Raw genomic sequence first — 72,089 nt, 5'->3', positions numbered from 1 at the left:
TGAGTCGAAGTCGGACGCTTAACCGACTGAGCCACCCAGGCGCCCCAGAACTTTTTTAATAAACTTCAAATTATTGCAGTCTAGTCCATCCATTTACAGTAATTTCCCCCTGTATTTTTGTAATATCATTCTAACTAGTCGATCCAAATATACATTTTTCTCTCATCTATTATCCAAAAGGCAAAATGACCATGGCATCTGTCTCCTCACAAATATCCAATGGCTGGGATGCCTGGTTGGCTCAGTAGGTGGGACAAGGCAGCTGTTGTTCTCAGGGTTGTGGGTTCAAGCCCCACACTGGGTATAGAGATTACTTAAAAGTAAATAAAATCTTTAAACCAAACCAACCAAACAAAAAAATATCTAATGGCTTTCCATGAATTGTGTGACAAAGTTAAAGTTCTTTGCCTTTTTCTACAGGATCCACGCGGTTTGGACCTTCCAACCTTCCCGTCTCATTTTGCATTGCGCTCCCCTTTCCTGCCTGGCCTGCTTTGCACACATTACTCTTTCTGCCCTATTCCTCCATTTTCATATTTTCTCTAGTTAATGTCTTTTTACTCTTTAAATCACAGATCTTTCTTCTCTTCACTATCAGTCAGGTTCCCTCCTGCAAACATATTCATAGCACAGTTTACCTCCTTTATCATAGCACTGACTAAAAATAATTATACATGTATTCATTTTGTGGTTGGAGTAAGCATTTACCCTAGTAAAATTAAATTACGTGAGGGCAGAAATCCTTGTCTGAGTGTCTCCACCTTGCATCTGTAATACCTAGTGCAGTGGTGGGTATCAGTTACGCAGTATTTGCTGATGAAAAAAACAGATACTAAATTTCAGTTTTACAAATTTATACCCCAAATAATCAAAGCAACCTGATGTTTCTTAAAGTGCTGAAAATAATCAAAACACATCATTCCTAGAACTTTCTCAGGGAAACCTAACTTTAAATGTGTTTGAAATCATCTAAATATACAAATTACACGTTATTTCAGATGAGTAAAACTAACTGAAGCCAGAGGTAGTAGGTGACATGAATGTTTTTTACAAGGACTTAAAAGGAGGAAAAGAAAACTCAGGGGTTATGTCAAGTGCTATGGCTAGTTGAAACTCTGATTTATTCTTCAAGAAAAAAAAATTATGTCAAACAATTCACTTAATACTGGAGTATCTCATTATATATTGTATATTCTGCAATGAAAAGGGAATTTTAAGCACTCCAAGTGCTCTTTCCCAAATTCCCTTGGACGTGTTGTTTTGATAGGTCTTTAAGCTAGAAGAGGATGTCAGAGATTCCCAGGATGTAATGACACATTGAAATGAGAAACCAGAATTTCTAGCATAAAGAATTGGCGGTAACAGTTAAGGAAGGAGGGAAATACAACATCCAGGCATGAACTTTAAAGATGGCCTCTGGCAATGAGTGTGTGGTAGTATGGGGGAAGCCACCAAGGTGCCTCTACAGCTACTACCTGCAGCACACTCTTACTTACCTTGATGGAGGGTGTGGCAACATTGTGGTAAACAAAATCCTGAAAAACTGTACCAGTATCTCATAAATTGGAAATAAGTGGATATTCTGAACATCTCAGGGGAAAGACAGAAATAAACCTTCAAAGTAAATGCCATTCCATGCCACCCCTGTATCTCAGGAGTAGTTGTTTTAGAAACAAATAACTACATAAAGACAAAAACGATGAGGACTCACCATTTTGGAATTTTCTCCGCTTGAAGGAACCTGAAAGAAAGAATTATGATAATTACTTAAGCTTAATTTTCTTCAGGAATAAATGGAATTTTATACAGTAGAATTTAAAAAAAATCCTCACAGAAATATACTAAAAGAAGGGGAGAAAAAGAAATGAGACAACTCAAGTTGCAGGTGGGAGCAGGGAATGGGTGGGGTGCAGGTAAGGTGACTTCTTTTGCTTTATTCTGATAGATGTTCTTACGTAGGAGAGAAAGAAATTTAATCTCAGCAGTGACCTTCCAATAAATGTAGGTTTTCTCTGCCAGGGGTCAGGGCTGAATAAAGAGCATATGTACAATTCAGAAGGGCCTGGAGTCTGGACAAACTAGATGTCAATCTCTGCATGTTATGTACCAGCAGTACACTCCTAGGCAAAGTATTTTACTTCTCTGACTCACAGTTTTGCTTTTCATCTGACTCCTAGCACAACATTACACAAACATGTTCTGAATATGTGACTGCAGATTTAGAAATAAATCAGATTTGAAATTATGGGAACAAACTGCCTTTCATTCTTGTGTTAACTTGCCCTGGCATTGAGGATAAAATTTGTTTCAGATGATAGTTTATGTGGAACCTATTAGAGATAAGTTAAAAAGAGAATTTTATCCTTCCTCAAGTATGTTATGAGCATTAGTTCCATAGTTAACAAAACTATGTTCTTTGACCTAGAACTATAGATTCTTTAAATGTATGTTTTCCTTCTTAAACATTCTATGTCTTAGCATTTTCAAGGAAATTTAATAAATCAAGAGAGTCAAAGGTAAAGTGTCCAATTACATAAAGATTAAATATCAATTACTATAATGTATGGATTAATTATGAATTATTAAAATGATGAGTCTGCTATTAACTTGATCCATAATGATATAAAAAAATCATGGGTTTGAAATTTTATGGTTCTAAATTTCCCACGAATATTTTAGAAATGTAAAGTTCAACCCTAAGGCAATCAGCCTAGAGATACCATAAAGAAATGCTTCTCTAGCCATTCCTCATTTATCTGCTGATTCCATTTTGAGTTGTGTTACTTGCCGAGGTATGGGAAAGATGGTGTTTTCAGTGGGTTGGCATTCACAGAACCTTCTGGTAACTTAATGTTAAGTGCAAAGTGTTATTTTGAAGGACGAACAAAAAAGAATTGATTGGGAGAATTTAGGGGCAAAAGGAAAGGGCTATTACTATTAGCATGGAGTGTGGTCAGAGGCTTGTACTTTGATGGATAGAAAGTACTTTAAAGAAGGATAACTCTGTCTTTCTGTTCTTCCAAGATTTGCAGACTTTCTTGTCGACAGCTACAGAACAAGACACGATCTCACTAATGATTCTTGATCACACACTACTATCCACTCACATAAGACTGAAAATTAATATTAAATCTTATTCCAGGGTCCCATTTTTAGCTATTCTCAATAAAGCGATCGTAAATATTAACCTATTTTAAAAATAAAATAGGTAGACAAAGAAATGACCACTTAAACGCATGTCTAAAAAATGGCATATGATTCTAGATTAAAATGCACAATTTGCCTGTGTAGATAAAAATATTTATTCATCTTTCTACAAATATAATTACACATTAATTTTTAATAAATTGGGATTCACACTGTTATAAATACTTTTTACGGGAGACACAAATAGGATAGAAAAGCAGATTCCTATAAAACACAATTTCATGCCTAGTTTCTTTTCATCATGCTAAGAATTTTATGACTTTATGAACCCCTCATAAGAGAACTTTTACAAACATGGGGCTGGCTTGTGTGATAATGGCCTAGCCTACTAACATTGATAATTTGATTTGAATGACTTAAAAAAATAAAATGTTTTTATTGTTATAGTAGTTCTATCAATAAATATCAATTTCTGCTAAACAATAGTATTAAATTTCCCTTATGTTTCTATGACTAGGATATTGAGTACTTCTAGTAGATTGGTCATATGATATTTTTAAAACCATTTGTGTGATTCAGAAGAGATGTGGGATTAACTATTTTTTAAGAGAGAAATGTTTAATGTATTTTCATTAAAAATTATTGCATTTCCAAGTGGATGCTTATGAGGGAATCGCTTCTTGCTCTCTAGGATCAGAGGGCTAAAATGCAGAGAATATCTTGAGTTTTTGCCCTAAGTTTGTGAAATCATTATGTTTCATAAAGAGGGGATCCAGAGGCATTCAACAACAGAAATGCCACACCTGAGGTGTTTGTTAGGAGCACTTCATAGTGAATGTTCTTCAAATTTTAATGTCACCCCAATCTGATCCTGGAAGAGGACAGTTTTTATGATGATCAACTGAGGTATGTGGAGAAAGTAGTGATATCTCCTGAGATTATTTCTATAAAATACAGTGATTTTTAATTTTACTAACATTTGATATAACGTATAAACATTTTTAAGCTTATTTATTTTGAGAGTGAGAGAGAGTGAGCAGAAGAGGGACAGAGAGAATCCCAAGTATGCTCCACACTGTCAGCACAGAGCCCAACTTGGGGCTCGAACTCATGAACCATGAGATCATGACCTCAGCCGAAACCAAGAGATGCCCAACCGACAGAGCCACCCAGCCACCTGTAACATTTGATACAACATTTGATGTAAGTACTCTCAATCAGTATATTTGACAGACTGCCATGGGTCATGTGCCTTACTAGAGGTGGCCTGAGTTTAAGGAGAAAGTGTAGTATTTAGTGATGTTAATAGTTACTCTTAGTCAATTTCTACATATCAGGAAGGATGTTAGTGGATTCTACTATTTTGAACAAATTAAACTCATCTTTCACAGATAAACAAGGATTTTTTTGTTTTAAAGATTTCTAAAAAGGGGGCACCTGGGTGGCTCCGTCGGTTGAGCGTCTGACTTCAGCTCAGGTCATGATCTCACTCTCTGTGAGTTCGAGCCCCGCATCAGGCTCTGTGCTGACAGATCAGAGCCTGGAGCCCGCTTCAGATTCTGTGTCTCCCCCTCTCTCTGCCTCTCCCCTGCTCATGCCCTCTCTATGTCTCAAAAATAAATGAAAACATTAAAAAAATTTCTAAAAAAGAAAACACCATTTCAGAATATTAATAAAAATACAACAAAAGTGATCAAGAAGATGGCAGAACTAAGATTTTTCCAAGCAGAAATTTTATACTCGGTAACAGAAAAGATAGTGATAATTCATCTGAAAAGAAATGAAAAAAATAATAAGCCAAAAATGTCCATGAAATTATGTAAAATATATGTAACAGGTTTAAACTTAGCATGTCTCACTCCTTATTGCTTCTACTTCCCTTGCTGCTGTGACTTCTGCTTACCTTGCATGTAGGCATGTTATAGCTTAGATGTACAAAGACTGCTATAGCTTAGATGTACAAAGACTGCTTTTTATCCAAAACCTACCTCACCTGAGGAGATAAGGAAGTACATACAGAAATGATTATGCTATGTCTAAGATTTTCAGGAATGACATGACCAGATTCCTGTATGAAAAGATCAACTGACAAAGGACAAAGAAGTTACACAACCTTCTTTGGATGTCTACAGATGTCAGCCATCTTTTGACTCCAATCTCCTTTTTTCTCCTTTGCTAACATAAAAGAAGCTCAAATTTCATGCCCAGGGAGATGGTTTTTTAGGAAAGTAGTCCGCCATCTCCTTGGTTTGCTAGTTTTCTGAATAAAGTTGCCTTCCTTACCCCAGGATCTTTTCTCTTGACTTATTGGCCTGTTGTGTGGGGCACAGAATGAGCTTAGACTCATAACACATAGAGTTGGATCAATTGTCATCAGTGATGGGCCTTATCTATACTCTATTGTGCCTTGAGATAATGGATAATGATACTATAGGAATTGCTTGATAAATAGCAATTTTTAAAACATTCAAAATATGAAGGCCATTTAAACATTTTTTTTCTGCAATGATTAAAGTCATGTAAAAAAACTTAAAAACATTTCAATAAATATTATGGTAATGTTTAGAATGCTCTTAATAAGATTCATATTTAATAGCTACAGGAAGTAAATGCCACATTACACTAACTACACTTTTTTTGGGAAGCTACTTTTGAGAATATTTACCTGAAAGTAAGAATATTCTCATTCTTCTTTGCTTGTTAAAAAACAAAAAGCTTCAGGGGTGCCTCGGTGGCTCAGTTGGTTGAGCATCCGACTTGATTTCAGCTCTCAGGTTATGATCCCAGGGGCATGAGATCAAGCCCTGCATCAGTCTCTGCACTGAGCATAGAGCCTGCTTAAGATATTCTCTCTGTTTCTCTCTCTCTTCCCTGCTCATGCTTTCTCTCTCTCTCTCTCTCTCTCTCTCTCTCTCTCTCTCCCTGCCTCCCTCCATCCCTCTAAAACACAGAAAAATGTCAATTAATACATGGAATATAACATGGCAGGGAAAATAATGTTTATTTTTAAGTAAATACATTTTGGGGGAGGATAAATAGAAAATACCTTGAGTGATTAGAATAGTCAAGTGTTAAAAAAAATTACATAGCATGGTAGATGTTTCATAGTGTTGGGTATAAGTACAGACATTTCCAATTAGCCAGACCACGGTATTTAAAAATTTCCATGTCAGGGGCGCCCTGGGTGGCTCAGTCGGTTAAGTGTCAGACTTCTGTTCAGGTCATGATCTCAGGGATCGTGAGTTCATGGGTTCAAGCCCCACATCAGGCTCTGTGGTGACAGCTCAGAGCCTAAAGCTTGCTTCAGATTCCATGTCTCCCTCTATCTCTGCCCTTACCCTGCTCATGCTCTGTCTCTCTCTCTCAAAAAATGAATAAAACATTATTTTTTTAAATTTCCATGTGAATAAAAAAGTACATTAAAAAGTTGGGTGGATGAGTCATTCAATGAAAGATACATTAAGAAAGATATATTTCTAACAGTAAATCATTTCAAAAAGTCAATGTCTTGTGGCAAAGCCAAGTGTGTAAAGAGTGTGGGGGAAAAATTTTTCGGTTATAATGTTTAAAAAACACAGTGATGTTGTATAGCCAACATCCTAGATAAAATTTAGCTACTGTTCACTAACAAACAAACAATTCATAAAGAACCTGTATCTGTAAGTACATTAGTGTCTATAGGGCATCTTTTTGTAGTTGATATTATTTTAGGGAAGGAGAGAGGGGAGGCAGGAGGGAAATATCTTAGAATAAAGCATGTAAAGCATATAGACTATCTGACTGGGTAAGGGTTTAAATTTCTCCCATCTCTCTGTTCTTTTTCCATTTTTGATTATTAAAATTATTGGCAGTGTTAACACATCTCAACCGTTTATGTAGATTTAATTCTTGTAATACTTTCAAATTTTTATTACTGTCATTAATTTCATTCAGAGTGCCAGTAAATCTGTACTTAGCAAAAAAAAAAGAAAAAAAAGGAAAAAATTAAGATTTTGCCTTCCTTGCTCTGTTTCAGCTGTAGTTATTATGTAAATAGAAAGTGAAATGAGAAGTGAATTAGCCAAGTTGTTAGCAATAGCAAAGTAGACAAGGAAACAAAAGCTGCTGTGATCATTCGTAATTTGACATTTCAAAGGGACAACATAGTAAGACCGAACTTTTTATCTCTTCTAATTTTTTCTTGATACCATAGTAAACATGTTTTTGTGATGACTAGTTTTTTCCCATCCCCACAATTTGCAAAGTATCTTCATTTATCTTTCATGTAATTGTCCACAAGCTGACTGCTTCCTTATATTATACTTGCCTATTAGATTATAAAGGATTTTTAATACTGACATAAATTCCTGTATCTACAATTTATTTCTTTTGTGGAGTAAAGTAAGTCTTCCAGTATTTCAAAGTGTTTATTTCCTCACTTGTTAAATTAGGATAAAGCTGCTTTATGGCTTTAATGAGTGTGACAAAGGAATTAAATGAAGCATGTAGGTGATAAAGCTTCATTAAAAAAGTAAAGCAATCCACAAATATGGCTGGCTGCCTACCTTGACAGATAAATAAATAAATAAATAAATAAATAAATAAATAAAATGATGCGAAATGACTAACTTGTGTCTGATGAAATGGGCATCTGGAGTAGCCATTACTCAAAATCCTCTGAAACATCTGTCATCTTGGGACACCTAAGCCTAAATGGTTGACCTCACAGACTGATTCTGTCTGATGTCAAAATGGAGGCATGGAATTTTCATCTTTTCTAGTTTTTCATCTTTTTCTTTGATCTGTAGTTCCCATATATGTAATTGAAACTCATCTGTGGTTCATCTAGCCTCTGTCATTTCAATTTCATGAAAAGCCAGGCAGACCTCAACATCCCTTTCTTTCATTATAATTAACCCATATGAGTTAGGTGGGTTTAGCATTTCTCTCTATTTTTAAAAAGGGATAAGATTTATGCGATTTTAGTTTGCAAGTCTAGGATTTCATTTATCCACTTAATTTCCATTGATATCAATTCTTCTTTTCTGCACATATTGTACCCATACTATCTCTGCTTACTAATCAAGGTGCATTAAAATACAATCTTCTAATCCCTTGTTCCCTCGAGGCTTCTCTTCTGATAAGTCTGGCAATATAGGCATTCCCCCTTTTCGGAAAATATAGATTAATGTTTATGTCTATCCCTGGTTTATTAATGTGTGTGTGTGTGTGTGTGTGTGTGTGTGTGTGTGTGTTTTAATTACCAAAATTTCAACTGAAACCAGGTAGGACTTGGTGTTCATCAGAAAACAAAGAGTCCAGTGATACTGCCCTTGAGAATCTAGGATTTGTCATAACTTTGTCTGTGGCTGTTATATTCCTTTCTCATGAAAATATATACTTATTTTCAGGTGCAATCACACAGATACATAGCCAAGTTGTTACATACTTCTTCAATTCCATTAAAATGAATTTGGCGTTTTTATAAATACACTTTCTCCATTTGATAAGACAATGAGTAACTAGAAAATATTTTCTGTCTTTCAAATTGTTTCATTTACTTCTGAAAAATAATTTACTACTTGGCAGTATCTAACATATTCAACATCTGGCACAGTATCATAGATGTTACAGTTTTCTCTGCACTAAGAAAGTGATTAGTTGCATCATTTTGAAAGCAGCTTCACTTAGAATGGCTGGTATACTTTAGAGACAATCTTTCTAAGTAAGTATAATGGATCCAAGTATCCTCTCTTTATATTTGTATATTTCTCTGCTTGGTTTGTATGGGTAGCAAATATATAATGTGGTCAAAATCAGAATGGAAGTTGGTATATTTTATTATTCTTGTGTCATGAATTACTTTTTACATTGCATGTTATTTTTTCTTGTTAAATTCATGAACAGAATTAATTGGTTCACTTGGAAATACCACTTGCAGTGTTATAAAATTTACTCTTACTTAATCAAACATTTTAAATTCCATAAAACAAGTAAACATATTTTCCCGGTTAATCTCTCTTTTCTTTGTCTTTGTCTCTCCCTGTGTCTCTGTCCCTCTATGTCTGTCTCTGTCTCTCTCTCTACCAAACTTGTTAATAATGGCTTTGGGGAAAACATAAGGTTTATAATTTGATTTCTAGTGAGAATAGTATTTAGCTTTTGTGCAAGCTTTGTTACAATTTAGGTACTGAATTCTCATTTTATTGGATATCCCACAAAATAATTTACCAATGCAGCTGCTATCACAGATACTTTTGTAGTAGTTTTAGTTTTGAGCATTTCTTCAAACATTTTGGAATAATTAGTCTGCATGACCATATCTCTTTTCTTCAGGGTTCTTGGACCAGGTTTTATTTTATTATAAACCAAATCTCTTCTGGGTAGCTTGGTGGTACTGTACAGGTGTTACAACCACGACTGGATGGGATAATGCTTGCCTTCTTAAACAAACACTGTATGTTGAATTTATAGAGAAAAAATGCTGTTTTAATTAAGAAAAAGACAAAGGACTTCTTTGAGCAGGACTATAGAGTGAGTAGTAGGCATATACATTGTTGTTATATGTTTTATCTTTTTCACTCAGCTCCCTAGCTTTTATAAGATCACATTAACAGAAAAAAAGACTCAGTAACTGAAAATATACTCTGAGCTTTATCCCTTTGTACGCAGTAGGAGCTACTCTTATTTATAAAAAAAAATGCATTGTTCCAGTTCATGAATGCAAGAAAGCCTTGATTTACAAAAAAATGAATTACCAACAATTGTAATCCTCTCCTCTTCCCATGCCACCCACAATACTCTGGCCAAGCAGTCTCTCTCCCTACTAAAACTCTGAAAGTTGCCTCTATGGGAGCAATTAAGATACCAAAAATATAACAAAACAAAACAAAAACTTAAAGTTTTAGAACTCTGTGAATTTAGTTGGAGGAAGTTAAGAATTTTGAAATCAGGTAAAACTTAGGTATTGAATCCTGACTAAGGGCTCACTCAGCTGGTTGGTCAAAATCAGCCCTACCTCATATTTCACAAATGTCTTTACACACAGACATACACATGCACATGTGTACGCACACACACACACACATACACACACACACATTTTGGAATGCTGGGAGACCGTCCTCTCTGGGCCTTTTGTGTTCCTACATGTTTGTCTTGTGACAAACAGCAGCCTTGCTTTTTGCTTCCTATAAAAGTGTTGGTTCCTTAAGCTCTAATTTCCTCAGCCGTGGCACAAAACTTACTATGTGTTTGGGATCTATTAGTGACTATGAAACTGGAGACCTGGGGACAGGCAGAGCAATGGAATTCTTCTAATGCTCATGACTGGTATGCTCTAAGCAATAAACCATCTTCTTTGATCCATTAAGTCTCATTGCCTATTTTTTTTACATTGCCTATGTATTTCATACATATCAAAATTGCCCATTTTGACATGTATGGGGTAGTAAGTGGTTATATCCTGCCATCCTCTGTAAGCTTGGGACACATTTCTAGCAATGAATAAAATAAGAACATTCTAGGTAGGAATACTGATCTATCAAATCTTCAGAAATTACATAAAATTATTTCCATCCTATTTATTTACTTCTTTATTTACATAATCATTTATATCTCCTCCACCTCCCACACTAGAGGTAATGGATGTTTTGAGAAATTATATACAGAAGGCAAACTTGGACCCTGAAGATTTTTATTTCTTTCTTTTGAAGTCACAAAGAAGAAATCAGAATAGCATGAGGACACAGTAGGCCTGGAACTCTGGGGAACAGGTCATGTGAAAAGATAATATATAAGGATGTGACAAGGGAAAGTATATGCTTTGCATATTTTAATTTTGGCCCAAGTCTAGACCTATCCTTAGGAAAATGTGAAAGTAGTTGATTTTTCCTTCTCTTTCTTCTCTGTTCTTTTGTCAACCACTACTCCTAGGACAAAAATGATCATGTGGTTATTACAATTACATGTCAAATATAAGTAAAATATACGCAAATGTAAGTAACTTGTGCCATCTCCGGTTCAACAAATCACAGCAAAATCACCATTTTCTCTCACCTGGATAAGTAAAACAACTTCTTAACCATTTTTTCTGTGTCCAATCTTACTCCCTACCATGCATTCATTACATTTTAGGCAGATTGATCTTTAGAAACAAAAATGTAAATCTAATAGTATTACACTCCTGCTGTAAACTTTCCAGTAGTCTTCCACTATGTTCAAGATCATATCCCAACTCCTTACCATAATCTTTGCCCACCATAGTCTGGCCTTAGCACCATTTCAGACTTCACCTTCCACTACCCAGCCCTTACTATGACCATTGGCCTTCATTATGTCCTTGGTACATGCAAGCGCACTTCTGTTTCAGTCTCCCTTTGGTTTTGTATTGTTATCTGCAACTCCTAAAAGAGAAGTAAGGCAGCAACTCATCTTCTTTAATTATTAATGTACCAAGGGAGAGGAGGAAAACACAAAAAGACTGTCCAGAGATAAAACAAACCAAAAAACAAAAAACAGTGCATAAACACTGACTCTGTGTGTGTGTGTGTGTGTGTGTGTGTGTGTGTGTGAGTTCTAGTTGTTCTTTTTGTTTTCCCTCTTTCCATTGAAAATTTTCTCATATGTCATAGTTGTAGAGTCTGCTTTTAGGCAATCAACTTGAACAATGGAAATCTGAGTAAGGTAGAGGGCCCATTTTGACCCCCTACCCCCTCGCTAAATATGAACAGACCTATCAGAAGACCCACCTCAAAGTGTCCAACAGCCCTAGCTGACCAATGGGTTACTCATACTAGGACACAGGTACTGAAAAAGGAAAAGTCATATATTCCCAAACTTCATCACCTTCCCTCTTAGCTACAGTTCCCCACAACTGCCTCATGGCAGTCTCTGCTTTGCTGTCCTGCCTGTCAATCCCTTGTGGTGTTATTCAATAAACTTCTATCTCCTTTTTTCAGCCTTGGGTGAATTCTTTCAATGCCTATGCCACTGGCTTCCACCTGATCAGGTCATTCCACATTTGGTGTACCCCGCCTCAATCTGATCTGAGGACTCCCTAATAGTGTCACTTATTTTTATGTTTAATGTATATCAAATATTCTACATCAAATACTATGATACAGGAGCTTCAAACTATATTGTCTGATCAAAAACTAATAATTAAAAATGGTTGATGGAAACGTAGGTTGTTTTCATGTCTTGGCCTTTGTGAACAATGATGCAATAAACATAGGATCATGGGACTTCAGATATCTCTTTGATATTCTGCTTTCTTTCCCTTTGAATATATACTTGTAAGTGAGATTGCTGGATCTTATGGTAGCAGACATTGGGTCAAAGAGTTTAGACTTCCAGTTTTGTTGTAGACTCGAAGTCTGAAGTTGTCTTTTGGCCAGCAAACGAGCAGGACATAGGATGAAGAAATGAGAAGTGGCTAATGTCCCGGAAAAGACAAGAGCCTCTCATAAGGGTCCTTGCCCCATTTTTATTAGGATTAGAAGGCTTACAAAGGTGATGGAAGTGCACAAAGAGACAGTGAATCTGTGAACATTAACTTGTGGATGTGAGGGAAAGGGTGTAGTGAAGATATTCAGGGTTAGAAGTTTGGGTTAATACAAAACAAAATCTGGGCGCTGGGAAGTCAGGAAGAAGGTTGTTTACAACGGACATAAGGCATCACCTCTGTTTATCTTAGCTAGTCTAGGGGATGAGACAGGTACGGGAAATAACGTCAGAGTTAACAAGGTACCTTTCCTTTTGTAAATCATCTCCACTCCGGGCTGCTCTGCCTTCAGCACAGCAGGTCTATAGCCCAATTTACCTGTTTACCCAACTTGGTCCTTCCTGTGAAAGCAGCTTTCTGCTATAGTACTAAATTGGGGGATGCTTCCACCCTGAATATCTAATCTTGTTTATTTCATATAGCTATGTATTAGGCACCTTTGCACTCTTATTTTTGGGCCTTTGTCCCTCCCTCTCTATTCTGGGGCTCTACACCTTCCTATTTTTTATTCCTTTGCACTTCCCTATTCTTGGGGTGCCAATCTTGTTTACCCAAACTTGGGTGTGAGCATCCTATGGCTTTGTATTTCTTTATACCTTGTTAACCCATTAGGGTAAGCCCAAGGGATTCCTAAGTTTATCCCCCACACAGTTTGAAGATGAGTAAATTCTGTGTATCTAAAATACAACATTGTGATCATAGTTAACAATACTGGATTATATTCCTGAAATTCCTAGGAAAGTTAATCTTAAATGTTCTCATCACAAAAAATAGCTAGTAATTATGTGACATGATGTGACATAATGCTGTGGTAGTAATCATATGGCAATATACAATTGTATGAAATCAGTATGTTGTACACTTTAAACTTACCCAATGTGTCAATATATATCTCAATGAAACTGGGAAAATTATATCTAAAGTGTATCTCAATAAAGCTGGAAAAGAAACGGTGGATGAAATGAGGTGTAAAATTGTATGTTTTTAGCAGAGTCTGTTTAGGTCCTCAAAAGGAACATAACAAGGGTGTGCCAGCAATTTGAGTGATCTAATCTTGAAATAAAGTGGAAAATAGAAGGAAACATACAGAAATTCTTCAGTGCTTTATGCTAGTCTGTTGCTTGTATTATCTAAAATGAAAAGAAAATTATGCATTATTTTTTTAAATGTCTGTCAGTTAAGATGGTGGAGTAGTTAGAAGACCCTATGTCTTCTTCATCCCTCAAATACAGCTAGATAAATATCAAATCATTCTGAACACCCAAGAAATTGATCTGAGGACTGACAGAACAAACTAACAACTAGAGGGAGAGAAGAGGCCACATCAAAGTAGGAGGTATGGAGATGTGATTTGGGGGAGAAAAGGATTGTGGGTTCTGTGGAGGGCATCGAGCCTTGATCATAGAAAGAGGTGGGAGAGAGAGACAGAGAGAGAAAGAGAGAGAGAGATCATCATACAGGAAATCACACAGGAAATAAGGAATCATACAGGAAATAAGGAGAGAAAGAAAGAAAGAAAGAAAGAAAGGAAAGAGAGGGAGTAAGGGAGTGAGTGAGGGAGGGAGGAAGGAAGGAAGAAGGAGAGAGAAAGAAGAAAGAAAGAAAGAAAGAAAGAAAGAAAGAAAGAGCGAGCCAGCCCAGAAATGGACCCGCAACTATATGGTCAACTAATCTTCAACAGAGCAGGAAAGAATATCCACCAAAAAAAAAAAAAAAAAAAAAAAAAAAGTCTCTTCGATAAATGATGCTGAGAAAACTGGACAGCAACATGTGGAAGAATGAAACTGGACCACTTTCTTACACCATATACAGAAATAAATTCAAAATGGATCAACGACCTAAATGTGAGACAGGAAACCATCAAAATCCTAGAGGTGAACAGAGGCAGCAACCTCTTTGACCTCAGCTACAGCAACTTCATACTAGGCACATCTCCTGAGGCAAGGGAAACAAAGGCAAAAATGAACTATTGGAACTTCATCAAGATAAAATAGCTTCTGCAAAGCAAAATAACAATCAACAAAACTAAAAGGCAATCTATGGAATGGGAGAAGATATTTGCAAATGACGTATCTGATAAAGGATTAGTATCCAAAATCTATAAAGAACATATTGAACTCAACACTCAAAAAACAATCCAGTTAAGAAATGGGCAGAAGACATAAATAGACATTTTTCCAAAGAAGACATACAGATGGATAACAGACACATGAAAAGATGCTCAGCATCACTCATCATTAGAGAAACACAAGTCAAAATTACAATGAGATACCACATCACACCTCTCAGAATAGCTGAAGTTAACAACAAGGAAACAACAAATGTTGAGGATATGGAACACTCTTACACTGTTGATGGGAATGCAAACTGGTGCAGCCCTCTGGAAAACAGTACAGAGACTTCTCATATTAAAAATAGAACTAACCTAAAACCCACCAATTTACTACTAGGTGTTTACCCAAAGGATACAAAAATACCGATTCAAATGGGCACACCCACCCCAATGTTTATACCAGCACTATCAATAAAGACAATAGATAATTCTCTAGATGTCACAAGATATGGTCTCTTCATAGAAATACTTTTATATATATACAAATTTTATGAATATATATACACTACACAAGCAGCAGAAATACTTTATCCATTTGACCCATTATCTGTATGACTAAAATACCACCGACACTGAGGAGGAAACAGGATATATAGAGAATCATTGGATCTATAACAATGTGATACTGGAGAGCTGTGACTAGACCCACTGCATTTTTCAGTAAGGTGCATCCACTGGCATCGTGACATTTTTTTTTCCTTCAAATGATTCTCTTGAGAAGAAAAGTAAAGAAAGAGAAAGAAGTGAGCAACACAGGGAAGGAGAGGTGGCAGTTCCATTGGGACAAATCTGAGAAAATTTTGCTGCCTGCCTCCAAGTCCAAGGGCATGCTTTTTAAAAACCCTGCCCTAGGGAATGAGTGAGCAAAGTGCCCTGATGAGGATTTATCTGCAGGGTCTTGGAAAGGTCAAAACTATCTTGATGCTTTTGAGGACAGTCTTGAAAAGCTGGTTAGACCTGCAGTCAAATAATAATGAGACCAATCTTAGGTCTTCAAGTGCAAGACCTGGAAACAAGTGACCATGTAAGTGAGTGAATAAAATAGTGGGCATTTGATTTAGGAAAAAAAAAAAATCTTGTTACTGAAAAATTCTCTGTGCCCCAGTACAGATTATTACCTTATATTCTTGATGACATTTTTCAAACGTAACTTGTTCTGTATGTTTTTGATAAATTCAAAGGAGATGGGTACACTGCCCACTTGAGTTTGGATAAATTATACTACCAGAACTATTCACAAATCTTATAGTTGGCTTATAAACATAATATAGAGTCTTCATGGTTGCATAACAGATGATCTTGCAAAGACCCCAGATTTTCCCCACATCTTTGTGCAGTTTTTGCCAATCTGGAAAGTGATATATAGCATCTCTGTTGCAGTTTTATGCACATGACTTTTACTATGAATGAGCTTAGGCAACTTTTCATATGTTTAAGGAACATCTTTATTTTTCTGTGAACTGTATTTTCAAGATTTTTGCCCATTCTTCAATTGGTTCAGGGGCATTTTTTTCTTTATCTTTCCCACTTTGCACATAAAGGAGGGTGTATTACTTTGTTGAGGTTACCATAACAAAATACCATATACTGAGTAACTGAAACAACAGAAATTTGTTTTCTAACTGCTCTGGAGGCTAGAAGTCCAAGGTCAGGTTTTGGTAAATTTAGTTTCTCCTGGGGTCTCTTTATTGGTTTGCAGACTACCACCTTCTCCCTATGTCTTCACATGGACTTTTTCCTGTGTGAGGGCATCCCTGGTATCTCTCTGTATGTCCTAATCTCCTCTTCTTATATGGAAACAGTCAGATTGGATTAGAATCCACACTAATGGCCTCATTTCAATTTACCTCCTTAAAGCCCTATGTCCAAATCATCATCATTATCATCATCATCATCATCATCATCATCTTATTCTGAAGTACTGGGTGTTAAATCTTAACATATGAATTTAGGGTAGACATAATTTCCTATTATACAGATTAATCCTTTATCTTGATAAAGCCATTTTCCAGTAACTATTCATCTCTGATACCTGTGCTACCTCAATAAATGTGTCCTTCATGTTGTTTTTTATCAGGATTTTTTGTTTGCTAGCTTTTTAATATAGTTCAATTCTATCAAGAATCTTTACTATAGCTTTTGCATTTTGCGTGATAAATTTTTTCTACTCCAATATTTTAAATGAATTCATCCATATTTGGTTTTGTTTTTACTTTAATTTCATTATTTACATTTAAGTATTTGGCTCTTTTGGTGTTTATCTTGGCATATGTTATGACATACAGATTCAGTATTTTTTTAGTGACTATAAGTTCTCACAATATAGTTACTTTAATCTGATCTTCATCTCAGTGATCTAAATGCCAATTTAATAAAATTTAAATCTCAGTTATTTTTTTCTCTTTTTGGAATCAGTATTCTGTTTGTCTGTCTACTTATGCACGAGTACCATAAGGAGTGACTTTTTTTTTAACGTTTGTTTATTTTTGAGAGAGAGAGAAACAGAGAGTGATTGGGTAGGGGGAGAGAGAGAGGGAGACACAGGATCCGAAGCAGGCTCCAGGCTCTGAGCTATCAGCACAGAGCCCGACGTGGGGCTTGAACTCACAAACTGCGAGATCATGACCTGATGCTGAAGTCGGACACTTAACCGACTGAGCCACCCAGGCGCCCCCCATAAAGAGTGATTTCTAAAAAATGTTTGTCTCACAACTAGAAACTGAGAAACTGAGAAAATAGCATGAACCTTTCATGATGTCATCTTTGACAACATCCTCAATATTATTGCATGCCTGTGTTCCTGGTATTTCATATACGAGCAATGAGCAAATGTTTGCATTCCCCTGAATGTTATGTCTTTTTATATCCTTGTGTATTTGCTTATGTTGTTTCCCTTTCTGCCATTCTTGTACTAGCAAACTCCTTTTTTATGGCTGAAGTGTTACCTCTGGAACATTTTCCATGTGAGTGGTATTTCCCCATGTAATTTTTGCTCTCAGCCCCCTCACATGTAGTTTGCTATGAAGTATAGAATTTGTTCACATGTAGTCTGTCTTCTGCACAGGAATCATGTATCATTTGTTTTTATTTCCTCTGTGCTAAACTCTTGTCTATCTTCAGGGGAAAATCAGCATATATTTGTTCAATAAATGAAATAAATGCTCTGTGAAATAACACCTTTTCTAGATTTGTCAGCATTAAATGGGAACGTCAATGACTATCTTCAGGATCAGGAGTCCTACAGTAGCAAGCAGTTTGAATTTGCTATTTTTGAGACCGATTCAAAATCTAAGGATTCTATAAATTTCATCTTTGTTCCTATCCAGCTCGATATGTCTCATTTTTTCCAGGTCTGAGTGGGGTTATATCCAAGTGAGACCTTCCAGATATGCCCAAAGGCTGAAGGTGGTCACTGACCCTGCTCTTCCTCTCCTGGCAAAAGGAACTCTTTCTAGCTAGGAAGTTTCTTCTTGGCACTGAACAACGCTGGCTTGGAGAATGGGTTGATCCAGGTAAAATGAGGTTGTCTTCCTTCTCTTCTGGTGCAATTATTCTCAGGTTTTTTTTCCATGGTGCTGTTAAAACTTCTGGGTAGACTCTAGAGGTCTCCTAGAGCCATTTTTGTTTATGAATAGCTGTCCAATCATTGATCTTTGTGGAGAGATGGGGAAAATGGAATCTCTTACAATGCTATTTTTTCCATGATCTCAATTTCAGATTTTTCTAAAATATATTAATCTTAGATGCATACTTCAAAGCAAATTATAGAAATTTATTTTGCTCTCCCCTACTATACAAAATTTTCTACATATAGCTATATTAGTTAATAAAATATTTGTGAATTTGTGAAATTCTAATTTAAATATTTTATTACAATGACAGCTATTTGTTAAACACAAAATATGACATCTCAGAAGATGTCATGTGCTTAAATATTTTAACTGACATCTTTAGAGGAATAGTTGCAAGTTTATATTTATCAGTTCATTTTTTTCCAGTATAAATATGTAATGTAATTTTTAGCTTTAAAGTATATTTCATAAGAATTATAATTTTAATCCTTACTTCAATGTTTGTAATTATTTTTGAGAGAAAGAGAGCACCAGCAGGGGAGGGGCAGGAGAGAGGGGGCCAGAGAATCTGAAGCTTGCTTGTGCTAACATCAGCAAGCTTGATGCTGGGCTCGAACTCACAAACGATTTGATCATGACCTGAGCCCACATCAGATGCTCAAAAGACTGTGTCACCCAGGGGCTCTTTAATCTTTATTTTAACTCAGTAAATTAATTTCTTTGTTTATAAGACATTTCTAACATGATGATGACTTTTATCTACTTTAATAATTTATTTAGAAAAATTTCAGATATAACTATAAAATGGATATATTAAAATATGCAGAAAGATGGAAAAGATAAGTTTTAATTTCATAAGTTATCTGTTGATTTAGATTTATAAATGTACATGATGATCATATATGCATTCGATATAAGTGAATTTTATATTTTTGATTTGATATTTGATAAAAGCAATAAAAGGGAATTTTATATTTTTCTATGCTACAATGCATTAAAAATAAAGGATATATCTTCATAGGTATTAACTATGTGGATGACTATAGCATGACCAGAGAATTTTAAAGAAATTTTACTCCAGGGGAAGCAAAATCATACTAATTGATATTAAGTTATACTTAAGATATTAAGTATTAGTAATGTTGAAGAAATAATGCATCTTCCTCTCAAAAACATTCATTGATAATTATAATACATTTTGGTTGAAAGTTTTTTACCCTGCCAAATTAAGTTTTAAGAGTAGTTATTTATCAGTGAATTAGAATTTTAAAACATTTTATTTATGTGCTTTGTTTTAGATACAATTATGCAGGTTTAGAAATAAACAACAATGCCAAGAAACTGATGTGGGAGATTAAAGAGAATTAACAGGCAAGACCTATTTCCATTGCACAAAAATAAAAACTAGGAAACTAATCGACTCTTTCACTGTTGAATAGAAAGCGTGTCACATTTTCTGAAGCTCTTTGCTACATTTGGTACAGTAATCTCCATCAAGGGGCAAATTGGCTTTCCTTTTACAGACCATTACCAACCACAATTCAGCCAATGGGACTTGAGAGAAAATAGTTCTAGAATAGTTTCTGAATTCTGACTTTGATTTGTGCCGACATTATAAAAGATCTGAGCAAAAAGTTACCAGATAAGTATTGTTTCCTTATCTCTGCTTCATCTTTATTTATGCTGGTAATTAAAAAAAAATTCTAAGTAAATGAAATCATTACTTTAGGAAAAAGATTTATTTGTAAAGAAATGAAGATCTACTTCATTTCTTGAAGTACTTTCTTTCCCCCAAGCAAAAATAATCTCAAAATAGAATTAAAAAAAAACCACAAAAACATGATTATTGGGAAAATAATTTCTAGAATTAAAATTCATTTGAAGACAAACTGTCCTTAGACTATAAAAAATCAGTTTGATTTTGAAATAAAAGCTTTCAGTAAATTTTGCTTTCAGAAGGAAATAAGCAACATAAAAGCAAAACTACCTTAGGATCATTCAGGATTTATAATAAATTATTAGTATGTTTTGATATTCACTTATTTATGTAAGGAAATAACAGGGTATTTAAAATACCAATTTATTTGTCAATGATTCCTGAATTTATGTTTCTAGCCTTGATATTTCCATTGTGCATCAAACTCCTGTATCAAACTGTCTCCTTGGTAACACAGCATGGATTTCTACAGACAGGATTTAACATGACTGTGGTGGTAGCCTTGATCTCCCTAATATACTCATACTCACATATCCAGAATAGGGCCCTCAATCTCTTATTTACTTATTTATTTATTTATTTATTTTTTAACCTGGTGCTAAAGATGAAAACTTAGGACTCATTTCTTGTCCTTTTCAACAATGGCCAAATCAAATCCATCAATTAATCCTCTGAATATCTCAAAGTCATTAACTCCTTTGAATCTCTAAACCCACACCACTATAAACCCACACCAAGCCACTATTATTTATCTGAATCATTATACTTGTCTCAAGAGTTTCTAAATTCTTTTTTTATCCAGTTGGAGTGATTAAAAAATAAAAATTGGTCGAGGAGTCTCAAGATGATAACTTCCCCTTTTTATTGTTTTTGGAGGCAAAAAAATCATACTCCTACTGCCTATTTCTCTTAACTTGCCTTTATCCCTCATTCACTAAGTTGCAGTCAGATTGTGCTCTTTTTTGGCCAATATATCAAAATTGTTCTCATATTTGCTCATGCACACATGCTTTGACTCAGCCCAAATCTTGGTGACTAGAGCTTCTCACAGTTCAAATGTCATTTTCTCAGCGAAGCCTTTAAGGACCACCCAATCTACATCAATCTTTCCTGCCAGTCACAGACATCAATCATACTTTAATTTCCTTCATTGTATGTTTCAGAGTCTGAAATTATCTTGTTTATGCATATTTTTAATTGACTTGTACATGTCTACTCCTTCTACAAGACAAGGCTCAAAAGATCAGTTTGACATATACCAAGAGTAGAAACATTAGCTGGTATACAAAAGGCACTCCTTATTTTTCAAATAAATCAATAAATATTTAGTGAGTACTTGCTAAGTATTTAGATTATGCTGGGTTTATGAAGCTACAGAAGCAGTGGACTTTGTTTAAAATTGACTTAAGGGGCACTAGGGTGGCTCAGTTGGTTGAGCGTCTGGCTTCAGCTCAGGTCCTGATCTCACGGTCCGGTGAGTTTGAGACCCACCTAGGGCTCTGTGCTGACAGCTAGAGGCCTGGAGCCTGAAGCCAGCTTCAGATTCTGTGTCTCCCTCTCTTTATCCTTTCCCTGCTCGCTCTCTCTCTCTCTCTCTCTCTACCCCAAAAATAAATATTAAAAACAAAATTAAAAAAAAGTTAAAATCAAGTTAATAACACTAAAGTTAAATGAACAAAAAAAGTGGAAACAATTATATAATATGGGATATAAATTATTTGTCAATCCAGATGTGGTATGACTATAGGCATGAAGTATTTGAAACTGGACTCAACCAATGGCCAAAAGGGAGAGATCAGAATGCTTATACACATATATATGTATATATAAGATTTTTAAAGTTTATTTATTTATTTTTGAGACAGAGAGACCACACAAGTGGGGTAGGGGCAGAGAGAGAAAGAGAGAAGGAGAGAGGGAGAGAGAGAGAGAGAGAGAGAGAGAGAGAGAGAGAATGAATCCTAAGCAGGATCCGCACTGTCAGCCCAAAGGCCGATGTGGGGCTTGAACGCACCAAGAGCTCATGCCCTGAACTGAAGTCAGGTGCTTAACTGACTGAGTCACCCAGGTGCCCCTAGAATGCTCTTAATAAGAAAGTTATGCAGTCAAACCCAAAACTTGTCAAATTGTGTATATCAAATATGTATACCTTTTAACATGTCAGTCATACCTCAATAAAGTAGTTTATAAAACAAAAAGAAAGTTATGCAGTCAAGAATGTATACAAAATAAAGAGAATTTAAAGAGAAAAAATAGGGACTTGGCAACTAATTAAAGGTTTTTCACAGAGATGGATGAGTGAAAAATAAGCCCATTTTAGGGTGACAGATAAATGGTGGTTTCATTGATAATAATATAGAAATTGAGAAGGAATTATCCATGGATAATCCTTAAACCTAATTTTAGCAGTTGTGTCAACTAACTCTCTTATCAAGCTTCTGAAAGTAAAACCATTGAAGAGATTTGAGTTTCACATCACTTCTCCCTTGCCAAGTATTTCTCGAGTAATAATAATCAATGAAAGAAATATTGTATGGGAAAGACACATAATCTAAGTTTTCTTCTCTTTAGCCAGACATCTTCCTGCAGGTGAATAGTCTACAAGGTCAGTTACTGAAGGTGACCTATCATTGTCTAGATGCAGAAGTTTCAAAGACAGATTTAAAGCTTTTGTAAAAGTCACTTGCCTGGTGTAGAAATAAAAAATGAAAGAGACAGCTTATAAAAAAAGATTGAAAACCCTTATTGTTCTTTTAAATTTTTATTTTGACAAAATACCTGGCACAGAGAGGTTACAAGAATAATACAAAAAATTCCAACTTCCACTTCACTCAGCTTCCCCAAATGTCAACCTTTAAACCACGTTTGCTTTATCATTCTCTTTCTGCATATTTTATAGTATTTTAATTAGAAAACAGTACTTCACTTTATGCATAAACTTCGGTGTGTATTTCCTAAACAAAAATATTTTCGTACATAAGCACAGGAAAGTTATATAAATAGTATTGTCTATAGCATTAATTCAGATTTCCATTTTCTCAGTAACATTACAGTAAAAGAAAATCGTGGATCACACTGCTTCTCAACAATCTCCTTTACTAAAGAGAAATTTCTCAGTTTGTCTCTTACTTTTAAAGAGGCACTGATAATTTCAAAAAGTACACAGAAATTATTTTGTAGAATGTTGACCAATGTGGGTTTGTCTCATGTTTCCCCATAATTTAAATTATGTTATGCATTTAATAACAGGAATGTCACAGAAGGGATGCTGTGTTCTTCTCAATAAATTATATCAGAAGGCACATTATGTCAACTTCTTCCCATTGAAATTAATATAATAGATATGTTGAGACCATGTAAATAATCCATTACTCATCAGACTATTTCCCAATAGTTTTATCATCAAGTGTTAGCCCTTCTCTAAATCAATTATAATGGTTGTTACCAGATAGTCAGTTTATAATGTCACCATATCTTCTAAATTTATACGGCGAGTTTATGGTGCAAGAAAGGGCATTACCTTCTCTTTAACTTGTTTGTATCAGATGTGTATTTATTGATTTTTAATTTATTCAGTGGGTTTTAATATGTTCTATGTAGTATGGGTTGTAGCTGAAAATAAACTTCTGTTGTTTAAGCCACTCAATCTACGGTATGGTATTTTGTTTTGTCAGCTTGAGCTAATTAATATAATTTCTGTAGGTATTCCAATAGAAATTTGGATCACTTTTTATTTTTTATTTTTAAAATTTGTTTTTATGTTTATTTATTTTTGAGAGAAACAGAGCACAAGCAGGGGAGGGGCAGAGAGAGAGGGAGACACAGAATCTGAAGCAGGCTCTAGGCTCTGAGTTGTCACCACAGAGCCCAGTGCAGGGCTCGAACCCACGAACTGTGAGATCATGACCTAAGTCCAAGTCGGATACTCAACCGACAGAGTCACCCAGGTGCCCCAGGATCATTTTTTAAAATATTGATACTAGGGTTTGCAGATTTCTAGATGACCTACCTAACAGACTACTTGCTGGCTGACTCTAATGCCAAGTATGACATTGATTTATTTCATACTTCATACTTGTTTCAATGTCTTCTAAAATATGCTTTTTTAGCTTCTCTGGGATATTTGGCTGAATTTACAGATTTTCCCTCCTAGAAAAGAGCAAGGTCTACGTCACTCCTCACCTTGCACATGATTTATCCTCCTTTAAGAAGCAGATTACATGGAATCTTTCCCTACCAATCTAAACTATAACTAATCCTATTCTCATAGAAAAACTAATAGTCATATTGTTTCAATTATTTGCTCAAAGTGAGAAAGTTATTAAGTAAAGAAAAGTAGATTGAATCAAAGTATTACTTGACATTAAGGTCCATGTATATTTTGTATAAGCACTGCATTTCAAAAAATGTTGTTATTTGGGGGAAAAAATCTATCTTATCTTCAACTTTATTTTTACCCAAGACAAATTTAATTAAATTTGTTTGGTTTGAATGGTTTGAATAACCATTTTTTCTTCATTTAAAAAAAATCAAATGAAACTATTAAAAGGTATATAAGTCTAATATACTATTTTCAAATATTTTTATTTTGTAGTTTTCTCAGCTGTTACTCTATTATTTGTTTTGTATTTTCATGTTTTATCTAATATAACTATGACACTGAATTATCTTTAGGAATGCAAAGTCAAATATCCTTTATACTTGTGAGATATTTAGCTTTCTTTAATATATAGAAGAGTGATCCTCACATTCATTGTGCTGTTGTTGTAGATACACATTTCAGACATTTTTTACTCTAAAATTCTGTCTTTTCCAGTAGTATTTTATAAGTCAGAATGTTAAGCACAGCCTTAATTTCAAAGAGTCAGGGGTGACTTAATTATTTGTATATATAATATATATAATGTATATTTTTAAATGTATAAAATGAAGTCTAATATATTAAATATAAAACATATAAGACATATATACATATATAAAATACATGTAGTTACATTTACTTTATAAAAAGACTGATATCTATCATATTCACAAAGCATTTACTATATACTAAAGGATGTTGTAGCAGACTCCATTACTTTTTCATAGCATAGTGAGTCTCCTACTTCCACAGTTAATAGAATCTTGATGTCATTTAAATATCTGACAGAAGTGTATGCATAGGAAAAACCAATCATAGTTGCAGTTCTTCTAATCAAGAGTTGCTGCCCGGGTAGGAAGTTAAAGCTTGAGCTGGCAGAAATTATCTTGTGATCATAAGTACACAAACTTGAGGTTGAAAGCCAATACACAGAAAATGGCAGAACAGAAAAATGGAGAGCATTAAGGTCTTGATGTTACCCTGTGGCTGGAATAATTAAAACCCAAAACAGCATACCTTCAAACTTCCTGTTATATAAGATAATACACCTCTATTGATTTAGCTGCTCGTGCAATGCTTCATATTTTCACTGATAAATCAAATGAAATGATATCCACAAGTACAAACTTAATTGCATAGATTTTCTAGAAAAATTACATAAATAATGTAAATATATTAATGAAATACTGGCTGATTACTGATCTAAATTGTAGGACTACTAAAAGATCTATGACAAGTACGTAGTCGATGAACTAAACATATAACCTAAAATAACTCTAAATAATAGATAAAAAGATTATTTAACTATTAAAAATTTAAATGTAAGTTTGAATAAGAAGACTGAAATATAATATGTCATAAAAGGAGAATAAAAAATAGAAATGCCATTTTCAGTCAATATGGTCAGCCATGCAAGAAACATCGTGGCACAAAACACCTACATATTGGGTAAATTTCAATAAATGTAATTTTAATCACATAGCAGAGCTCATAAGAAGAAAAGGAAAGAAGGAAAAAAAAAAAGGCTAAAGGAAATCTAGTGTCTTCAATACAGAGGCAAGAGGAATCCAGAATGCTAAGAAAACTAAATGTTGAAACAGACAAAACAAAACAAAAACAAGACTCTTGCTTGACATTTGTCATACAGAAAAATAGAGACATGTTTTTGTATCTGTGATGAGGACTAAAGACAGGTTTTGTGCCTTTACTAGATCTGAAACTATCACATGAAGCAGCAGGCAAAGGAACAGATTATATACAATTTCCATGACCTCAGCCATGGCTCTTGGCAGGTAAAAAACATCTTCCAGGATAAACAGACACAGCCTTAAAAGCACATATTACTCATATGGTCTGGAATATTCAAAGCTTAAAAGTTAAATTGAAGCAGTTGCCAACAGAAAATGCCCTGGCTTTAGCAAAAACAAGTACTCTTTGGAGAAAAGCAACTCAATAAGGCCCAAATTTAGAGCAGCCACAAAGCACAGAATCAAAATTCAAGAAAATTTCTCTGAGATGAATATCTAGTGTATAACATGGTGACTATAATTGATGACACTATTATAGTTTTGAAAGTAATAAGAGCAGAACTTATGTGATCTACACAAAAAAGAGGAAATATGTGAGATGACAGATGTGTTAACTTGTTGGTGGAAATCCTTCTACAATGTATATCAAATCATCACATTGTACACCTTACATATATTGTAATTTTATTTGTCGATTATACCTGAATAAAGCTGAGAAAAAAAAAATAAAAGGACAACTTGCCAGAAAAAAAAAAAAAGAAAGAAAATTTCCTTGAACAGACTGCTGGTAGTGACAGTCAACAGAATTTAAAATCCAGTGACTTGGAATCCACAGTGGCCTTATGAAATACAGATGTACAAATCAATATTTAAAATAATAAATTGAATTGAAAACATAAAAAAAAACTACTATATCAGACCATGCAGGTGTGATAAAGGAACAAAAACAGACTTTGAAAGGAAGATATATGCATGTATAAGTGTATGTATTATACTGAAGACACAGAACAAGTAATTAGTGAACACAGAATAGAAGTTAGAACAGAAAATGTTTTGAATAATATAAATAAAAGGAGAATATGACTCATAGGTTTTGAGAAAATGGAATAGAATCAAAATTCCTACTAAGCCTAAATTAATATCCAAGAGGATAAGAGACAGAGAATAAAGGAGAAGCCGAACTTGAACATATAATGATTGGGATTTGTCCAGAATTGACGTATCATGTGATTCAGTCACATTCCAACTGAAAGAAAACAAATACGAAGCAAAAATAAAGAAAAATACACCCAGTCACATCACAGTGAAACTATAGAATAAAAATGCAAAAGATGAGCAAGAAAGTAACTAGGGACAAAGGGAAGACTGCCTACAACAGAATATAATTAGACTCATTAACAGCAGTCAATAGTCTAATAAAATCACAAAGAGAGTGAATTATCTTCAAAGTGGTGACAGTAAAGAATGGGTCAAGGTAAGTCATCAATCTAAAATGGAACAAAATCAAGGCATTTTCATACAAACAAAATCTGAGACGTCACTGAAGAACCTTCAAATAGATTCATTTCATGAAGAACAAAAAATATTCTATAAGAAAGGATTATGATATAGCTTTTTAAAGGTGAACAAATAAGGTAGTATAAATGTGGATGAACATAAACGATTGTTTGCTCATAGAATAATAATTATATTGCTGATCCAATTCTCTATTGCTGCACAAGATCACTCCAAAACTTAAAGACTTAAGTGCAATAACAAATTTTTGTTCTGAATTATTCTGCCACTGGAGCTGGGCACAGATCTGTTCCCTGGGGTGTCTGATAGGGATAGGATGTTCAAGATGGCTTCTTCCTTCATGTTTGGAGCCTCACCTGAGAACCTGAGAGAGCTGGAGCATCGGGGAGCTAACAGAACACATTCCCTCCCCCACCCCATGTGAATATTACAACAGAGTCACTAGATATCTACACATAGAGGCTTAGAGATCCAAAAGAGAATGTGGAGGGCAAGTCCCAATGTACAAGCAGTTGTCAAACCTCTGTTCGTACCATTCTTGTTGATGCCACATAGTTTAAAGCATATGACATGGCCAAGCTGAACTGCTGTGACAGTAGACTCCCTAAGGATGTGTCTACCAAAATATATTGCTTATGAAGGCCACTAAGAGTCTGCCACTGTTGCCAAGTTGCAGGGTTAAAAAATATTAGATTTATGACAATAATAATAAAAAATGGATAGTATGTGAAAATTAATAGTCCTAAACTAATTTATTTCATAAATATATATGGTTTCAAGAATTTCCAAGAGATCATTTTATATAGTGCCTCACGTGAGAGTATGACATAAATTGACTCCTATTAACTTGCGGCCTACTCATTAGTTAAATTATAACTAATAATTTAACAATAAATAGTAATGATTAAATAACAGATAATAAATAATAATTTAATAAATAAAACTAACAATTGTAAGTGATTATGTAATAACATAATTAGTAAAATTGTATTCAGCTTAGAATTATATACTGTGGATACGAATATCAAATTTTACTATATCATTTAAAAGCAACATTTACTTGGATAATATACATAACCTCTCTCAAACTCAATCTTTGTATAATGGAAAACATTATATTACATAAAAATATAGTATAGATTATAATTAAGGTATTCAGATGTTCAGACTTTCTAATAAATTTTCTTTACACAATCTTGAAGATACATAGCTTGTATATAGAGGAGGAAGAAGAGGAGGAATAGGAGTAAGAAAAAGAAAACAAAATTGTTTCTAAGATCTATATATACACATTGCATTTTTTCCAACTTTTTCTTAGGTTTTCATATACCTCCACTATCCTGTATTGAAAAGACATACACACAATTAAATATACCATACACTTAACCTACATTTGTTCTTAAGGTAAAATTAGCATGTGTCTTGACAAACACATTAAGACAGTTGAAACATTGTAAAATAAAATTTGTTACATTTAGATTTTTTTAACCAATTTTATCCTTCTCCAATCTCACGAGAAGGCAAGGGAAGACACACACTAGAAAAGAGCAAGATATATAGTATTGAGCTATGTACTCTTACTGTGACCTGACTTCACATTCTTAGGCAGTTATCCAAAATTAAAAAAAAAAATGATTCCTTAAATTCATATTCACTAATTCACTCAATGTTATTTAGAGCTTAGATTATTGTAATATGGAGCTTCAATATTATCAAACAACTTCATAAGATTTATATTTCTAAGAGTGGTAAACATGAGAACATACTGTTTAAAAATCTTATGGACATATGTTGTAACTTGTTTCTTGTTAATGCCTTTTCTTCTCATTCCTCTGCCATTTGGCCTAAGTTACAAACAAACAAACCTCAGAATAACAACGTTACCCACAATATCTAAAAATGTATTTTTGAGAGAAAATGATAGAACCAGGTGGCAAGTGGGTTTTGGAATATTTCCCTCTACCATATGAACAATTAATATATTTTGGAAGTAGTTAAGATTTTTAGAGCACAAAATATATCCCACCGATGATTTCACGCTAGACATGAAAACCCTATGCAAAATTAGAAAGAAAAAAACTAGATGAACCCAAGATAATACGGCAATGATAACTGCATGAATAATCATTAGGTCTCAGCACTGTTATTAATTGTTTCATGTTGTATATTATTTAGAATTCCCATCAATGCTATGAATTAGGTATTCTTTTTCTCTCACTTGTAGCAATGAAGAAACAAGGACCTAGAAAGGTTGACTCACTTTCTCCAGTTAATTGAACTATTTATTAGGGGACTGCCAATAGGAGTCGTGGTAACATACCAAGTCAGAAGCGGCATGACTCTGGTTATTAAGTGCATTGATAGCAAGAGTCCCACCAGTGGCTAAGGTGGAGGAAGTAAGCTATAGTTGACGGGACTGAGGACTAACTAAAATATAAGAAGGCACAAAATCTCTGGTAAGGGAGTATAACTCATGCCTCATGTGAACTAGAAAAATACCCAAGACAGCTATAGAAGTGTATGCTGCACCTGACGTGATGGATAATGGGAGGCATCTATGTGTGGTGGGGTATTTAGAAAAAGAGTATCAGTGGGCATCACAGCAAATAGAAAACATTAGATATACGGTTTTTGGTCACTAGACTAATTTCTTTTTTTTTTTCTTTTTTTAAAATTTTTTTAACGTTTATTTATTTTTGAGACAGAGAGAGACAGAGAATGAACGGGGGAGGGTCAGAGAGAGAGGGAGACACAGAATCTGAAACAGGCTCCAGGCTCTGAGCTGTCAGCACAGAGCCGGACGTGGGGCCCGAACTCACGGACCATGAGATCATGGCCTGAGCTGAAGTTGGATGCTTAACCGAATGAGCCACCCAGGCACCCCATTTTTTTTCTTTTTTAAAAATGTGTATTTATTATTTTGAGAGAGAGAATGAGAGCAAGTGCGCATGAATGGGGGGAGAGCACAGAAAGAGAGGGAGAGAGAGAGAATCCCAAGTAACTTCTACACTGTCAGAGCAGAGCTCTATCTCACAAACCATGAGATCATGACCTGAGCCAAAATCAAGAGTCAGACGCTTAACCAACTGAGCAACCCAGATGCCCCGTGCTAGGCTAATTTCTAAACAGATTAAGCAGTAGGTTGAGGCAGCCTTTAAAAGATGGCTTCAAGGGATGCCTGGGTAGCTCAGTCAGATAAACATCTGACTTTGGCTCAGGTCATGATCTTGCAGGTTCATGGGTGTGAGCCCCGCAGTGGGCTCTGTGTTGACAGCTCAGAGCTTGGAGCCTGCTTCAGATGCTGTGTCTCCCTCTGTCTATGCCCCTTGCCCTGCTTGTGCTCTTTCTCTCTCTGTATCTCAAAAATAAATAAAAGTTAAAATTTTTTTTTAAAAAAAGATGGCTTTGAGTAGATGAGGTTGAATGGACGTGGAAAGAAGTACTAAGTACATCAAGGTAAGCTGAAAAACAAAACTAATAATGTTTTTATGTGTACTGAAATGAGGTAGAAAGAAGTAAATATTCTCAAAACAAAGCTCTGTTAATACCCTATTTTGAAATGTGCCTCACAGCCTACATGAAAACACACAAAATACAAATAACATTTATCCAATGTTTTTAGTTTTCAAAGTAGATTAACCTTATTAACTATAAAGATGTTGAAGGAATTTTATAATATTGTAATCAACTATACAGTGTAAGTAATTATAAAAAAGGTAATGGTAAAGGGAGTTCCTGGAGGAAAGATTAAATAAACTATATATATATATATATATATATATATATATACACAAAACAAATATTCAGAATACCCAAGTACTATTGAGTTAACATTACAGTATAATTATAAATACAATGGGGAAATGACAAATGAGTTAGATCCAATTTACAAAAGACTTCTTAGATAAATTTTTAAGTTTATTTACTTATTTTTATTTAAAAAAAATTTAAGTTTATTTGTTTATTTTGAGAGAAAGAGAGAAGGGGAGGGGCAGAGAGAGAGGGAGAGAGAGAGAAACCCAAGCAGGTTCCACACCATCAGCACAGAGCCCAACATGGGGCTCGAGCACATGAAATATGAGATCATGACCTGAGCTGAAACCAAGAGTTGGAAACTTAACTGACATAGCCACCCAGGGGCCCCAAGACTTTTTACACAATAATCCCCTTTTTAGCTAACGAGGCAGGATATCAGAACTTTGATGTTACATGGTTAGATATTCCTGTTTAACAAAGGTTTTTAATGTTTGAAGGCTGTCTTTTTGGTTATGTAATGATGTTTGAATAATTTGAGCTAATCCTTTCCCCCTGAGAACATCTAAAAAATCCAAAAATATATATGTAAAGCAATTTTATTGATGATTAAGCTAAGTGGCAGTGATCTAAGAAAAGTTCCAAAAAAGAAAAATTTAGAGAAATGAAGTTATTATTTGGAATTGTCTTCCCCTAATAGAATTTGGCAATCCATTAAGAGAAGGTTGTGAATTTGAGGAGAATTTTTGTCAGATTCATGAGGTTAAAGATCAAGAAATGGAGTGTTGGAAATTTTGGCCAAACTGGCATTTTTATATCTATCAAACATATCCTCAAAGATAAGTTTGAAATAAAGACATTTTTGAAAAAAAAAAACAATTGAAAGATTTTGTCACATGCAGGACTGAACTAAATAAAACACTAAAGAATATTCTTGAGACAAAAGATGCTGATCTGAGATGGAAGCTTGTAGATATAGCAGGAAGGAATGAAAAGAGTGAAAATTAAGATGAAAATGTGAGGCAAAATCTATATAAATATTAATAGTATAAAATAGTAACACTTTCTTTGGCATAAATAAATATGACTGAAATTCACAAAAATGTGTCTTAGGAGGGAGGATATATATTATGTATTCTAAAATCCTGAATTGAATATGAGGGTACTGCAAACTTGAATTAATATTATTGATACACCAGGAATGCACGGTATAATTCAAAGGTAGGTAGTAAAAGTATGTTAAATTATAACTATGAAGCCAACAGTATAGAAAAAATGAATAAATAAAAGTGAAAACTAGTCAATCCAAAAGGAGGCAAGAGAGATATACTTGTTTTCTATTGCTACATAACATGTTATCATAAACTTAGCAGTTTAAAACAACACAATTTTATTATCCAAATTTTCAAAGTTCAGAAGTTAGACATGTTTTAGCTGGGTCCTCTACTTAGAGTCTCACAAAGCTGAAATCAAGCCATTGGCCAGATGCATATTCATCTGGGAACTCATTCCAGAAAAAGATCTTTTTCTATGCTCCATTAGGTTGTTGGAAAATTAATTTCATTTTGGCCATATGACTAACATTACAGTTTTCTTACTGCTACTTGGTTGGGGATCACCCACTTCTAAAGCCTATTCCTAGATCCTTGCCCTGGGGCTCTCTCTATCATGTGGCAGTTTTCTCCATTAAAGGCCAGCAGAAGAACATCTCTGTGATGCATCACCTTCTTTTAAATCTTGTCTAATTGGGGTAGGTCCACCCAAGACAATTTCCCTTTTGGCTAACTCAAAATCAACTTGATAGTAATCTCATCATGTAGTGATTATCTCATCATATTCACTAGTCTGCCCCACACTAAAAAGGAGGGGATTATACAGGGTACATACATTAAAGAGTGGAAATCTTGTAGACCATCAGAATTCTGCCTACCACAAAAGGAAAGAACAAGAAACAGAACAAAGACAATAAGGAAGGAAAAGTAAGGTAGTAGATTAAAATCAAATTATATCAGAAGTTTTTAAATTTAGGTTGTCAAATGTTACAACTATAAAACAAAAATACAATTGCATGTTGCTCATAAGTACATATATAAAATCTACAAATGAAAAAAAAATATGTATTTTGCAAAATATAACCAAAGGAAAGCTGTTTTAGCTCTGATCTCAGAAAAAAGAAAAAAAAAACTATATAGACTGTAAAAAAAATAAGCATGCTTAGGGGACAATGGCAGATATGTAATGACAGAGCTGAAATTCATTAGAAACATAACAGTTCAAAATTGGTGTGTACCTAATCACATAACCTCTAACATATAAAACAAAGTATTTGAAAGATCTTCAGGGACAAAATGACAAATACGCCACCATTGTGAAAGATTTTTAACACTTCTCTCAGTAACTGATGGCTCACACAGAGAAAAAAGAAGACACACAAAAAAATGTATGATTAGGAAATACAATTAGGTATTTGACCTAATTAATACATGCAAAATACTTAAAGTTGTAGAATATGGTCTTTTAAAGCACACATTAAACAATTACAAAAACTGAACATATCATATACCATAAAATAAGTTTCAAAAAATTTCAAAACACTAAAGTCATAGAGTATTTTTATGAACATAGTATTATTTAGCAAGAAATTATTATCATAAAAAGATAAATGGAAAAATATATTACATGATAGACAAGCAAGAAAATTATAATAAAAATTATAATAAAAATTATAATAAAATTATAAAATATCTTGAATTGCATGATATTGAAACTAATGGTATCAAAACAACTGGCCATTTTTAGAGGCAAAACTGTAGCCCTAAATGCTTGCATTAGAAAAGACTACATGATGGAATTCAATGAACTATGCATTCATTTCAAGACAGCAGTAAAAAAACTAGTTAAATAATACGGTAAAAATATTAAAAAGCAGAAATTAATACAATGAAAACATCATAAAAGGTTCAACCACACCAAAATTTAATGCATTGAGAATAATAATTAATTGATAAATCACTGTCAACAGGCCTTTTTAAAAAATGAGAGAGAGAATATAAATAACCAGTACCAAGGGAAAAAAATTTTTTGAATGGATATGGTATAAAGTGCTTGAAGATGATACTAGAAGGTTAGGTTAGTGCCAGATAATTAAGGTTCCTTCAGGCTAAGTTAAGAAATTTGGAATCTGAGGGATATAGATGAAAGAATGTTCAGGAACCTAACTGAACTGACACTAGGAATGGTGAAAAGAGACAAGTTCAGGACTATTAAAAAAACTACATATATATATATATGTGTGTGTGTGTGTGTGTGTGTGTGTGTGTGTGTATATATATATATATATATGAAAGACTTGGTAGAGAGCCTAATAGTGAGCTGTGGAGAAGAAGTAAAGAATAATTCAAAGGCTTCAAACCTTACTAATGGGATGGTTAAAAGTTCATTAATTAAAAATATTATTTGGGATGAGGGGAGATAGAAATAAGCAAATAGAAAATGGGGAGGGGGGAGAGGAGTCCATTTTAGAATATATGGAACCGAAGGTGTCTGTGGCCATTCACGTGGAGAGATCACAGAAGCAGCTGAAAATGTGGTTTTGAGCTCAGGAAATAATGTGTACCTGAACACTGTCAAGTTAGCTATCTGAATAACAATTCCTGACTTTCTCTTGAGAGAGATTAAATAGCAAGATCTTGTATAGCAAGTTTGAATAGTAAAGGATCCTTTATTATCTGAGTCTATTTGGTTCCAGAGTATCAAACAGCAGGTAGTAAGAGAACAAAATATGATAGTTACTGAGGGAGTAAGTAAAATCACCCAGTAATCATGTGTGTGGTAATAAAATAATAGGGTTGAAGAAAAAAATCTAAGGATTACTGAATTTAATATGACAAGCAACAGAAAAGGAGACTTTAAAAGAAAATGAGAATAAACTCTCTGAGGATTAGAGTGTGGGAATGGTGGCAAAGAGAAAAGAGTAGAATGATCTAATACATCAAGTTAACTGCCCATGTGTGAGAGGATAAGCCTAGGAACCACAGTAGACTTGGCAGTGACAGATTTAGGACAATTTTAAGAGGTAATATAAAAAGTGAATGATATGTGAGAGAAAAAGTGGGGAGAGGAGCTAGGAATTAATCCCAGACTTTTGGTTTGCATGATCACTGGACGGTATTGCCACCAACTAAGGGAAAAGCATATAGATGATGAAGGGTTTTTAGAGGGAACATGATGTGTTTTGCATACAGTATATATTTGGTTTGAAGGGCCAAGTATTTAAAATATAGTGTTTTGGATATTTAATACTGAAATTTGGGACATTTGGGAGAGTAGTCTGGGCTGGACACTGTTGAGGGTCACTGTATTATTCAGATTTTGCTAATGTATTTGTTTCTTAGGGTTGCCATGACAAAGAACATAAACTAGATTTTTTTAAATTTTAATTTAGCTTATTTTTTGCCAACTTCTTTTAAGTTTTTTTTTTTTTAATTTTAATTCCAGCATAGTTAACACACAGTGTTATATTGCTTTCAGGTGTACAATATAGTGATTCAACAATTCTATACATTCCTCAGGGCTCATCAGGTTAAGTGTATTCTTAGTCCCCTTCACCTGTTTCACTTATCCCTCCACTCACCTTCCCTCTTGTAACCATCAATTTGTTCTGTATAGTTAAGGGTCTGTTTCTTCTTTTTTTAATTTTTTCAAAGTCTATTTATTTATTTTGAGAGAGGGTGGGGGAGGCACAGAGAGAGAGAGAATTCCAAGCAGACTCCATGCTGCCAGTGCAGAGCCCAATGCAGGGATCGAACTCACCAACCCATGAGATCATGACCTGAGCCAAAATCAAGAGTGACGCTTAACTGACTGAGTCACTCAGGTGCCCCTTGGTTTGTCTATTTTTACCCTTTGTTCATTTGTTTCGTTTCTTTAATTCCACATCTCAATGAAATCATATGGTATTTGTCTTTCTTAGATTCGTTTTATTTAGCATTATACTCTCTAGCTCAACCTATGTTGTTGGAATTGGCAAAACTTCATTCGTATTATGGCTTAATAATATTCCCTTATATATACATACCACTTCTTCTTTATCCATTCATCTACAGATGGACACTTGGGCTGCTTCCATAGTTTGGCTATTGTAAATGATGCTGCAATAAACATAGAGGTGCATATATCTTTTCAAATTAGTGCTTTTGTTCTTTGGGTAAATACCCAGTAGTGCAATTACTGGATCCTAAGGTAGTTCTATTTTTAACTTTGAGGAACCTCCGTACTGTTTTCCATAGTGACTGCACCAATTTGCATTCTCACCTACAATGCATGAGGATTCCTTTCTCTTTTCACCACATTCTTGCCAACACGTATTGTTTCTGATGTTTTTGATTTCAGCCATTCTGACAGGTGTGAGGCGACATCTCATTGTGGTTTTGATTTCTATTTCCCTGACGATGAGTGATGCTGAGCATCACTTCATGTGTCTGTTGGTCATCTGTATGTCTTCTATGGAGATATGTCTATTGATGTCTTGTGCCCATTTTTTAATTGGATTATTTGGTTTTGGGGTGTTGAGTTTTATAAGTTCTTTATATATTTTGGATACAAACCTGTTATTACATGTGTTATTTGTGAATGTCTTCTCCATTCAGTAGGTTGTATTTTTGTTTTGTTGATAGTTTTCTTTGTTGTGCAGAAGCTTTTTATGTTAATGCAGTCCCAATAGTTTATTTTTGCTTCTCTTTGCCTTGCCCCAGGACACATTATCCAGAAAAATGTTGCTATGGCTGATGTCAGAGTAATTACTGACTGTGCTCTCTTCTAGGATTTTTAGGATTTCCTGTTTCACATTTATGTCCTTAATCCATTTCCAGTTTATTTTTGTGTATAGTGTGAAAGAGTGATCCAATTTCATTCTTTTGTGTGTAGCTGTCCAGTTTCCCAACACCATTTATTGTAGAGATTGTCTTTTTCCCATTGCATATTCTTGCCTCTTTCTCAGAGATTAATTGACCATATAATCATGAGTTTGTTTCTACGCTTTCTATCCTGTTCCATGGACCTATGTATCTATTTTTGTACCAATGCCATACTTTAAAATTATTATAGCTTTATAGTGTAACTTGGAATCTGGAATCGTGATACCTCCAGTTTTGTTTTCTTTTTCAAGATTGTTTTGGATATGTGGGGAAGGCACATGCATACAAATTTATGTTCCATACAAATTTTAGGATTATTTGTTCTAGTTCTGTGAAAAATGCTATTGGTGTTCCATACAAATTTTTGTGTTCCATACACATTTTAGGATTATTTGTTCTAGTTGTGTGAAAAATGCTGTTGGTTTTTGATGGGAATTGCATTAAAGCTGTAGATTGCTTTGGGTAGTATGGACATTTTAACAATATTTGTTCTTCCAATCCATGAAAATGGAATATTTTTGACTTGTTTGTGTTATCTTCAATTTCTTTCCTCAATGTTTTATAGTTTGTTCAGAGTACAGGTCTTTCACCTTCTTGGTTAAATTTATTCCTAGGTATTTTATTATTTTCGGTGCAGTTTTAAATGGGATTATTTTCTTGATGTCTCTTTCTGTTGCTTCCTTACTAGTGCATAGGAATACAATGGATTTCTGTACATTGATTTTGTGTCCTGTGAACTTACTGAATTCATTTATCAGTTCTAGTAGTTTCTTGGTAGAGTCTTTAGGGTTTCTATATATTGTATAATGTCATTTGCAAATATTAAAAGTTTTACTTCTTAACCAATTTGGATGCCTTTTATGTCTCTTTCTTGTCTGATTGCTGTGGCTAGGATTTCCAGTACTATGTTGAAGAGAATCAAGTGGTAAGAGTGGACATCCTTGTCTTGTTCTTGATCTTAGGGGAAAAGCTCTCAGTTTTTCACCTTTGAGTATTATGTTACTTGTAAGATTTTAATATATAGCCTTTATTATGTTAAAGTATATTGCCTCTGAACCTATTTTGTTAAGGTTTTTTTCATAAATGGATGTTGTACTTTGTTGAATGCTATTTTTGCTTCTATTGAAATGATCATATGGTGTTTATCCTTTCTCTTATTAATGTAATGTATCACACTGATTGACCTGTGAATATTAAACCACCCCTGCATCCCAAGAATAAATCCCACTTAATTGTCGTGAGTGATTTTTCTAATGTGTTGGATTCAGTTTGCAAATACTTTGTTGAGGATTTTTGTATCTATGTTCACCAAAGATATTGGCCTAGTTTTCTTTTTCCATAGCATCTTTTTTTTTTTTTTTTTTTTCATAGCATCTTTATTTGATTTTGGTATCAGGGTAATGAAGGCATTGTAGAATGATAAACGAGGTATTTAAAACAACAAAAATTTATTCTCCAGTTGTGGATGTTAGAAGCCTGAAGTTAATGTGTTGGCAGGGCATACTCGCTCTGAAGGTTCTAGGGGAGGATCCATCCTTGTCCCATCAGGTTCCAGTAAACCCATATATTTTTTAGTTTGTGGCAGCCTAACTCCAATCTATGCCCCCCATCTGCACATAGTTGTATTGCCTTGGTGTCTGTGTGTCCAAAATTCTCTCTTCTTGCGAGCATACAGTTTATACTGAATTAAGGGTTCGTTCTACTCCAGTATGACCTCATTTTAACTGACTATATTTTCAATAAACCCATTTCAAAATATGGTCACATTCTGGGGCACCAGGAATAAAAATTTCAGTTTCTCTTTTTGGGAGATACAATTCAACACATAAAAGCTACATTTTGCTCCTTTTACCAATAGTTCATAAAATTTTCTTGCAGACATGCTTTATGTTGTTGTTGTTGCTTCTCTCCACCCCCCCAACCCACCCTGCCCAATTCATTTGCAAGTCACTGGAGCTTATCAGTTTTCTTTGGAGGGGCAACAACTTTAGTCTCATTTCTCCAAGCCTTTGTCTTGGTTAAAACACTAGTCTGGAGCCAACTAAATCAAATCAGAGATTTAACAAAGGACTTCATGATTAGACTTTAGACTTGGACTATTCCTGTTTATTCAGCAACCACTGACACTATATATTATCTTTAGCTGATTGGTTATTAGTAAAAATTTTATCCTTTAATCCTGAAAGTCCCAGAATTCCTCCTGTTCTCTTTTTATTTTTGTTTGGTGACTGGCCAATCATTTTTCAGCTCATTTCTTTCTTGTAGTACCTTGTCAAATGCAGCCTATGTCACCAAAGCATTAAATCCACAAGTTCATTTGATGTATGACTTTCTTCCACATTATTGCTTTTGACAGTGTATCAAATGTTTCCCCATTGCATAACAATTTCACCATTTTTCTGATCTCCAAAATTGTGCCTTCTAGTATATTTTATATATCATTAAATTTTTACAGAGTATGCTGTGGTAAAATGACAACAAAACAAAGCCAGCTTGCTTACAAGAACAAAATTTTATTCCTTGTTTTGTTACATGTTGGCTAGTATAGGCTATGGCTCAGCATGTGTCTTCCTGATGAAAGGTTAGCCTCTGTCTTGACCTACAGTTCTTGCAACACAGATAAAAGCAAAAAGGTGTAACCAGGGACAAACAATTGATCATTTGTGCTCATTTCCATTAATGAAAGCTAGTCATATTTCTAAATCTGATACTAGTCCATGAGTTAGAGGAGTTTTATTGATCATAATTGCGCACAGCAATAACTTACAAATAAATGGGGATGAGTAATTCGTTTACATGGGGTCAGTGAATTGTTTGGAATCATAATAAACTATACAATCATTAAGGCAATCGTATATTGAAAGGAGAGTGAGGATATACAGATCAGGAAAGTAATTGCCTCTTTAAGAAATTTGGTTGAAACGGGGAGAAAAGCAATATAATGGATTGTGGGGTGAGTGTGGCATATATGCATTTGTGATTGTTTTGGTTGTTGTGTTATTTTGTATTTTTAAAAAAGAATAGAAAGGAGTATGCTTAGAGACTGACAAACAAGCGAGTAGGGTCACTCATTTTACTTAGGAAAAGGAATAAGGATAAGTGTTAGGTAAATGGTTTAATAGGAAGGATGTGCATTCAGATGAGAAAAATTAAGACTGATGTCTCATGATTTTCCCCTCAATTATCTAATAATGCCACCTACATAGAGCAAATAAAGATGTGGATCAATCATTTTGGGTAATAAAATAAATAGCTGAAGACATAAAAGACAGGTAGGAGGATGGATACCTGGCACTAGGAACCCCGTTTCAAAGTTGTAGAACTTGAAATTGTAGAGATGCCTATTGATGCAACAATGCAGTTTCATCAACAGCTTCAACAGAATATAGTAATAAGGAAGCTACCAATGTTTTTTAGAAAAGAAAATTAGCAAATAAAATTGGGAGACATTAAAACATAATTGAAGATGGGGCGCCTGGGTGGCTCAGTTGGTTAAGTGTCTGACTTCGGCTCAGGTCATGATCTCACAGTTTGTGAGTTCGAGCCCCGCCTCAGGCTCTGTGCTGACAGCTCCGAGCCTGGAGCCTGCTTCAGATTCTGTGTCTCCTTCTCTTTCTGCCCCTCCCCCACTTGTGCTCTGTCTCTCTCTGTCTATCAAAAATAAATAAAGGTAAAAAAAATTTTTTTTAAACATAATTGAAGAACATGTACTTGAAAGATCATTTCAGAGGTGGAACTGAGATCATAAATTGTGTCTCAGAAAAAGAGAGGTGTTTTCCTTTTGATAAAGAAGAGCAGAAAAGAATGGAAGATAGGAGTGCATAATTCTTAAGAATTTCTACATTGCAGGGCGCCTGGATGGTTCAGTTGGTTAAACATCGGACTCCTGATTTGGCTCAGGTCATGATCTCATATTTGTGAGCTCACCCCATATCAGGACTTAAGATTCTCTCTCCCTCTCCCTCTGCCCCTTCACCACGTGCTCTCTCTCTCTCTAATAATAATAATAATAATAATAATAATAATTTCTACATCACAAATTTTTGGAACTTCCACAGTTAAAGCAGAGGAGAAAAAAAAACTAAATGGTATTAGTTAAGGGTAGTGTAACACTTTGGCAAACTTTTTAATGCCCTAATACTCCACTACCAATCTCATTTTATGATTGTGTTTATACAAAACTGGAAATATCATGTAGGAAATATTGTAAAGTTTTTCTGAACCAGTAGCTATGTGGATGTGTGTGTGTGTATGCAAAATCTACACTAAAATAAACAAAAAGAAACATCATTCTTTACATATTTTCTTGCCTTCAAAAAATACATACATACATATACATATTATACATATATATATGAGTATGTATATGATTATGTATACATATATACATATAAATTCTAGGAGTTGATAATTGTTACAATTCATAAATATCTTTGGAAACATTTGCAGTAACTCCAAACTGTGATGATAAAAACAAAGGAAGAAAAAAATCCACAAAGAAACTTCCCGTATAAGTTTTATATTTTTGTTAGTTCATCTGCTCCTTTACTTATTCCCCTTAGTATGCAAATTCCACTGTTAAGTGATCTCTTGTGTATTATTCATTTTCTTAAAAATTGTGTGTGTGTGTGTGTGCATGTGTATGTATATGTGTGTACATGAGCTATATAAAAACTATGATTTCACAGCATACACTAAATTCTAAGCTTTTCAGGTGTCATTTTCAGGACTTTCTTTTAATTATTAGACAATTATATATCATTTAGAGAAACAATTCCAAAAGATAAATTAGAGATTGTGACTCAATTCTTTGATGGTTTTTCACTCATGTGATAGAGCAATGTGTTCCTAATTTTTTCCTAGGTGTTTATATTTTGTTTTCTCAGTGGTACTCTAGTCTTTCTTCAAACCCACCTCCAGTGGATGGGAAACAAGTGGAAGTCTAATGGTTTGGAGACCAGCCAAATGCCATGCTATATTTCTTTAAGGACAAATGTGCACCAGAGTCCAATGCCCCATCCCCCCTTTTTAAGGAAAAAAATATAAAGGTCTTTAATTCATCCCAGGTAGTCAATTAACCTATCTTAAATTTTCTTCAGAAAACCTTAGTTTTCTAAAAATACTCAGTTATAGGGAATTTTTGCATTTAATTAGTGTACATGGACTTTGCTGTGAAGGTGGGAGGAATTTCCTAATACTACCCAGAGGTGAAAAATACACATTCAAATATTATAACTATAAATATCCTAAAGCTTTTGATTTTCTCATTACCCAAGTTGACTTCTGTTTAAAAATAAATATAATAATTTAGGTTTATTTCCTTCGATATTCTTTGAATATCAGGTTGGTTTTTCCAAATTCCTTCTATTTTTAAAATCCTTTTTAAAATCTATCCAAACATAATTTATAAAAATATATACACTTGATTTTACGACACGATGTGGAGCAAAAGAAGCCAGACACAAAAAAAGTATATACTGTATGATTTCACTTGATAAAGTTCAAGAACAGACAAAATGAATGTATGATAGAACAAGCCAGAATAGTGGCAATTGTCAGGAGACAGGGGCCTGTGTGGTAGTGCACAAAGGGAATTTCAGGGCTGCTAGTAATGTTCTGTATCTTGACCTGAGTGCTGTTAGGTGGGTGTGTGTGTTCACTCCTGAAAAATCCAGTCAGCTGTACACTAAGGATTTGTGCATTTTCTGACAAAAGCTTCAACAAAGGGTTTAAAAAATCAATTGAAAGAATAAAATAATAAAAGAAAAAAACATGTAAACTTATTTCAGATGTAACTGAATAAATGGTGGTCAGTTCAAAAGATTTAATTGTTTCTGTTTTTAAAATAAGCATTGTGAATAAAATTTATGAGTAGTGCCACTCATAAATCACATACTAGATTAATAGTTGCCATAGTTATTTTTTTAATTTTTAAAAATTTTTAATGTATGTTTATTTTTGAGAGAGAGAGAGAGAGATCAGAAGTGGTGGAGGGACAGAGAGACAGAGACAGAATCTGACAGGCTCCAGGCCCTGAGCTGTACAGAGTCCAGCGCGAGGCTTGGATTCACCAACCGAACCATCACCTAGGAGCTAAGGTCGGACACTCAACTAACTAAGCCACTCAAGAGCCCCAGTATTTGCCATAATTAAAAGCTCTTATGGAGTAAATTTGTAAAGAAGATAAGCAAAAACAACATATCTTTTTTAGTTTATCATGTTTATATTATCTGCAACATAATAATCTCTCAATTTTTAATGTAATAAATATTGAATAGCCAAGGATTTCATTTATCTCCTTTCTTTCTTTCTATCTATCATCTGTCTATCATCTATCAACATTGATAAATAATGCTCAGGAGCAGACACGAAAATGTTTTGCAAAAAAATAATTTGTTGCTAAGTTTCATAGTTATGCATCATTAAAAGGGGAAGTTTTTCGAAACCTTTCATAATTGTTAATTTACTTATACAATGCAAGTGCTTGTCAATAAAGTTTATTAAAAGATAGTAATGAAATCAAAGATTTAACATGTGTCCTAGTCTTTGGTGGAACCATTACTGAGTGATCACTGATTTGGTGTTACTGTTCTTACTCTAGCACCTTTTTTTCCCCCAAGACTGCATTTGTTATCTATATGAATCAATCTTTTTTGATGGCCAGTTCTGATGTTCATCTGGGAATGTATCTGATCTATGAAACATCTATCAAAATGGGTGGTAGCTTAACAAAAATAGATGTAGATGCAATAAAATTTTAAGAACTTAAATGCTCATAATTTTCAAAGATGTTATTAGATGAATGGAATATCATGAAGTATTTATTATGGGCACATATAATCATAGCCTGGAAAAATTCTTATGAACACAGGGGAATAAAACCCTATGTTTACTAATATGGTATACAGTTGATGAAAACAACTCTACCAACAGAATAGCTCTGAGAGTGAAATTATTCATGGTGGCTATTTGCTATTTGTTTTCTTTCACTTTTAATTTTGAAAAAATATTCATATGACTAAAAAGTTACAAAAACAATACAAAGAAACTTAAATACACTTTATTCTTTATCTAAATTCTCCATTTGTTAATATTTTATCAATACTACATCATTCTTTGCTCTCATATATTTGTGTATATGCAGATATGATTTCTCATTATAACTAAATAACTAAATGTTTATTCCCTAAAAGAAGTATATTCTCCTCTATTGTGTCTGTAAAACAAGAAAATTGACATTGGTAAATACATCTTTACAGAAAATGAATCCAATACATAGGCAGGCGTATCATTTGTTCACTCCATCTCTTGAATCAATCAATCTAAAGCTATTTCTCAGTCTTTTAAAATCCTAAAATTCAATCTTACCTTTCAGAATTCTAATTTTTTCAATAAAATTATAGATCTGTTATCTTGTAGACTACTCCTCTATTTGGGTTTATCTAATGCTGCCTCATGATTAGATTCAGGTTATATATATAAAGAAAAGGATGCCAGTTATATATTTTTAGCATAAATAAAGCCAATGCAATCCTGTGCTCTTTGTGCATTCTATAGCAATCAAATCAACATGATGTTGATTTATGTCACTGCTGGAAAACGTTAACTACGATCAGCTGGTAGAGGTGCTGCCTTTCTCCATTGTAAAGCTTCCATATTCCGTGCTGTAAATACTAAAAAAATTGTAGAGGTACTTTGATAATGTGAAAATACAATGTTCCCTCATTAAACTATTACATTTTTAGCATCCTGTGATAAAAATCTTATCTAGACAATAGTGTGATATTCTCCAAAAGATTATTTTCTAATTTTGTCATCTCTTCTACTTCTTTAGTTGTCTTAATACTGCAAGGTAGAACTTGCTCTTCTTCCCATTTTTCTTTTCTTTCTATCATTGTGAACTCATATATTATTCATTATATTATAATTTTGTACTCTATTTTGATGCACAAAGTGTTTGGCTACTGTGAGCCTCTTTACGTTGGAATTTAGGTCTTTTGATAAGACCTCATCCTTCTTTTGGCATTCTATTACTTTCTGGCACAAGATTTTCCAGATTTATCTAATACTTTCTTTACCCAGTCCTGGAATTAGTCGTATTTCTTAGAAGCTCTGGTTCTTTTAAGTAAAAAATGATATTTAGAAGACAAGATCTGGATAGAAAGTATGCTTATTGCTAATTGGATATTGCTACTCTCAGGCCCTGTCAATGAACTGAGATAAGAAATGAAAACACCCATATACACAACACACAGATGCATGGCATACACATGTACGCATGTATACAAATCTATCTGTATGTGCATATATACACATGCAAACACAAAACACACATTGATATCTCTATCAATCCATAGCTATATTTATATCCATGTCTTGAATGTATGACAGTTCACTCCATTACTTCCAATTCCAATCTAACACACATAATTTATTCTAAATTCTTCCTTTTTCATGCTTGTAGCTTTCCTACTAGTCAGGAACTTGGTTTTTCTATTAGCTTTCTATTGTTTTTGTAACAAATTATCTCAAACTTAGTGACTTAAAACAACACAAATGTATTATCTTGCTGTTCTAGAAGTTAGAAGCCCAACATAAGTCTCACTGGGCTAAAATCAAGGCAACAACAGAGCTATGTTCCTTTCTGGAGACTCTAGAAGAGAACCGTGAGTTTGTTGCTGTAGTCGTTCCTTTGTTTCGTTTTTGTTTTGCCTTTTCCAACTTCTAGAGATGATGTAGAGCCCTTAATTGTGGATTCCTTTCTCCAATTTGAAAGCCAGAGCCAGTGTATCTCTCTGGCCACTCTTCTGTAGTCACATCAGTGGCTCTTTTTGCCATGACCTAGAAACAACTGATGCTTTATTTGTCAACTTCTTAATTGACCCTAACTCTGTGCCAAGTGCTGATACTATCTGTCACCTCCCTATCTGGCCCTGACTTAGTTCCAGTTGGTACCCCACTTGGCTCCTTCTTTACATGTTTCTTCACCACAAGAAAACTGATGCTTTGCTTGGCCCTTTCCTCACTCTTACACAGTTGATCTCGCACAGGTTAACTCCAATAGATATGTTTCAAGGGAAGGAGGATGCAGGAGAGGTAAAGTTTAAGTTTTTGTTTCAAAATCTAAGAATGGTATGAAAGTAACATGTACTAAATATCAAGTTTTCTGTCTACTAATACTCTTGGAGAAGACTATCATACCTTTTCTAAACTTCAATGTTTTCCAACCATGAAATGAAAGGATCCAATTATTATTCATGGCTAATATTCAAGGGTACCATTATTTACATTTCTCAGAAAATTACACATTATCTGTTATCATATACTTTCATTTGCAAAATCATCTACCTATAAATACACTTTTAGAGAGGTATGTTTGTTTCTAAATTCAAAAATGTTTACAATTAACCTATGTAAATTTTGTCCTTCTGCCCCAAGATAATTTATTCTGATTCTTGTTTGTATTATGAAAGCATATAAAGGAAGCCAAAATTTTGAAAGTAGTCCCTTCTGTATTGCAATAAAAAAAATTTCACATAGCCCTCTTTAGATTGAAAATATCTACTTTAGGGCGCCTGGGTGGCGCAGTCGGTTAAGCGTCCGACTTCAGCCAGGTCACGATCTCGCGGTCCGTGAGTTCGAGCCCCGCGTCAGGCTCTGGGCTGATGGCTCGGAGCCTGGAGCCTGTTTCCGATTCTGTGTCTCCCTCTCTCTCTGCCCCTCCCCTGTTCATGCTCTGTCTCTCTCTGTCCCAAAAATAAATTAAAAACGTTGAAAAAAAAAATTTAAAAAAAAAAAAAAAAAAGAAAATATCTACTTTATAATGGATGTATTGGTTTTCTAAGGTTGCCATAACAAAGTACCAGAGACTAGATGGTTTTGAACAACAGAAAGTATTCTCTCACAGTTCTCTAGTGAAGTCTGAAATCAAGGTGTAAGCAGTGCCATCCACCCTCTGAAGGTTCTAAGGAAAAATCCTTCCTTCCTTCTTTCAGGTTCTGGAAACTTCCACCAATCTTTGTTGTTTCTTGGCTTGTAGCTGCACCATTTCAATCTCTGCCTGCATGTCACATGATATTCTTCCTTGTATAAATCTCCATATGTCCTCTAATCTTCTTATATGGACACAAATTGCTTGATTTGGGGCTTACATGAATCAAGTATGACCTCATTTTAACTAATTACATTACCCTATTTCCAAATATGGCCACATTCTTCGTCCTTACATGTGAATTTTTGGAAGACACCCTTCAGCCCACTCCACTGAAAACCCATGTGACTATAAATAAATATATAAATAAATAAGCAAAGGACATTTTAAAATGGATTGCTTATCAGATGATATTAGAACACTAATGTTAATTTTCTGTAGTATGATAATGGCATTCTGATTATGTAGTAGAATGCTTTTACTTTTTAGGAAATTCACGCTGATATCTACAGGTGATGTTGGCAACTTACTTTGAAATACTTCAGAAAAACAGAGAATGAAAAGGAAAGAGAGACAGAGAGACAGAAAGAGACACACAATAGAAAATAAAGTAAGAGAAAAATGGAGTGCAAGGTGGTCAAGATAAAGTCTTAAATAAGGTGGTCATTTCCTCATTGAAAAGTTGAAATATGAACAATTTCTTAAAGGTGGCAATAGATTAGCTAGGTATATATCTAAAAGAAAGTGTTTCTGGAAGAGGAGAGCACTAGAACAAAGAGGCAGAAATTTGAACATGACTGGTATGTCTCAGAAAGAGCAGGGAAAATGATGCTAGACAGATAATTGGAGACCAAATCATGTAAGCCTTTTTTTTTTAATGTTTATTTTTGAGAGAAAGAGAGAGAGAGACAACAACAAAATGTGAGCAATGAAGGGAGGGCAGAGAGAGGGAGTCAAAGAATCTGAAGTAGGCTCCAGGCTTTGAGAGCTCAGCACAGAGCTCAATGCAGGGCTCAAACTCATGAACTGTGAGATCATGACCTGAGCCAAAGTCAGACACTTAACTGACTGAGCCACCCAGGTACCCCCAGCCTTTTTTTTTAATGTTTATTTTTGAGAGAGAGAGAGAGAGAATGAGGGGGGGCAGAGAGAGAGGGAGACACAAAATCCAAAATAGGCTCCAGGCTCCAAGTTGTCAGCACAGAGCCCAAAGAGGGGCTTGAACTCACGAACCATGAGATCATGACCTGAGACAAAGTCAGATGCTGGACCATCTGAGGCACCCAGGCGCCCCTCAGGCGCCCCTCTTGTAAGCCTTTTTAAGTCATAATATGTGATTTGAACTGATTAACATAATAAAGAAGTTAACTGTTCTGTTGAGAAAAGACTGTGGGACAGCAAAAAGAGAAAGATTTGGACCTTTTGGGAAACTACTGCAGTAATCAAGTGAAAAATCATGGTAGCTCAGACAAGAGTGATTGCCTTATGTGGAATGACCAAAGGGGTTCTAAATACCCTTTGAAGGTAAACCCAACATTATTCCCTGACAAAAATGTGGGAAGTGAAAGGATGTAAGTAAATGAACAACTAGAAGGCTAGAGTCTCTGTCAACTCAGAAGAGAAAGGCTGTGTGTGGATTAGAGCAGGGTGGAGCTGAAAGGCCATGCTTTCAATTTCAGATGTTGACCTTGAAAGGTTGAATAGACAGTTATACACATCTGGAGATTGGCACAGTAATCTGCCTAATTTAGAAATATACATTTTAAAATTGTCAGCAAATAGGTGATATTAATAGAAATAAATGAGATAATCAAGGAAATGACTGTGGATAGAGGAGACAAAGATCCAGGAATGAAAGAAAAATGTGAAATAAGAGACACAGCAATCAGAAAGGCAGGAGAAAAACAGTGTGCAGTGTACAGGAAGCAGGACTGGTGACCTAAGGTGTGGTCTAGCTCAAAATAAAAATGTGGAGCCCTTGTTAAAAAATTGTTTAAATTTTCAAGACAGAGACAGCAGAACATTAAGCTAAAGGCAGAATCCCTCTAAGTTCAGGGGTCTGCATGACTGCACAGGCCTCATTCTACTGAAGCAGGCCCCAAATGGAAACCAATAAGAGAAAATATATTAAGGAAGAGAAAGAAATCAATTGTTTCAAAAGCTAAAAATAGATTAGATAAGAGAGGACTGAGAACTAATCACTAAATTTACCAATGTGGATATAACTATTGACTTGAACAAGAGCAATGTCTGTTGAATAATATGGACAAAATCCTGGTAGAAGTAGGTTAAAAATGAATGCGGGGAGGGACATCCGAGGCAGTGCATATAAACAACTCTTTTGAGGAGTTTGTACTACTAAAAATAGAAGTCAGTAGCTCGCAAAAGATATAGTCTTCTTTCTTTTTGTTTTCGTTGATTAAAGAAGGAAAGAATAAAAGAAAGTTTTCTGACGGAGGGAATGATCACAAGAATATGAAAAATACATAATGTAAAAGAGAGAGGGAAACTCTTTTGGAGTTCCTTGGAGCAACGTCATTAAGTAGGTGAGAAAGTATGTTTTTTATTAAATAAATGAGGTGCCCAGATTTTCTTTAAAGCACCCTGAAAAGTTGTCTATGCTAACAACCGGGTCAAAATATGTAGGTAGAAAGGAGGATATTACCATTACCATTGTTATGGTTTATTAACTGACTGTAAGGAAGCAAGGGATTTGGAAGCATATAAAGGTAGTAGCTAAAATAACCAGATCTGGAGAATAAAGTTTAAATTTAGAAGAGTTGAGTATTAATAAATATATTATTGAAACAATAATATTTAGGAGGAAACAAAGTGTCAAGAGAACCTGGTTGGTGGGGTGGAGAAAATGCAGACAATTTTTTGTTTTCTGTTTTTTGTTTTTTGTTTTTTGTTTTTTTTCCTCTCTAGGGCCTGTCCCTTATATAATGCGCCAGTCCTAAACTGCATTCTTGTATCGGCAGTAGCAGCAGACAAGGTCTTTTCCCTGAATGGGAAACTGGGAAAGTGGAAAGTATGTTGTCCAAAGAGAATGAAGGGAATCCTTGTTACCTCATTTACCATTCTTTTATGTAACCATTTTCTACTGGATGAAGACTCAGTCTTGAGAAGTGTACAGGGAGGTCAAAATGTCCAGTGAGAGATATCAGAATACATATTAGCTGCATCGTCATGGAATCTACAGATGACAGTGTCTGGTGTGTATATGGGTAACATGGTGAGAGGTAGAGATATACATGATTGATCATGTGTTAGTGATTATTGGAAACACTTGATTGTTTCTTAGTACTGCTATACATTTTTATATGTTTAAAATTTCAATATTCAAAAGTAAAAAGAACATTGGATATCATTTCTCACAAAGATGTCCACCTAAATCAATACAGCTTTCCAATCCCCCCAAAATATAGTTCCTCATTTCACAGGCTTTTGAAGTCTTTAACAAAAGTTTTGCTTTATTCTGCGATAAAGAAAACTCTAAAGAACCTCACAACCCAATAAGAAAATTGGGTGTAAACTACAGATCATAACTTATTTTGAGCCCACCAAGAGAGCTAACGTTAGGAGTCAACCGAGGAATCTGAGTTTCAAAGAGGGACAGAACCTCTGAGGAGAATAAAACACATAAACTATCTTACCTGTAGTACAAGATGAGAGGAAGAGGAGCTGGCTGCCATCCAAGATAAGGAGAAATTAACTAAAGCTTGCGCAGACCGCCAAAATCATAATCCGCTAGTATGTCAGTTTGAAAGAAACAGGATGCTAGACACAAAGGGGGTCTGCACTCATTTGCAACTTCTTTTTCAGTGGCCCTCTACCTGGAGTTCATGAGAAAAAAATGGGTATAGTGTTGGAGAATATAGTGTTGGAGAGCCCCGGGTGATAAAGTCAGGAGACATGTGATTATTGGCTATGGGGGTCAGGTATAAAATGGTTCCTTGGACTTTCTTTGAAAGCAAAAATTTAAGGTGCCTCAAGAGAGGATTTGAAACTTGCCACTTCTGGCAATGAGATCAAGAATGCCACTGACATAAGCATAAAAGAAAAAGTTCTACCCTAGAAGATGGTCAAGTAATCATTTTGGGACCAAGATCCTATACATTTATCAAGAATAGATTTTGAAAGATAAGAGAAAAGGTAGGAAATGACTGCCCAACATCAAGAGCAGACACAAAGCAGAGTTTGGCTGCCATAGGAAGGAGGGGCAGGAATCTAAGAAAACTCTAACACAGAGGACCTAACAAAGGGCATCCCTAAGACTGAGCTCTGAGTAGAATAATCAGGAAACACCCTTGCCTTCACTAGGAACTACACAAGTACTGCAAACAACATCATTTTATTCCTGAAGGATAGGGCAAAGCCATCTAACATGGTTAAATGTCGAGTGGAGCTCTGAAATTGAGAAAATCCTCCACTGGTGCCTAGTCTCCAGGAAACACGTAAGACAACATGCAAAGAAGGTAACCATAGCAACAAAAATGAAGAGAAACTATAACTCAAATACTAATCTGGAAATGCAAAATGCTACTGCCACTTTGGAAAACACTTTAGAAGTTTTTTTGTTGTTGTTTGTTTGTTTATTTACTTATTTTGAGAGAGACACAGAGTGAGCAAGTAGGGCAGGGGCAGAGAGAGCGGGAGAGAAAAAAATACCAAGCAGGCTTCATGGTGTCAGTGCAGAACCTGACAGGGGTCTCATATCCACAAACCCTGAGATCATAACCTGGGCTGAAACCAAGAGTCCGGCGCTTAACGGACTGAGCCACCCAGGCACCCTTAGAAGTTTCTTATTAAAGCTAAAATGCACGTGGGGCGCCTGGGTCGCTCAATTGGTTGAGCATCCGACTTCAGCTCAGGTCATGATCTCACCATTCGTGGGTTCAAGCCCCGTGTCAAGCTTTGTGCTGACACCTCGGAGCCTGGAGCCTGCTTCGGATTCTGTGTCTCCCTCTCTCTCTGACCCTCCCCTGCTCGTGCTCTGTCTCTCACTCTCTCAAAAATAAATAAACACAAAGAAATTAAAAAAATAAATTAATTAATTAAATTAAAATGCACTTGCCTTGTGTCTTAGCAATTCTCCTCTTAGTTATCCTATTAAATGAAGATAAATGTTCATAAAAAATCTCTGTACAACGTTTATGGCAGCTTAATTCATAATGACCTGATCATGAATACAACTCAAATTCCTTCAACTGGTGAAGCAAAGTGTGGTGCATTCATACAACGGAATATTACTCAGCAATAAAAAACTAATGAACTACTGATAAATGTAACACTATGAAAGATTCTCCAAGGCAATATGCTAAGTGAAAGACATCAGATTAAGAATGCCATATTGCACTTACATGACATTCTGAAAAAGGCAAAATTACATATTCAATCAACAGATCAGTAATTTTCAGGAGCTTGTGGTACAGTTAGGAGACTGGCTACCAAGGAAAACAGGGACCACTTTGGAGAAACGAGAATACTGTATGTTGATTCTGATGACACAACTGTGTTTGTGTATTAAAAATCTATAGATTTGCATACAAAAAAAGGTAAACTTTACTGTACATAAAGCTCCTCAGTACACCTGAGAAATAATATATATATGCATATATATATATATATACATATATATATATATAAAACGCATATAATCATGCACTCATGCATTATCAATAAATTTCACTTTTCAGTGTTTTAAATGTATTTTCTTAGTATTTTACAGGATACTATTATTTTTAAGTAGAATTACTATATTTGACAGAAATCCATTTGCTGCCATATCATTATGACGAATATGCTTTCAGTTTTATTTTCCTCTACATTCCCTAAGATATATTTCCATTGAATATTTTAAAATTATTTTTCAGAAAACTATTTTTTAATATAAGATTTTTATGGCTTCTAGAAATAGTTCTATCACCCATGTTTAAAATATTGAGCTGTGAAATATCGGTATCTAGCCATCTAACTGGAAAAGTAATTTCTAGATTCTATTCCTGAGCCGGTTACATAAAGTGGAACAAAGGCAAACTTTCAAAATACCAAAAAAAAAAAAAAAAAAAAACAAAAACAAAACACCCAGTAATAATAATTTTGAAGTACAAATAATAATAAAAGGTGCTGAGAAAGTTTAAAGTTCTTCTACCAAACGATTTGGATTCTAGACAAAGAACCTAAACTTGTGTTCGAATACTGCCTTGTTTTTTTCTCCTAGTTTTAAATTAAATATATAATACTGTGCATAACCTTCTCCTTATAAACACTTGAATTATTTTCTGTACCATATAATCTTAGTGAAGTTTAAGAAGAGTTTCATTTCTAAATGTGTCCTAATATTTAAAAGAATATATTTATCTGTGATATGCAAAATAATGATCCCCAACTGTCCACCTTCTAATCCCTGGAAGTTGTGACTATATTAGGTTTTATGGATAAGAGGAATTAAGGCTGTAGGTGGAATTACAGTTTCTAACAAAATGACTTTGAAATGCAGAGAGACTCTTGGATCATCCCAGTGGGCCCAGAGTCCTGATGTGTAAGTGAAAGAAGCAGACATAGTAAACAAGAGAGGGCAGTGTGAGAAATACTTGGCTGGAAGCTGTGGCTTAGAAGGCAGAAGAATGGAACCCTGAGGCAAGGAATACAGGAAAGTTCCAGATGCTGGAAAAAGCAAGGAAATAATTTCTTCGCTAAAGCCACCAAAAAGCAATGTAACCCTGCAAGTACCTTGATATTAGCCCACAAAGACACATTTCAGACTTCTGACCTCCAGAAATATAAGATAATAAACTTGTGTTGTTTTAAGCCACTACGTTTGTGGTAATTAGTTGTAGCATCAAGAGAGAAATAACACATTACCTGATCATTTTTGAGGTAATATAGCTGCAATTATGTTTTATGAGTTATGTAAAAATTTGAAATCCACTATTAACTAACTATAAATGTTGTTTTTCTTTTTATGCAACAAAAAATCTCACTGATAAGAGTTTTAAAAACTTTCAGCAAGATTTAATTGTAGATTATTTTAAAACATGGCACAGCCAAAGTAGAAAGTTCGGGGGTCTGGGAGCACACTGGGAGAATGAATGTCAAAGTGATTTAATTTCAAATATATTGTTAGTATGCAGTAGGGGGATTACTCCTCACCTATTTGGAAATATTTCTTGGAGCTCAAAAAAATAAATAGGTTTATAAATCTGAAATTTTTATCTGTTTGATGTTGACCATGTATTTGTTCATATTATGAAAGTTCCAGAAAATATAAGAAAAATAAAAAGGAAAAATGATAGAAGTTTTGGAGGTAGAATGAGGAGGGAGAAAAATATCAGATTATGGAAAAAATCATAAGTGGTAGTTATCACAATGGCCCAGAAAAAAAGAATACCAGGTAGAAGCAGATCATCAGTTTCCAATAATGTGGAGAGGTTGAGGACAAGAAGTTTATGGCATTTTGCAGCTATAACGCTTCAGGTAACTTCCAAGAAATAATTTTAGAATTCTGCAAACTGAACGTATATGCAACTTTGAGAAATGACTCAATGGTGAAGCAGAGGTGGCAAAAACTTTCAAACACGGGAAACAAACTTTTTGGGGAGAAGAAAATAAGGAGAAAGCTGACATAAATACTAAGTGGCTTTAACACATTCGAGTTCCTGTCATCTCTAGCAAGTACCGTCATTCTTACTTCACCTATCACACAAAGTTCTTGTCAAGGTTTGTAGGACCCATATGATAAGGCTCTTGGCTTATACTCTGACCTCATTTCCTACCCATCTCCCCTTTCTTCCCTGCAGTTCTCATATTGGCCTTGATGCAGTTTCTTGTATCTGTATCTTTAAGATCCATCTTAGGGCTTTTGCACTTATTCCTTCCACATGAGGGACATGGAGCTTTAGAGTGTTCTTCATCAGAGAAGAGTGGGCAGATATCACATGTGGTCTTAACCTCTTTCAGATCCTATCTGCCAGAACTAGACACAAGACAGGCTAAGACTCCTTCCATGTGCCTGAGAAAGAAAGATGAACCAGGTTTGGTGAGCACTTACCTTATCTATCACATCAACTTTATTTTCCTTCCAATAATCTGTTCTCTATAACTTAATAGACATGTTTTTATTAAACTATGAATTCTACCATGTCTATTGCAAGCTTAAAATCTTCAGTGCAAGAGAAGTGCAACCTTCTCTTGAGGTTGCAAGTATAATTTCCCTTATTACCTATCAATCATCCTCTACTTTCTATAAGGCCACCTGTAATTCTGCCACTTTTATATATGCATCCCCTGAATATGCCACATTAATTTTCATGCCTCTCTTTTTTCTAAGCATGCTATTGCCTCTTCTGATAATGTTCTTTTTCTCACATTAGTGAGCCCTTTCCAAAATCCAGCAGATATCCTCTTCCTGAGAAAGTCAATCACTTTTTTTCTGTTTAAATTTACTATGTATTTTCTTGATTTAATTTACTATATCAAATGGAAAAGAATAATTTATTCACACCTTATCCTCAATATTAGACTACAAGTTCTTTGGGTGCTCTATCTTTGGGGTGTTTTTTATTGTGACTGCCTATCATCTACCTCAATATCTTTTCTGTATATGTTGTAAAGTCTTTGCTGAATTTTATTATAATGAAAGGGACTTAACTGCCGGAAGTATGTAGAATATTTATGAATACTATTTGGCTTGAATTTCTCTATTAAATAAATTTGGAAGAAATCAATGTTGATCCACCAGGAGATCTTTATGAAAAATAGGAGAATCTGAAGTATTTAAATAAAACTACAGAAAAGACATTTTGAGCTAAGATATTCCATAACTGTTTTAATAATTCAGAAAATAAGAATTTGAGTTGCAGTTCAATAATCTATATAAAAATAGCATTATATATCTGTTTTTCTCTCTTTCTCTCTTTTTTTGAAACACAATTCTTTATTGTATTTGGGGGAATCAAGCTATTTTTCTACAAAGACAGACAACTCACAAAACTCAAATTTTGTAACTTGGGTTATTCTTAGTTAAAAAAAACATTCCAATTAAATATAGAAAATATATAAATATATGCAGGAAGAGATCAATCTAAAAGATGAAAATAATTTTAATTATGAATTTTAGGCCGATGCTCTGTAAGGATCAAAAGTTATTTGATGTTCATTTTATCATTTCCAAACTGACTATTGCAAATTCACATAAATTCAAAGTTTAGAAGCAGCTTGTTTTAGCTATTATAAGGTTTTGGTTTTGAAAGCTTTAAAAGTTGTCATTTAAGCAAATAGATTACTTCCAGAGACTATAAATGGCAGCCTTTGTCTCAGAATAGCTAGCCCCAGAACATATCGATCAGAACTTGTCAAATGTAAGGCACAATTCAGGACAGATCTCATTTTAATTTTCTGTGATATCACCATTATTGATTAGGTTTTACTTATTTACAATAATGATGAGAGATTGGGGTCCATAAGGTTTTAAGTCAATATTTAGATTAGAAAACTGTGGATGCAAATAGAAAGTCTCCACTTCTCATGTTGCTATTGGTTTTAGAGATTAAATAATTCACAGACCTTATCAGCAGAGAACATTTGGATACCTATAACAATTATATCAATCAAAAACAGAGACAAAGATCTTTTATGTTCAAGTAATCATTGCCAAACAGGCATATACAACTTGATACTGAATTTGGTTAAGAAATTTTTGTCATGTTCACATTTCTTCACTGCTGACGTTCTGAAAATTACTGTGTTTGTAAAGCAAATCATCTGGGCACTTTTTTTTTTTTAATTCCATGCTAGTTTTTTACTACTGTTTTGTTTACTTCATAGTAAATGTTTTTTATGGTATCTGGTAACTTACTATTTTTCCTAGGCTTTTAACATTGCTTCCCATTAATAGAAATACTTTACTAGAAAGTGGACTCTGTTGACAACCTGACTCTACCTTCTCTCTTTGGACAGTAATCACCAAAGGGGTTTGGAAATCAACTGGTCACTTTAAAATGACAGCAGATTTAGGGGTGCCTGGGGGCTCAGTCATTTAAGCATTCAACTCTTGATTTCGGCTCAATTAATGATCTTACAATTTGTGAGATTGAGCCCCCTGTCGGGCTCTATGTGCTGACAGCCTGGAGCCTGCTTCGGATTCTCTCTCTCCCTCCCTCCCTCCCGGCCCCTCCCCGACTTGTGTTCTCACTCTCAAAATAAAGAAAAAAAAATTTTAATGACAGCAGATTTATTCTTTGGTCTAGACTCTCAGTTCATCTCTGAGCCTACATCAGTTTTACTTCAATGTTTTTGAGGGATTCTCAGCGTAGTTCCTGTATAATACCATAATATGGTCTACATATGTTTCCATAACTTATGTACTGCATACACAGGCAAATTACTTCATGACTGCAATTATTACATGGCACAACCAAATATCTTAAACTCTTAATCCTACTAAAACATTCATCATTAATTCTTTTGTATGGTCTGTTGTATTTTATGAAACTGCATATGAAAAAAAAATGTTTTTAAAGACAAATGTTACAGGAATATCTAGTGGCTTTTGAAATTTATTTCAGCAGCTATAGCCTGTGACATTATGACTAACATTTTTATTGACAGCATTGATGAGAATGATACTTAATTTGATTACAAACAAATTATTTTCTGAATGATTAAATGGTAGAGAATTTTACATCACTAGTATATCCAAAAATCATGTCTTTTGGGAAGGTAAAACCTGAATTCTGTGCCACTGTGCTACATTTAAGAGAATCTAATATGTAATAGTGTTTTCAGATGATAAGAACATACAACTATATTTATATTTTCATAAATCAATATTATAGTAAAGCATGCTGCAACTGAACACTGTTCATACGCACTTTGAGAAACCATGAGGCACGTGACTACTAGGCACTGTTGAGATGGATTTCTCCATATCAGGGTTTAAGTTAGACAAATAATCCTGTTCAATTTCCTCTCTATATGTTTGGTACAGTAGAGGGGCTTTTTCAGGAAACATAGAAACAAATGGAAAGTAATTCCAGTGATTATGGTGTGATGGCTCTGATACAAAGGACTTGTAAGTTAGGAATCTGAACACAGAACTGTGTGTCAAGCCTTTGTTTTCTGAGTTCTGCTTAAGTCACTGTTTTTCAAGCTAACAGATGAAGAGTTAGAAAAAAATGGTATCTAAAACTGGACATTTTCTTGTCAACAATGTCAGCATTTCATTTCACAGAGTTGATTTTCAACCTTAAAGCAATGAAGTGAATGAATCTTTATTGTTCGTGAAGGAACAAATCATTGTGGACCATCTCCTATGGTGAGAAAAGTACAGATATAGGATTTAAATAGGTTTTGTTTTTCATCTTAACTCTGTTAAAAGCTGCATGGTGTTGGAAGTAGAACTCAGAGCTTAATTACTTCATTTGTTAAATAACAAGGACAAGCCTAATTTCATAGGATTTGGTGAGGAGTACCTGGAATTATGCATGTATACAGACAAACCCTTTACATCTACTAATATGATAGATTTATGCTACTCTCTACCATAATATACATTGTGACACAGAATATCAGATTTTCAAAAATCCTACATGCCAGTAGAAAAGTGCTCAATGTTAGTTAGGTATGCAATATCCAGATCTTCTATGTGCAGTCATGATATCACACATTGGAATAGACAAGTTTAAAATTAATATATATTTTTCTATTTTGTAAGATCTTTCCTTTCAACACAATCTAAATCATGCATATGCTCCTCATGTTTTAGCTATAGTGGGCACCCACTTGGAGCAAGGAAGAACTAGCATTGCTAATCTTATTCCAGATACTCAATAAACATACTCATTGAATCAGAAAATATGTTCATTATGCTGTATTTTATGGTTAAGCCTAATAAAATTTTGCATTAAGTAAGACTCTATGCCTGGATAATAACTGTTTGCACATTAAACTTTTGGATCTAACTGAATCTTTGATGTAAAATAAAAGGCTTATAAAATTCAAACTTCATTCTTGGATTTCCTAAGATATTAACCAAGATGGCCTTAAAGTTTCCCTCAGCTTGACTAAATTTAGACTGGAATTTTCCTCACTCTAAGCCCCTGACCTTTTTTTTCTTACAGCACTTACTTTAGAAAATTTACAATTATAAATTCTTTCTCTGTTCCTTTAAGATGTAATTTTTTTAAAAAGCTTTTGCCAGTTTTATAAGCCAGGAATATCTTTCTTAAGAATCTGGAAGCCAGCCCTTTGAAATGTGTCCATCAAAGGAGATAGTGTCCCTATATCCCAGTCTCTGTAGGTAGATTAGTGCCAATTAGCAAACACAAGTGGCACAATCACAGAGAAAAACATTTGCAAACTCAGTACTAACTCAATGTGCTGGACACATCCCATTGATCAACCTCCCCAACCAGTACTTTCTTCCAGTATAATGCATGAGCTCACTCATGGCACTTAAAAATGTTCTAGCCCCTGTTTTCAATGGAGTTAGGCTTAGTCTTAGTTCTAGTCTTTCTCTGTTGTAATAGCCACAAATAAAGTCACCTTTGCCTATTTAACTTTGTCCAGTTCAACTTTAGCTTTGATAATACATTAATTTACTTTTGGCTACAAGTAGCCATGCATAAAGTTAACCTAATTCAGAATAAATTCAGTAAAATCATTCATTTTATTTCACTAAAAATAGTTATTTTTTGTTATTTTTAATGTTATATATCCATATTTAAGCATCCCTTCCATTTATCATCTAATGAAAGTATTTAATTCTGAATTTGCAAATTATGCCTTTGATATATAAATTGGCAATACGGATTACCAATCAATTGAGATTGAGATCCATACCACACATATTGCTCCAAAAATCACCATAGAAAACTACAAACTTTGCAATCTTCCCTGAGATGAACTAATGGGTTTAACTCCTGTTTTATATAAGGCTGGTATAAGGTGCAATGAAGACTAAGTTTGGCCATGGAAAGAGGTACATTCAATGTTTCTTTGACAAATAACATTATATTTGACCATATCTTTGCAGGAATTATTTTCAATTTTCAGTTTATCTTTGTCAACACATATTTCCTGAGTATATGTATATGTTATGAATATGATATCATGAAAATAGGTTACTAAATATTATAAGAATTATGAATAATATAAATGCGGGCTGTGTGAATGGCTAAATCATTTTATAACTAATGTAATAGGATAATAGCTGAATAAAAATATAACCCATATATATATATCAATTCTTGCACTGTATTGTTTCTTAGAACATGGAGTGTTTTGATTAAGTCTCATCCTTAATTTGGGTGTAGTGTGTGTGTGTGTGTGTGTGTATACACACAAGTCTATATATTATATGTGAAGACACTTTCGAGCCAAACTAAATTTGTAAAATTAAATTTATAAACTAGAATTTGCTTTTCCTTTAGTTAGGTGCATACAATCTTTCTATGATTTATTTACAAACCTATATAATTTCTAAACCTATATCATTAAAAATTTAATAAAGTTTATTTGATAAAAAAGTACTAAACTACACTCTTCGAAGATCAGAATAGTGCCTGCTGTTTTTCAGTCTGTCATAATCTCTTCTCAAGAGCAACTATGAAATCTTAAGCAATAATTTCAGGTAGAACAGTATTTAATAAGGCTGCAAAAGTAACTTTGTAATGTATTGTTAATTCTTCTAACACATATTTGAAGTCTTTGTGATATGCAAGTCAGCTGGTAAAATTTCAGAAAAATTCCCTCTGCCTGACTCATCACCATGAAATGTGTCACCATGTGATCCATCATCCAGAGATTCAGAACAATACCCCTAAAACTTAAGGGAGAGGGTAGTTTAAATAAATTATAGTCTTTGGAAAAAATAGCAAAAAAAAAAATTTAAGCAATAAAATTTTCAGTTAAATTATTATAATAAATGCTATGCATGCCACTGATTTGTATGAAATGCTTTGGACTTTTCAGTGCCTGAAATTCTGGCGAACAGATTAAAATATAGACTGACATTTAACATTGAAATACTTGCCTTTTTTTTTTTTTTGGCACATATCTAATGCAAACACCAAAATCTGGGTACTAAGGTTTGTATTAGTTAAGTTTTTTGGGCTATAGGCAATAGAAAACTACATCTAATTCATTTTTTAAAAGACTGGGATATTTAGAATATTACTAATATAAATCACAGACAAGAAGGATGTAGTAGATTGAGATTGTAGGTGGTGCTTGATATGGTGCAACCCCCTGGTATCTCAGCACCTAGAGTCTTAGGCCGCTTTTTCTGACCTTTCCAGGAATACAGTTCAAAATGGAAAGCAGAAAAATGTTTACTTTTCCCTTCACTTACCAGTTCTCAAAATAGAATTGTATGAACAGCTCTTTAATATGACAAGTAATACATTTTTTTTCAGAACCTAAGAAATATGTACTTTCTACTCATTGGCAATAATACACTTTTACTAATTCTGGAGTTTAGAATGAGAAATGATGCACTACTGTGGAGTGTCAAAGTTGATGGCGCAGTCTCTCTTCATTTACAAACTTACTAAATATATGTATCAATCTGAGGCCTACTGATTTTGATGTGGTTCTATAGACTTTTTATATAAAAAGGGGAAAAAAGGCTTTCTTGCATCAAATTATTTAGTTACTGGTCTTCATGTACTTATGAGCAAATTTCATGGCCTTTAAATTACAGAAGCCTACATATAAAGGCATTATTGTCGATACTAAGAATGCAAAGATAAACTTTGTATTCAAGGTGCAGGAAACAACCCAGATTATACAGTATTATAGCCAGATTAAAAAAATCAATATTAGAGGTCATGGAGAGGATAGAAAGAAGAATATTCACAGACATTTTAAGCATGCTAGTAGTTTGGTACATGTTTACCTGACCTTGGAAACAAAATACACACCCAGGCCTCTATTTGGAAAATACTAAAGGCCAATTACTTGACCCTACATAACATACACAGAAGAAGAGAACTACATTTACATAGAGAGATTACTATTTCTAAAATTTATGAGTTTCCAAGCATGGTGAACACATGCTCTATAACTATGTTAGGTTTTCTTAGTTAAGATAATCTCTATGAAAACTTACATACACACTCACATTCTATTTATAAAACCATTTTTATTTATTATTTAATCAATGAAATTAATTATTAATTTCATAAGGGCAAAGAGACTGTTCATTTACACCCCTAGAGGTAGAAATAACTATGTGTTCTCAATAGTTTTTTTTTTTAATTGAACAATTCTTCAATTCAAGTTGAAAAATATCTTTGAAGTACTTCGTTTTGCACTAGGCAAGGTTAGGCAATGGAAATATGATGATTAGGATACAAATCTTTCTTTTGAAGAGCTTAAATACAGGAAATATGGTGGTATATCCCTGCTTCTGCTGATTTATAACTTATCTTAGCACATGTGGAATGGAAAACAACATGAGCTAGAAAATACTTAAGTTAATGATCTACCCAGTCTGTGGAGGTGTATACAAACACAGGTATTACACAGCTATTAGCCCAATGCATGAATGAAGGTAGAAATGTGTTTCTAACGATTACTTACGTGCTTACACTGCACACTCCTCTGCACTGGCAGTGTCATCAGATATATCAATATGCAATCATTTCCATTAAAGAAATAAAGGTCTGAATTGTGGCCCCTATTCTATTCTCACTTTAAAATTTCAGGGCATGGTTTGTTTCCTTTTCCTTGCACCTTGAAAGGTTTTTTTTTACCTCTGAGTTAATTTATATTCAATGACCCTGTAGTGTACTTCTATATGTGAATTTTGCACATTTTTTTCATATTTATTATGGGCTAGAATTCAATTTAGTACTAGTTGAAATGAATTTATTTCTATATACTAACCAATCAGATACTTCATTGACTCTACTATTGGTCTTTTTTATTCTTTTACTTCAAATTGCAGTTCAGATTTTGTATTTAAATAATGATTTTCCAAATCACCTTGGAAACTAGTTTTCAGAAATCACTAGAAACTATGATATCAAATTTAATAGAAAAAGTTCATTGTCTCATTCTATCCATTTAAGCCATAGATAGCCATCCTGAATACCTACGATTATTATTTCTCTCAATAAATTTCATATTGCAGAATGACTGATTAATCCAACCAAAAGCAATACAAAGAAATTATGAGATTTATTTGCTAGAGACTTGTCCTAGAAATGTAGAAATGCTTCCCTACCCAAGTAGATAGACACTTTCCTGGGAATAGTAACTATTCAGAGTTTTGTGCCTAGGACCTGAACTGCGAAGGAGTTCCAGATAAGAGGCTATATTTTGTTTTGTTTTGTTTTTAACTTCATATGCACTAGTCTCACCACCCCCTCTCGTATTCACAAATAATAACAAGAATTATAAAAAATAATAGAAATCCTTTGTCAACCAGAAAACTGATTCATCTGAGTATTTCTAAAGCTACTTTCAATCTTTCCCCAGATACAGTTAGAATATCTCCTTTTATTAAGGAGTTATCTATTTAGGGCAAGACTGCTTCAAATGAATTCATGTCTAGTCCTTTGAACCAGAGCACTGTATCTCAATAGATGGGCTTATCAACTGGACCTGACCTTGACTCTCTAATTCCAACTATCCCTGATACCAACTGTGACCTGTAGCAACTATGTTTTCTTGCTCTTCATACCCATCATGGCCTGGGTTACTACTGCCTACACCTGATTTGTATTACCTCCCACAGCCCTGGCTATGCTGTGTCCCATACCTGTTCCCTGGCATGCACCCTGTTTCCTATTAGACCTTAGCACAATGACAGTGCTTATTTTTAGCAGACACCTTATGTTCTTTTGTAAGGATTACCTACAGACTGTTTTTCTCACCTTGCCCTCTTGTAACTGATATCATCAGTTAGCAGAAAGACAAACTGAGTAGAAATTGAAGGAAGAGTTTTCATGAGGTTCTCGAACTCATCTATCCTAATCTGATGGAAACTGAATCTATTGACCTTCAAGTGTAAGATACACGTCTTTGGTCTTCTTTTCTTACAAACTAAATCTGCCTTCAGTTTATAGATCTGAACTGCTCTAGCATTATTTCATCAGAAAAATATTATTTTGATATATTAACTCTTTGGTTACTTCATTAAGAATATTCATTTTATAATATTCACTAAGTGGTTTACAGTCTTTCTGTGAAAATGACAATACTTCCATTTTCTTTCAGACTGTGCTTTGAGGAAATATTTCAGTAGTAAAGAATAGTAATGATATCCTTGATCCAAAGAAACCAATTATCTATTCCCATGTTTTTTGTTAATTTTTGAGGGCATATTAGTCAGACTATGGCTAAGTGCTCCAACAAATCAGCTTTGCAAAGCACATTGTAGACAGAGCTTAAATCTCTAATGTTCTCCTTTTTGCCTTTAAATATGTATTTTTCATTTTTTAAATTTTCATCTTTTTTACCACTTATGAAAGCTTTGTAAGTTTGTTAGAATGGAAAATCAATTAAGTATATTTGGTTGAGTAAATGTGTTTTTTTTCTCTTGTGGTTAAAATGTATTCTTCACTATAAATGGAGTGAAATATTATAATAAAGCATAATGATTTTATGAAAAACATGAGAAGAACTATAAAAGAATAAAAGAAAAAAAATTATTTCTAAATTTTAAAAGTCACTGAGACCACACATCTCTTAAATATTTTTCAAATCAACAAAATCATTCTTTATAATTTATTGAATCAGAAAGTATTAACTGTTAAATATTAATATGTCATACTGACATATTTTCTCTCAAGAAGTGGTTAAATGAGGTCCTTTATGATTATCAAGCATCTTAATTCAAATACATGAAAAGCATTAGAAAATCTATCAATGAATCAGTAACACTCACCAGAACAGAAACTATTAGGAAATAAATTTTATGTCCATATTATGTGAATCTTAGAAACTTAGTGCACCCTAAGAGAACAAGTATTTTTCCATGACCTTGTTTAGAATCAAGTGGGAATACAGATAAATATATTATAATTACAAAGACATTGTCAGTTTTATTTTCACCATTCACCCACATGAGAGGGCATTAAAGTCTAGAAAAAAGGAGAGATAAATTATGTTTTTAGGCAGAAGTTTGTTCATAGTTATTGAAGACATATCCTTGGATTGTTTTTTCTCCCTTCTACAAACTAGGCTGACACTACTTACATTAAGTGTAAATAGATTTTGCTTTCACTTAGTGACTGAGTGTAAGCAGAGTGTGACTTCCTGGGGACGCCTGCCCATTATCCTTTGGTTTAGGTCTAGAAAAGAATTCAGTGTGGGATTGATAACATTCTTCTTTTTCCTACCTCCAGGGAAGGGAAAACTGTCCCTTAAAAAATTTTTTATGACGTTTCTTTATTTTTGAGAGGCAGAGAAAGACAGAGAACAAGTGGGGGAGGGGCAGAGAGAGAGGGAGACACAGAATCTGAAGCAGGCTCCAGGCTCTGAACTGTCAGCACAGAGCCCAACGTGGGGCTTGAACTCACAGAGTACAAGATCATGACCTGAGCTGCAGTCAGCTGCTTAACCAACTGAGCCACGCAGGCGCCCCAAAAACTGCCCCTTAAAGACAAAAAAAAAAATGGAATATCTGATTCTTAAAAAGTCTGCAATTTTTAATGAGGAATTACACTTCCCATCCTTTTGATTTCAATAGCTATATTTCCTTTATATTTTATATACTGTTCTTACACATTATATGTTATATATGATTTTCATATATTACTTCATTTGATATTGGAACATTTTCCTCAATATTTACATAACAAAATTGAGGCACAGATAGATTTAGAGAGAAGAGGGTATGAATTTACTTCATCTCTGAGATGTAAGACATGTCCAAGATCATACGGGTGCTTAGCACCTAAAAGGGGCATAATATATGTTTAAAAAGTGTTCCTTGCATAAACAACATTGAGCTTTATTTACAAAATACGGGTTCTTGGGGCGCCTGGGTGGCTCAGTCCATTGAGCATCTGATTTCCGCTCAGGTCACCATCTCACGGTTGAGAATTTGAGCCCCATGTTGGACTCTGTGCTGACAGCTCAGAGCCTGGAGTCTGCTTTGGATTCTGTGTCTCCCTCTCTCTGCCCCTCTCTGTCTCTCTGTCTCTCAGAAATAAATAAACATTAAAAAAATTTAAAAAAATATATGGGTTCTTATGTTAGTTTATGTGCTTTTAGTGCTGTACTATAGGGTTTCAAAATTTTCTCCTTTACCCCTAGAAATGATCATCTGAATAATTCTGTTTTAACATGTCACCAAAAAAGGACAACTAACAAGTCCAAAATAGAATATAACATTATTCATCATTATTTCCCAAATAATTTTTTTATTCTACTGAGAATTTCTAACCCCTTTGATTGCATCACCATCTGCTTAATCAATCAAACCAGAAATCTAGAAGTCTTTCTTTTCAACTTCCTCTTCCTCATTTTCTACAAGTCAACACTTAGGCTGGTTTTATCTCTTTTTATCTCTTTAGCACAATCTTCCTTGCTTGTGTTTATTTTAAGATACTGGAACATGTCTTTAAAGTAATACATAGCCTCCATGTTGAATTTCCTGGTCACATTCTTGAATTATCTCAAATCTTACCTTCATTTTTCTGAACAAGTTAGCAATCCAGCTCTTAGATTTTGCGATGTCATTTTTTCTGCTTCGAAACTTCGAGAAAATCCTCATTCCTTCATAGCATTCATGGCCCTCCATGGTATGAGATTTGCTTTTACCACCAGCAACATTATCTCGCCTGAATGCACTCTTCTTCTGCTAACTAAAATGATTCCTCTCTGTAAAGCCCTGCCATTTAGTTAATGCCAAAGTATCCATAAATACTCAATTTAAGCTATATTTTCTAAGAATTTTCTAATCCAATTCCTCCAAATTTGGTAATCCTCTTCTACTTTCTTATAAAATGTATATCATAACCTTTAACCTAACCATAGTGTTTTTAAAGTGATCAGTTTCTGTATCTGAATCTTCTAATGGGTTATAAATACCTAGGAAGCAGTAAACCTAACATAGTTTCCTGTATAGAGTAAGTAAACAATAACATTTCATTAATCAAAATAACTAAATTAATATAAAAAATACAATAAATTTAATTCCCTTCAAAATTTATAGATGTATTATTATTAAGCTTATTTTTTTTAAGTTTTATAGAATTTGTGAGCAGATGAACTCTGCATTATTAAACTGCAATGTAAAGTTAGATACAGATAAAATGGTAAAAGTATGGACTGGGTTTTGGTTGAATACAGAAGTAGATATGGCTGTAGATACATACAGTCATAACATACATAAATAGAGATGCACAATTTGGCTTATATGCTAGGCCAGAATTACTATTTTTTTACTACTATGAAAACCAAAACAAAGTAGGAAAAAATTAATTTGAAGTCAAAATGAAATTCTTATTTAGTATCTGTTGAGCATTTAAATATATCCATTGCTTCGCCACCAAAATCGGAGGTATTTTTTCAAAGTCTAAACTTAATAAGTGATGAAATTATTACCACAAATTCACATGCTGGAGATTCTTTAACAGCAATCCAATTGAAGTGTTTAAAAACTGGGGTAATTTCCATAGAAATAGAGATTTTCCTCTAAATCTCAAGATGTACTCTCGGTAAAGTATAAAGATTTCCATGGGTGTTTGTCTTTCATTAAAAACTTCAGTACATTTCATTCAACAAATTTTTTTTTATTTCCTTGAGGAATATTATAAATATTTTTGTGGAAGTTTCATTTACTTGAACATTTCTTCTAAGTGTTTCTACTAAGGAATTCCTTAACAAGAAAGCATCTAAAATAAGTTTTTAAAGCAAAACTCAATATGCTTATTGGCACAATTTTGAATGATGGTTAATTTCTGAATTGGTGACAAATACTTCTGTTTTATGTGCTCTAGCATTTCTTCAATTGCGGATGATATGATTGGAGAACACAGATGTGCCTAAATATTAATAATAACAGTCAGTGCATATTCAGAAAGTATGTGCATAATTTGGTAGAGCTTAATTGCAATATGAGATATATAACCATTTGTTTATCTATGAAAACCAAATAATACCTATTCAGAGAAGCATTTCATTAGCTTGCTTGGCAGTGCTTTTAGAAAGAATCAGTGCCAGATGTGGACACAAAGGAGAGAAGCAGGAATTAAACCAAGGAAATTCTTGGCTACAGTAAACAGTTCATTTTTGCCTAAGGATATTCGCTTGCTGTGCTTTTAATTTTTAATATGCACATATTTGTCACCCTCCATACATATTCTCATGCTAGAAATATTCTATTTGTCCAAAATACTGCATCCTAGAAAATGTATTGTACTTTTTAGGTAATTTCTGTCTTATGAAATAATGATATAATCATGGAATTAGATGAGATGATGTGTAATGAACTGTACTTCATAATGTTTGTATCAATTTGTGTTGTTTCTCTTAATTTTGGACTACAGATCTTATACTTTTTCAATAAATCCTCTCTTTATAAACCTGCTATTCATTTGGAATATATTTTCTTCTAATTTTATTCATGATATATCTTTTGGCTTCAAGTGGAAAGTAAAAAAATAAATTTATTTTTATGGATATGCATAAAAATAAATTATAAATACACCTGTAGCTGATCACAAGACACTCAAGTATATAATTCTCAATACGTGTGCAGAAAAACTTGGTTAGTTACTGAAGACGTGATGTTAGATAATGATAAATATAATGAATAATCTTACCGAACACTTGAAAAGAAGTAACAGACAAGAATATTACATAAAAAGAATATTCAGTTCCTTGGATTATCTTACAAATTCAAACTAATTCAAATTAAAAATCCATTTATGTAACTACCAAGTTTTTAATACAAATACATAAATTGACAATATGAAACAATGGTTTTCATACCCAGATATAAGTCAGAATTAACTGAGCATTTTTGAAAGGTACAAACTTTCTGAATTCTTCAACAACTGAATTGCAATCTATAAAGAGTGGAACTCCAAAACATGCATGCTAAATAGCTCCCTGGCTGATAATCTTTATAAAGTACAGTGCTGAAGATACTTTCTAACTCTCAATAAGTCTGTTTATTTACCCTCATTTGGATACCTCTAATATGCTCCACATTTTTTTCTTAGTGCTAAGCAATTCCATGTTTTATGGTTGCTGCTATATTTCCCCAAGAGCTTTATCCCCTCTAAAGCATAAATATGAATGGCAGAAGTTACAAAGAGTCACTCTATCCAATACCCAGAAAGAAGTAATAGACATGAATATTATATTCTCATACACCTTCATATAGGCTTTGCATTATTGCAATGACTGTGTATGTATGTATATGCGTGTGTGTGTGGGGGGGGTGTCCTCTAGACTCATCTTTTCACTCAATAGGTACGATTTTGGAAAATTGTTGGTGGTTGCATTAAAACCCCACTTTACCACTTTGTATTCATTCTGTTCTATAATCATGTGAAATGGGCATTTATTTGTAGCATAAAAATGAAATAATGGTACTAAGTTATAGTTGCATTTTTTTCTTACATCATTTTAATTTTGGTATGTTTAAAAGCAAGCAGATGCATTAAACTTTCAAAACACCTTACTGTTACCCTGAAATTAACTATAATACTTCAAATGAAGAAGTTAAAGTACATTTGTGTAACTTAAAAATAGTATGATGGCTTGATTTATTTTGTGCCATAGTTATGCTGATAAGGTGCACCTGGGTTGAAAATCCCATGCTTAGCTATTACAAGTCACATCAGGAATCTCAGGCTCTCTGAGTATCAGATGTTCTCATGCCTAAATTATCATGGATCAGATTTTCCTACCAACAGCACTGCAAGATTGATGAAGTAAAACTAAATAGCTGAAGTATGCAGATGTTAAAACTGTCAAGCAAGACACAAGGATTCTCCCTATTAACATAAAAAAGGCTAGAACCTTGTGATAACTTTCCAAATAAAAATTAAAATGTACTTTGTTATTGACCTACTGGGTCAATCATATGTGATGATGCTAATTTATTTGTAATAAAATTCAAAAGGCAAAATGCTGTTTACTTTTATTTCTTGTGAGATTTCCTCATTTTGGAGTCAGAGAATATTTAAGGGAGTTCTGGTCTCTTGTGGGTATTTTCATACTCACAAGAAGTCGGTGGCTGCCAGGGCACCTGAGTGCACCGGGGCACTTGGGTAAGCTTGATTAAGCTTGATTTCGGCTCCATTCATGATTTCACAGTTCTGTGAGTGTGAGCCCCAGATCGGGCTCTGGGCTGTGCTGACAGCATTGAGCCTGCTTGGGATTCTATCTCCCTCTCTCTCTGCCCCTCCCCTGCTTGCTCTCTCTCTTAAAATAAATAAACTTAAAAATAAGTAAATAAACAAGAAGTCAGTGGCTGAGAAAAGTGTCTTATGGTTCTTAAAAGGCAAAACATTTATTACCCCACTCCTATTTCATTCGTCTATCCCATGACCAGGACATATAAGATGCTTGTATGAGTTACGGTTCTCCAAAGAAACAGAACCAATATACATAGATGTATAGAAAGAGATTTATTTTGAGAGGTCAGCTCTTGTGTTTATGGAGTCTGAGAAGTCCCACTTTTGCAGTCATTTATCATGCTTCTGTGGTCTATTCAATGACTTTAGTCTTTCAAGGATCCTTTAATTTTCCAGCATCACATCAAGTATTTTATGCCCTCTGTATCTTTCCTAATAGCATTGGAGCATGCTATATTTCCCACTAATAATGAAAACTTCTTTAAGTTTTATGCTTCTCCTGGAATGCAAAAGCCATCTGACTCACAGTATAGATATCTTCCCATAAAATTGTTTATACTCACGGACTTCACTTCTTGTCTTTCACAACCCCTCACTCCTCCACTCCAGAAACCCTTTCATTTATACTACTTAGACCTAAGCTAATAGATACTTGATACAAATGAATCTTGTCAAGTAAACCAAATAACCTATTTTTATAAAATCTATACATCTCTGCTTAGGGTATAATCCTAATCAATATCTCTGCAGCATTTAGCACAACTGATCACTTCATTCTTCTTAAAGCAGGTCCTTTGCTTGGCTTCCAGTAAAGAAGTTATGCACTATTCAGTATATACCGTATCTTCCTTACTCATTGCTTTTTCATTTGTCATTTATTCTAAGTATGCTTTGTTGGCTATTCCTTTTATATTATTAGGACTTCTTTTTTTTATGATTTATTATAATTCTATCCCATGAACATTGGGATACCGTGACTCAGTCCATGTGATCTGGAGGCAAACTTGCTTGACTGGGATTTAGGTTTGTTCACTTACTAGCAAGTGGTCCTGAGAAAATATTTAATCTGTCCAGATCTAATTTTTCTTCCCTCTAAAATGAAGACAGTAACAATGTCTACTTTTTAGGCTTGCTTTTTGAAGTTAATAAAACTATTTAGAATAGTACTTGACACCTGGTGATAGCTCGACACACGTTATTTATTAAGACAATTTTTTAATGCCATAACTTTACTCACCATCAATATGCTGATTAGGCCAAAATTTATAACTCCAGTATGAGCCTCACCCTTGGTTTCTAATCTCATATTACTAACTGATTTAGTAAATATCTCAAATTAAATATCTAAAACAGAACTTTTTTCTCTCCAAGAATATAAATTCTTCTCTTTCTATTCCCCACTCCACTAAGTAGCACTAATATTTATCTACTTATTCATTTATTTATTTGCCACTGTAAGAACACTTGGTCTCTATTTCAGGGATCTTTCTTTATATAAATTTTTTAATGTTTATTTTTGATAGAGACAGAGAGCGAGTGGAGAGGGACAGAGAGGGAGAGAAGGAGACACAGAATCTGATGCAGGCTCCAGGCTCTGAGTGTCGGGACACAGCCCAACACACGGCTTGAACCCACAAACCACGACATCATGACCAGAGCCAAAGTCGGACACTCAACCCACTGAACCACCCAAATGCCCCAATTTCAGGAATCTAAGAGAATGGAA

Source organism: Panthera uncia (assembly GCF_023721935.1).
Source record: "Panthera uncia isolate 11264 chromosome A1 unlocalized genomic scaffold, Puncia_PCG_1.0 HiC_scaffold_16, whole genome shotgun sequence".
Lineage (NCBI taxonomy): Eukaryota > Metazoa > Chordata > Mammalia > Carnivora > Felidae > Panthera > Panthera uncia.
The sequence above is the reverse complement of the archived record's forward strand: the minus strand, read 5'-3'. Positions refer to the sequence as shown.